The sequence below is a fragment of the Colossoma macropomum genome, unplaced genomic scaffold (assembly GCF_904425465.1).
Source record: "Colossoma macropomum unplaced genomic scaffold, Colossoma_macropomum, whole genome shotgun sequence".
NCBI classification, from domain to species: domain Eukaryota; kingdom Metazoa; phylum Chordata; class Actinopteri; order Characiformes; family Serrasalmidae; genus Colossoma; species Colossoma macropomum.
The window spans coordinates 29,542,742-29,614,569 of NW_023494793.1; the positions used below are offsets into that span (position 1 = coordinate 29,542,742).

The following is a 71,828-nucleotide window of genomic DNA, read 5'->3' on the forward strand; positions in this document are numbered from 1 at the left end:
GATTCCTGTCTCGTGGCTCTGTGTATAATAACACAGCAGTCTCCATTTCTAGACACCTGTTTTGTTGATCGTCTTAATGGGCATCATTTTCGTCTCCTCTAGACTTTTTGTAGATGCTCAAGCTAGCACATAGAATGTGAGAGGATAGCATTGTCGGCTTTACCCTGAGTTGTGAGCTCAGTTCAGTAACACACTAAGCCATCTGTACAAACATCACATTAAGCATAAGTTCACAATGTGACAGCGTAGTGAAACCAGACCTACTCTGCATATCTAAAAAAATCTCTGGTCAAATCAGGGCTTGTTCAGCTAAAATGCAGTGTCCACAGTAACAGTACCTTGCATGCTGAGTATCATGGTGAACCTTATTACTGAATATAGGTACACATCCAGTGCATGTGCGTGCATGAGAGGGAAAGAGCGAGAGAGTGGGTGAGAGTCTGGTTTAAATGATTTGTGATAAAAGAGTAGTTTCCTCACTCTGTAATGTATGGGTGCCTTCATAAAAGTTTGACAAACACATCCTTTATAAAAGTTAAAGGGTAAAGTGCCCAAAGACTGAATTAGGACATATGGATTACTCTAACACAAAGCACCCTCTGATTTTATTGTGCCACTTTGACAAATGCACATTTGCCCAGTGGAGCCCATGATGTATTATAATGTCCTCACAAAGGAATCTATATAGGATTCACTGTTTAAAAGATTAATGTTGTCTAACTAAGGAATGGCAAGTTAGAATGGAAGCACATTTCTTACTTCATCCTAATTTGATGCTGACAGTGCAAATGCATGATGTGTTGTGCAGGCAACTCTGTTCTTGGGTAGCGGAGGTCCTGACTAGAATATAAATTTTATTACAACATATAGGAACATATTGGAAGACAGCAAGAAAGGAAGAAGAATGTTTATTTAATGTTTGTCCAGGAGTCATTTTTGTAATGTTTGTGTTTGTTTGTCTGTTACAGAAGCGTGAGAAGCGAGCCTTGTCGAACTGGACACTGCTAGTGAAAGGCCTTCTAATCAAAGAGAGGCTACAGCGTCGTTATGGGCGACAGGGCCTGGAAAAGGGCACTGGGTTGGGGCAGGGCGACGAAGTTGGGGCCGGATTATCATCCGGAGAGGAGGATGAAGGCGGAGCTCACACTGCCCCACCCACACTGGCTGCATCATGGCCGCAAAACAGACAGGAGGAGCAGGAAGAGGGAGGAGCTAAGAAGTCTATCAGTAAAAGAGAGAGGCGTGGCCAAGATAAACATCTCTTCCCTTTTGAAAAAAGCAAGTGAACGTGTGTCTCTCTGTGCCACATTTCAAATCAATGCTTATGCAGCATTTTCCACTTAATAAACAAGTTTTGCTCTTCTTTACAAGCAGGTAGTCCATGCAGATCTGTGCAACAAGTTCATCCATTCAGTTTGGCTTACCTATTCAGTTATCCTAATTAATTAAAGGTACAATAGGCAACTTTGTTCTTAAAGGGAACCCATTTTTTACTGAATTTGAGATGTAAACAAAGTAATTCTAAGTTTTCTTTTTTGTAAAATGGTGCATTGTAGAGGAACTTACCAACTCAAATTTCTTCACAGTAGTGTTGTAGGGAACCAGGGGTCATGAAATCTACAGTGCGAATATTTTATTTACCATCCAAAATGACCAGTGAACCTACCAGTGTCTACTGAGTTAATGTAATGCTAATAATGGTAAAATAGTAGTAAATCTGAAAAAGTAGATTTTCTTTGGGTACTATTTTGCCTTATGACACCTTGCATGTACCTCTCTGCCATGAATGGATTTTAAACATTTATATTTTAGGCCAAAATGTCTTCTCAAAACTACCATAACAAATTCTCAGCCAGCATATTCATAACCGTTTCTGGTAATGATTTTCTGTGGTGTAGCTTGTAGAGGCATTAAAGTCTTCAGATGTCAGTAAGTTTCTCTACAATAGCATTTCACAAAAAAACACCAGAAACAATTAGTTTACATCTTAACTATTTTATTATGCAGAAATTTTGAAAAAAAAGTTTAGAGTTCTCTTTTAAACCCAGTGCATGTTGACCTAACAATCTCCAACAACCACCAACTTTCTAATGTTGGCATTTGGATTTGGAATGTTCCAGAATAAGAACTGATGAGCCAAATGAACCAGTTTGAATAGAGAGAGAACATATTAGAACAGTGTAAATGGGTGGAGGACATTCTACAGGGAGATTCACTTGAAAGAGGCCCCGAATATTCTGTTGTAACTCCTGTTAGGATGAAGCAATCTGAACCAAAAAAATACACTACATGCCTTGACGTATGTGTAATCGATTGCATTACATGCAATGCTGGAATTGATATCCGTTTTCTGCCAGACACATAAAGGGGTACGGGGTATGAACCTGGAAGTTGCAAATGGAGGTTAAACATCGCAACGGCTGCCCGGCGCATACCTCATCGCTCTGACACAGGGGCATCCCAGATTGTTAGAAGCTCCATATACTGAGGAGCACATTGCACGTTGTTTCGTTCAGATTTCTTAGTTCTCGCGAGAGTTATTACAGAACATTTGGGGCCTCTTTCGAGTGAATCTCCCTGTAGAACAGTGTGACTGAGTGGAGAACATCCATTCAGTCATACAGAACACTGGATCAGTGTGGACTTCAGCAAACTTGCCTGAATCAGAAAGCATTTGAGACCTTGGACATTTAAGAGGAGACTGGCTAAGAATGATACAGAAGTGATTAGGCAGGGCTGTCCCTGAACTGTCCCAGTGCTGGCAGACAGCAGGGGTCAGGAGGTTCAGGCTTAGCATGCAGTGTAGACAGCTAGTCATATTGTAATAATAGAATTCAGTGCTTGCTTGTTGCCAGTCCCACGGGAGCACAAGAGTAGGACTGACCTGAATTGATCTGTATCGCTGATTTCTATAGAAAAGAAACAAGTTCTCCAAGCTCAGTTGCTGCCACCAGCTGGTATCAACATCTGTCCACTGATTGCAGCCAGTAAGGTTTCATTGTGAAATTGTAATAGTATGTCTGATTGGTTATGCACTTGACTTGTGTTTGAAACACTCTCCCCTTTATCCATATTCCAATGGAGTGACGCTGTCTGTCTGAGCAATATAGTCACCTGGGAATGGAGGGAATTTTGTGCCTGTACTGTATACATGATTATTTTACGTGACTGCTCTGTATACATGATTATTTTACGTGACTGCTCTGTATACATGATTATTTTACGTGACTGCTCTGTATACATGATTATTTTATGTGACTGCTCTGTATACATGATTATTTTTTGACACACTTAACTTGCATAGCCAGCACATGATCAGAAAAGATTCTGTACATGTTTATTGACACACAGCAGTAAAATGTCTTAGGCTTATTATCTGTTTGTTCATTCAGGATTCATGTTCTTTAACACATGAAAGGCAGAAGACTGATCTGACTGATTTTCATTATTTTCAAAATGGTTTTCTATCAAAGTATATTTTTGTAGAACATATAAGGCAAATGCTAATAAACAGTTGTTAAGTAACTGAGTTGAGTTTTGATCCTGAATCTTCATTTCTCCATATGTACACTAAAAAAATGAAATGCAGCAAGCTTTATATAGAAACTTGATTAGCTTAAATACCCCACAGCACACCATCCAAGCACTACCAATATTCTACTACAGTTAGTGTGTACTTAAGCAGATGTAATACTGAAATTGGTATTCTCAAAGAGAAACTCAGTTTCCAAAAAATTGGGACACTGTGCAAATCATATATTTAATTGAAAATATCAACATATCAAAAGTTAATACTAAGAAATTTGATTTTAATGCCAGCAACGTGTTCAAAAAAAGCGACAGGGGCATGTTTACCACTGTGTTTCATCACCTCTTCTTTTAACAACACTCTTAAGCATTTAGGAACTGAGGAGACCAATTACTGTAGTTTTGAAAGTGAAATGTTTTTCTATTTTTGCTTAACATAGGATTTCAGCTCAATAGTTCACGGTCTTCTTTGTTGTTTTTTTTGGAACATGTTGGTGCTAAATTCAAAATGGGCATATATTTTTCAAAAAACAATAAAATTTCTCAGTTTCAACGTTTGATTTGTTATCTTTGTACTATTTTCAATGAAATATAGGATTTAAATGATTTGCACATCATTGCATTCTGTTTTTATTTACATTTTGCACAGCATCCCAACTTTTTTGGAAATGGGGTTGTATTTTAATAACCCTCTTTGTGGCAGTAATACTGACCCATATTGATGCATGTAAATAACTCAAAATAAAAGCTAGCCAGGCTATAGTACAGCCTCACACAGTGGAGTTATGCAGTTTTACAACTAAATCTCCACAAGGAAATTTTAGGGCCATTTAAGTCTGTATGTTCCTCATATCAATTTAAAACAGTCAATTTTTGGATGTTTTTTATTCACTGACTTATCAAAAACATACTATAAATCATACTATAGAGTTCTACTTTGTGGTCAAAATTAAATTTGCTGTGTTCTCCTTTAACTAATCGTATGTATTTTGATGAATATATTCGTATGCAGTGAAGTTGGAAAAACTTCATCTGACACAAACAACAAAAAACTGTATTGAATTAAGAGTTTACTTTCCTGCGACAACATCAACTAGCTACAACTAGCCCTTGTTTGCACTCACTGTACTTTTGGCTGAATTGTGCATAAATGGTAGGTGCTGGAAACAAAGTTTATGTTTTCATTTGTAGCAGAGATGTGTAGGTTGCTTGGATAAAAAGTATTAATCATGTTCAAATAAATGCTTAAATTATTAAATAAAAAACAAAATGTGTTAGGTTGTGCCCCCCTTCCCCTTCTACTACAGTTAATGTGATACTACAGTAGGTGTACTACTATAGTTGGTGTGATACTGCAGAAGCTGTACTACAACAATTAATGTGATACTACAGTCAGTGTACTACTACAGTGTGATACTACAGTGTACTTCTACAGCAAGTGTACTACTGCAGTTAGTGTGATACTACAGAAGTTGTACTACTGCAGTTATTGTGATACTACAGAGGGTGTACTACTACAGTAAGTGTGATACAAGTCAAGTCAAGAGGCTTTTACTGTCTTTCCACCTGTGTGCAAGCACACAGTGGAGCGAATTATCCTCCAGGACCATGGTGCAACATGGAACAAAATAATACAGTACAGACAAAGTGCAAGTGTGCAGATGTAAGTGTGCAAACATTAAACTAGAAACAATACAATACATACAATAAATAAAACAGACATTAGACACAATAAACAGACAGGACAGTGCAGCGCCGAATCAGCATTCATTTCTAGCATGAGGTAGTGAGGATAAGGTGCAGAGATATTTAACATGCTGTGATATGGAGGTATGCGCAGCCAGATTATAACATACGTGAGCACAGCAGTTACTGAGGTAGAAATATACAGTACTTGAATAGAATACAGTATTAGCAGCAATATACAGTATTAGCAGCAATGTTCTAGATAGTGCAGTAGGTTCAAGTGAGAGCATCAAAAGAGCTGTGTGTGTATGTGTGAGGGGGTTTCAGTTCAGCCCTTGTGAGTTTAAAAAACCTGATTGCTTGCGGAACAAAGCTGTTGCAGAGTCTGGCAGTGATGGAACGGATGCTATGGTACCTTCTGCCAGACAGCAGCAGTGAAAAAAGTCTGTATGAGGGGTGGATGGGGTCGTCCACAATGCTGGTGGCTTTGCGGATGCAGAGTGTGGTGTAAATGTCCATGATGGAGGGAGAGAGACCCTGATGATCTTCTCAGCTGTCCTCACTATTTGCTGTAGGGTCTTGCGGCCAGAGGCATTGCAATTCCCAAACCAGGCGATGATGCAGCTGCTCAACATGCTCTCCACAGTCCCCCTGTAGAACATGGTGAGGATGGGAGGGGGCAGATGAGATTTCTTCAGTCTCTGCAGGAAATAGAGGTGCTGCTGGGCTCTCTTGGCTATGGAGTTGGTGCTGAGGGACCAGGTGTGTGTGATGTGAACACTGAGGAACTTGGTGCTCCTGATGATTTCCACCGCAGAGCCAGTGATGTTCAGCGGGTGGTGGTCACCTCGTACTCTTCGGTGTCAACAACCATCTCCTTAGTTTTGTCCACATTCAGAGACAGGTTGTTGGTTCTGCACCAGTCTGTTAGCTGCTGCACCTCCTCTCTGTATGTTGACTCATCGTTCTTGCTGATCACACCCACCACAGTTGTGTCATCAGTGAACTTGATGATGTGGTTTGAGCTGTGCTTTGCAGTAAAGTCGTTAGTCAGCAGGGTGAACAGCAGTGGACTAAGCACACAGCCCTGGGGGGCACCGGTGCTCAGTATGGTGGTGCTGGAGATGTTATCATTGAGACAGAACACTGGACAGTGGACAGACACAGTACCTGTTCATTTGGAGGAAGTGTGGTCTTCCTTGCTGTCAAGCAGTTCTGTGCTTCAAACCAAGCATAGAAGTTATTCAGTGCATCTGAAGGGGGACATCACTGTCACAAGCAGGGTGGAGGTGTCTTGTAGTTGGTGATGGCCTGGATGCCCTGCCACATGCGCCGTGTGTCAGCAGTGTCTTGAAAATGTTCATGGATTTTCTGTGCATAGGCACGCTTTGCCTTTCTGATGGCCCAGGAAAGCTTGGCTCTTGCTGTTCTGAGGCCTGCCTTATCCCCTGACCTGAAGGCCTTATTGTGGGTTCTCAGCAGCATGCACACCTCTGCAGTCATCCATGCCTTCTGGTTGGGGTGAGTTGTGATGAGTTTGGAGACAGTAACATCATCACAGTAACAGTAATGCACTTGCTGATGTAGCAAGTCACTGATTCTGTGTACTCCTCCAGGTTGATGGAGTCACTGGAAGTTGCTGCTTCTCTGAACATCTCCCCCTCAGTGTGCAGTCCTGAAGAGCAGAAATGGCTCCTGGGGGCCAGGTTCTCTCTTGCTTCTGGTCCGGTTTGGCACATCTGATGAGCCGTCTGTCTGCTGGAATGATCACCACAGAGATGTGGTCTGATACTAGAGTAGGTGAACTACTGCAGTTGGTTTGATCCTACAGTAAATATACTACTACATTTAGTGTGATCCACAGAAGCTGTACTACTACAGTAAGTGTGATACCACAGTAGGTGTACTACTACAGTTAGTGTGATACTACAGTAGGTGTACTACTACAGTTAGTGTGAAACCATAGGTACTACTATTGTGAAACACTACAGTAAGTAGTGGTATAAACTACAGTGGATGTGGTACTACAGTTAGTGTGATACAACAGTAGCTACTGTAGCAGTTAGTGTGATACTACGGTAGGTGTACTACTACAGTACTAAGTACTGCTACACCACTACTACAGTCAGGGTTGGGCAAAATACTTGAAAAAAAGTAATGATGGCTGAATACACTGTCCGAAATGTATCCAGTAATGTATTCCGTTACAACACATAAAAAGTAATGTATTCACATAGAATGTATACACATAGAATACATAGTGATAAAGTACATGGGGAAAAACAGCGTGTTACTAGAGTTAGTTGTAATACTACTGAAGATAAGTTACCCAGTATGTGTTGTTAGTGCAGATGTCTTAGTGAAATACTACAATATGTGCACTACTGTAGGTGTACTACTACAACTGATATAATACTAGTAGGTGTGCTACTAAAACACAGCGACTACAGTGGGTGTTGTACTACTACAGGTATATTAACACACCCAGTCTCTGATATTTCGGTCCATACGCTCACAGCCGGATGTGACGCCACTTTCCTCCCCTCCTCCTGTGTTTTCTATCTTCCGCTCTGCAGCGGTTCTGCTAGCCGAACAGCAGCGCTTCTGCGCCTGGAAATCCTCCACAAGCCAAAGTCGACGGGGCCACCCGAGACACCCCACTAGGTAAAGTAATGGCTGTGTGTTTTGGGGGGACGTAAGCTTTAACTCGTTCGACTGCGTGACTTTGTCAACGGTACCGAAACGGCCTTGTTTACATGCGAGTCCCCGGACTGAAGTGCGAGGCGGCGGCGGGGGCTGCCTGCATCTCCCCCGGGCTCAAAACCTGGCTCGTTTCTCCCCGCGAACAACGAGTTCAGTAGATACAAAAACCTTGCCAAACGAAAATGTGTAACCTCCCACTGCTTTAGTGGTTTGGGGTCGTTTAAATGGGGGGTTGTGATATTTTAAAATACGTTTTTAAGTGTCTTCCTATGTGAAGTGCTGGAGTTGGAGCGGGGCACTCGGCATCGATCGCTTTAGCCAGCTAGCTAGCTAAGTTAATGTTAGCTCGCTGCGAAGTAAGCAAAGCCGATATAAACAAACCGAGGCAGCGAGCTGATACGGTGAGTTTGCAGTGTGCCGTCCCTCCCCCGCCCTCCCCGGATTTAAAGTGTAATCTCTAACCGAGCTGTTTGGGCTCTTTATGTGTGTCACCGTGTGCCGCGGGCTATTAATAGCAGCGGGCGGAATGCACAGCGGACCGCGACAGGCACCGGCGTCCGCCATCGAAAAAAATCCCCTCAGAGCTTCACAGCTGATCTTATACGTTTCAGATCTCTAGATATGTTGGCTTGGGTTCAGGGGGAATTAGGTGACGGCAAACGTGGAGTGCATGTAGCTAGGAGGACGTGCGTGAGCTTGCTGAGCGAGGTTGGCAGGCTGATTATTCAGTGCCATCCCCGTGTTACAGAGGGAAAACATTGTTTTGATCTCTGAAAGAGTCAGCTATAGCCCTAAAAGTGTGAACTTAGGCGAGGCATGCATGTTTGTAGATAAGACACTGGCTCCTTGACCAACAGCTGTGGATTACTGATGTGTCATTGACCCCACAGAGAGAGATAAACACCTAGAGTTGGACGAACAACAGATGAGCAAAAAGCAGGAACCTTGATTCAGCTTAGGAACAGCGTGATGCCATGCAGAGCACGCACACATTGTGCATAACCTTAACCTGTTGGAATTGATATCCACATTTCTGTCGTGCTGAACAATTCTGATTTGATTCAGAAGTAGTGTTTTATGGGTTGTCTCTAAGTAAAGCAACTAATTAACCTACTTTTGAATCATTTTAATTGTGGATCTTATTCTGAAAGTGTGCTGTGATTTATATCTAAGTGAGACAACAAGTCAACACACAACTAAACAATAACGCATTTTCTTTCTTTCTTTCTTTTCTTTCTTTCTTTCTTTCTGTTTCTTGTGCTCCTTTGCTCTTTCTTCCTCTCCCTCAGTTTTTTGTTATCTCTGTCAGTTCCTTCCTCTCTCTGGTTCCTCCATGAGTGACGGGGAGTGTGACTTCTTCTGTTTCTTTCGCTGCTGCTGAGCTCTGCAAAGCCCCCTGGGATACGCTGTCCAGTCTGGGGCAGACGGCGGCGGCAGCACAGAGGCCGCTTATTGGTGGAGAGCGGCGGTCAGCGCTAGAGTGGATAGGCCCTGAGGGCGATGTCTGTGGACATGAGTAGCCAAGCATCCGACAGTAATGAGGAAGATTTTGAGGAGGAGGAAGATGAGGGAGCAGAGGAGGAAGATCCAGGCGACATCGCAGATTATTATGTTGGAGTGGAGAGTGATGTGGAGCAACAGGAAGCTGATGCTTTTGACCCGGAAGAATACCAGTTCACATGTCTGACCTACAGAGAGAGCCAGCGAGTGCTGACGGAGGAGGTCAACCATGTAGCCAGCGCCCTGAAGGTTTGTGTGTGTGTGTGTGTGCACATGTGCGCACGCCTGAGTGCCTGAGGGATAGAACTGTGTGAAACGAGAGTGCATGAGCGTCTGTGCACATTTTGATGTGACCTGACTTCTGAATGTGGTGTTGATGTGACTGCTGGTTGGAATGTTACAGCTGTGCTAGAGTGAGCTCAGCTTTAGGCCTGTGCTTCGACCCAGAGAAGCTTCAGCAATGTTAAGTATGTCAGTGGCAGCATGCAGGGGCATGTGTCCAGTAAAGAACATTCAGCAATGTACTGAATGATGGCATTTGCTCTGACCACATCACAGTGGGCTTTCTTTTTGTATCTTTTTGTAAGTCAAAATAAATGGGCTGGCACACTAACACAGTAGATGGTTTGTATGGATGCACAATAATGTCAGAATCATATTGGTATCAGTAAGTTTTTATATTTGACTGATATTTGTTGATGTATTTATTGTACTTTGGCATAGCAGAACAGTAAGGCTGCTGGGCACCCTTACAGAAATAAGAAATGTATTTCTCTATAGTGCTAATCCAGGTAGATGTAGGTCCATTTTTTCCTTTTTATAAATGCTTGTGTTTGCATCGGCCGACATTTATGTGATTATTGAATAAAAACTATCAGATGTTCGTTGGCCTGCAATTCCATAACAGTGCATCTGTTCATTCGTTTTATTAATTCTGTGTTTTTTCCATCTGATTTAGTGTCCAACAACTGCATTTACTATATTAAGGAGAACAAAATTAGGAGTGAAATGCTACAGGACCTGTTCTGATTGGTCTAAAGTGATGAAATTGTTGTATTGGAATGCCTTGGATGAGTCTTTGAATATTTGAGTAGATCATTTTCATACTTTTACTTATAATCAAATTTAGATTTTTTTTATTTACTGTTACAATTATTACAGTTCTATGCAACCAAAAGAATTAATCTAATAGGACAGATTAAATGTTAAAACCTCACTTTTTAGCCACATGGATTGCTAAATTTTGTGCTCAGGAAAGCTCACATAACATATGGACTTAATTTTAGATATGGATGTTTATATGTTAATAAGAGGAGATTTTACTAACTGGACAACTTTTTTGTAAGATGACACAGCTAACCAAACATTATTTGGGGAATGCTAAATTTGCTGACTTGCTTTCTCAGGTTTCCATGATAAACACTGATTATGATTCCTTAATCTTAAAACCTTGCCCGAGTCACTTTAAGATTAGTGCTCAAGGTTATCAGATTTACTCACTTAGCCAGGTACAAAGAATTTGAGTAGTATTTCAAGCAATGTCTTTTTCTCTTCTCCCCCACTTACTCTAGGTGTTACCAGCTGTAGCCAAACTGGTCCTTGTACATTTTCACTGGCAAGTGTCACAAATACTGGACAGGTAAGACACTACACATGTTTACACAAACTCACTGCATAAATATGACTGAAGTGTCCATACATCCACATTTAATAAACATTCAGGAAGAACAGTTTTAATTTTTTCCATTGTGTGTGCATGCAGGTATAAGTCCAATTCTTCTCAGTTGCTTTGTGAGGCCCAGGTTCAGCCTATGAGCACCTGTCGATCTCTCACTGTGAGTACTGATATGTGTGCAGTATACTTCTGCTTAGACATGTATTGTCTTGCCTTTTAAATTGTATGTATGTGCATGTTTGTGTTCCTTGTATCAGTACACTGGAAACTAAATCTCTTAAAAATGGAATGTTTATGAATGCAAGGATACGTTTCTTTCTGTAAACTTTATGTACATTTGGGCAACGTAACATTGTTTACCAAGCAACATTCAGTATGCCCTCTGGCCTAATTTATTGCCTAGTTTTTAAAATTGTTATTGTGCTGTGAGCATCCTGACCAGCTTCAGTTGATGCAAAAAAGTTTCTGTGGCTGTTTTGATGAATTAAGTTATAATAAATGTATATTTGGTTGGAGTGCACTGCGATATTGGAAACATATCGATGTCAGCAGATATGTTTAAAAGAATATTTACATCAGACAGGTGTTTAGATTTGGCCAACATTTCAAACCAATAATTAATGACGTTTTTATTTTACTGTGAAGAGCACAATGTTTCTGCAATGCTGTGCACAAATCTCTGCATTGTTTTGGGTTTACTGCATTTGTAACTCTACATAAATGTTATATTTCTCTGTCACAATCTTATCGGCGCACCTCTAAATTGTGGTCAAAATTTTGCAGGCCGGTTTTTAACCACATCACATCATCAACACCACTATACTTTAATATATCGGAAGGTCTACTGCTTTAGCAACATTATCGCAATTTTGTCCATATACGGCCATAATGTATATCCAGTTTTGTTTAATACCATGCTGTCATTGTAAGTGTGGACTATGAGCTGGTTCATTCTTCCTTATTGTGTATTCGTATTTAACTTCTAGGCTGGGACGTCATTGCAGTGCGGTGTGTGTCTGCAGTTCGTTCGGAGAGACGCCTTGCTTTCTCTACCGTGTCAGCACTCCTTCTGCAAATCCTGCTGGGAGCAGCACTGCACCGTGCTGGTCAAAGATGGCGTAGGAGTGGGTGCGTGTACATTCACATGCTGACATATACACATGATTGAGTAAATATGTGTTGGTAGTATAGAGTCTGAGCGTGAGCGGGAACTTAAGAGTGTACTGGGTGTATGTGAGAGAACTTGATGGGCCCTTTAAGCATTAAATAAGTGTGTTAAATTTATACCTTTTGTGTATAGGGATCTCGTGCATGGCGCAGGACTGTTCTCTCAGGATGCCAGAGGATTTTGTCCTGCCACTGCTTCCCAGTGAGGAACTGAAGGAAAAATACAGACGCTACCTCTTCAGGGACTATGTGGAGGTGTGTGTGTGTAACAGATACCACAATCTAATTTAATCTACCTAAAAATCTGGACATTTAATAATTTTATTTACTTTTATCACTAATTCTCACTCTTTGTCTTTCTCTCTCAATTTTTTGTGCATAGAGTCATTTCCAGCTGCAGTTGTGTCCTGGTGCAGACTGTCCTATAGTCATAAAGGTGCAGGAGCCTCGAGCTCGCAGAGTTCAGTGTAGTCGCTGCGGTGAAGTCTTCTGGTACATATATTCACTCTCTCTTATATGTGCACCTCACAATCTTAAACAGCAACTAACTTAAACACGTTAAACCCATCTTGAACAGAATCCTCTTGACTCATTTATGCTGAAGAACTTAAAGTACGATAAGGAAATTGACCTAAAATAGTTTTCTATTTCACAGAAATCTCTCAATTTTATTGTCAGGCCACTTTTTGGCACTGCCTACACAACCAACATTTGAAAATTTTCATAACCCTCATGTTTCATGACTTGAATATTAATCAAGTTTGGATTTTCAGAAAACATGGGGGAAAAAAAGGAAAATAACCTTTTCCGAATTTGTAGGGAAAAACAGGGTTAACCTACAATATCAGGACCAACAAAACGGCAGACAGTATTTTTCTCTAAAATCTCACATACATGCACTATTTGAACAGATTTTATTGACATGTTTTTAACCAAGCGTTACCAATTCTTTATTCCAACTCCCTGAAGATTTCATAGCAGGGCCATTTTACTTTTTAGCTCTTGGTCCAAATTGGTTGCTGAAAGTGAGTGTGAAAGAGAAATGGAAGATTTAAGGGAACTGCTCAGTTGTTTGACTACAGAATGACATCCTATTGATATGTAATGAAACATTCTATATAGCTTACACTCTTAGGTGATATGTTTTATTGAGATGCTTGCCCATTTTAATCTGTTTGTGAGCAAAGATCAGATTCAATTCCTTGTGTTCTGTGTGTCTTCCTTTCTTTCTAGTTTTAAGTGCAGACAGATGTACCACGCCCCTACAGATTGCGCTACCATCCGCAAATGGCTCACTAAATGTGCAGACGACTCAGAGACAGCCAACTACATCAGTGCACACACTAAAGACGTGAGAACACATGCATGCACATTTTTACTTGTTCTGTTTCATGGCATCACATCTGTGGCAAAGAGCAGATATTTTCAGACATTAGTGTTGATTTATTTTGCTGATTGCTTTCTCTCTTCTCTTGTTGACCCGCAGTGTCCTAAGTGCAATATCTGCATTGAGAAAAATGGAGGCTGCAACCACATGGTGAGTAATGTGCATGCTTATAAATCTTGCACAGCTGTTAGTGCATTTCACTGCCATCGTGGCAGGATGCCTTTACATCTAGATGAGCATTGTGTGTATTTGTGCACTTAAATGAAATTGTGGAGCGTAGTTCATTGCCTCACAGTCCTAATCCTGGGGACCTCATATTCTGTAATTTTCTACTCTACCTGGCTCAGCTTATGAAGAGCTTGAACATTAAAGGGGCATTCCAGCCCAAAACAAGAGTTTAACGTTTTTTGTTGTGTTATGCAGTAGCACAGCATTATAATACCTCAGCTTTGTTGTTTTAACAGAATTCCCCTTGTTCATATCATTTTTAATTGTTGTTTATTTATTTATTTATTTTTTTTAAGTGTTTTCTCACTACAGTACCCAGCATGCATTTTGCAAATGTCATAGAACCATTAGGAATCCCTGTGGTGCTTAACCAATCCTGACTGTTAGCCTAGCCACTCATCTATAGGCTAATAAATACAACCAAACTAGCAGTAGTGTAGCTCTTACATAGGTTGTCAAACACAGTTGTGAAGAAAAGTGATTCTGTCTTTATTTGGCACCAAATCATTACCAGAGAGAGGTATCTGGATAGTCAGGCACCTTTTTAGTTTGTCATCCTCCTCATCTGACAAGTCATTTTTGTATTCTCTTAAATGCAGTGATGATTTGAAATTGCTACATTTATACAGCTGCAGTAACAGATTAGGCTCCTCAGCAGTACTGTTAGCTATCAGCCTCTCTTCTGCATTCATACCTTAGCAGGGAAAAAAAATCTAAACAGCCCGAACCCAGAAATCCGACCTAAAGCTGTAGTGTTTTAAGTTGTAGTTTTTAAAAAGTTCCTCCAACTTCAAGCTAGATCATCAGAAAGGGGTTTTCGTAGAATTTACAGCAGAAGATCTTTCTCTGGAGACTACTCAGGGTGCATGTAAACATGTTTATATAAGATGTAGCGATGATTACTATCATTTTTAAATGAATTAAATTTCGATGTGTTAGAAAACACAAATATATTAATTCTCAGCACTAAGATTGGGGTCCTTTGGATTAGTTCAAACAAAATAGTAGCATAGCTAATAAAAAAAATAATACAGGCCCCCAGTTAATGGGGCAAATTTAATGAGTTTAATTACTGCTTATTAGCTATTTATTAGTCATATTTCAAATAAACATTGATTTCATTTAAACTTTTTACTTGTGGTTCTGTTGACCACATTTGAGTATTGAACTGTCTGTCTCATTAAAATTTATATTTCCGAGACTGAAGTTAATTAAAGTGGGTTTTTCTGAAGTGGTTTATCTTTTCATGTTTTTTTTTCCCCTCTTTCTGCAGCAATGCTCCAAGTGTAAACACGGTAAGAGAGCCCTGCTGCTGTGCATGCAAGATTATTTAATCAAATATAAACAGGCCTGATATACACAATCAGTTGGTGCGTTGGCTTTGGATAAAATACAAGTGTGTGTGTGGTTGTGCATGTGTGTAGATTTCTGCTGGATGTGTTTGGGAGACTGGAAGACTCATGGCAGTGAGTACTACGAGTGCAGTCGCTATAAAGAGAATCCTGACATCGTCAACCAGAGCCAACAGGCACAGGCTAGAGAGGCCCTGAAAAAATACCTCTTCTACTTTGAGAGGGTGAGAGACACACGCGCACACACACGCACACACACTTTTTACATACATCTACATATGAACATATTTCAAAACCTGTCCTCAAGAACGCTCTGTATTATATGTAGTTTCCAGTGCCTGGTTTGACTAATCAGTCATTAGTTAAATTAAATCAGGTTGAACAAATGGGCGCATATCGAAGGCGCTACTTTTGACAACAAGAACTTGTTAACTTTTTACCGTATTTCTTTTTATTTGCATTTATTCGAATGATACATATTATGGCAAGCACAAACACACTTATTGCTGAGATAAATGGTTGATTAGGTACCTAAGACTGCACCATATGTCTGCATCTTCTTTGGGAAATATACTTGCATACATGCAGTCAAGCCTGGTCCCAACTCACATAATGCAGCAGAAGACTGTGAATTGTCTTAAATTATCTTAAAGGAAGAGCTTAGCTGCTACTAATGCCACCACATTCTCAAAGAGACGCAGAATCCCTGCTTTTCTCAAACATTTACATAACAAAGTCATTACTGTTACTGTTAGGTATTGTTGATTTGCCCTGTGTTTGTTTGTTTATGTGTGTGTGTGTGTGTGTGTGTGTGATGTGTATGTGGGTGTAATCAGTGGGAGAACCACAATAAGAGTTTGCAGCTGGAGGCTCAGACATACCAGCGCATCCAGGAGAAGATTCAGGAGAGGGTGATGAATAACCTGGGCACCTGGATCGACTGGCAGTACATGCAGAATGCTGCCAAGCTACTGGCCAAGGTAAACATGCACAATAATACTCTTTCTGTCGGATCACATTGCTTAAATAAGTAAATTATATTTTGTCCACACATGTATTTCACTGTATTTTTTTCTCTACGTTTGGCCTCTGTTTAGGACATATAATATAGTTTTATATATAGTTAATAATGTGATTATTACTTTTTAAAATTTTTTTTGTTTTGTTTTGCTTTTTGAGATTTTTGAAAAGATTTCAGAGTTTTCATGTGTGCAGGCAGAACATAGCCTTTTGAAAACACTGACGTCATGTTGTTAACTTGGTCATGGCTGATGCTGTTTGTATATATTAAGCATGCAGAACTCTGAAATAATGTTTTCATAACTGAATAAACTGTACTTTTTTTTTTTTTTAACCTTGGTGCTTAGGCATCAGAACTTACTGCACTCTGTTATCTTAAATGGCTACTGAATTCAATTGAAAATATTAAAAATACACTTTTAGTGGTTCTTTATAGAACCATTTTGTGTTTAAATGGTTATAAGTTTCTTTATAGAACCAAATACAACACATTCACCATCATTCTGAAAAACAATTTCACTATGTAAAGAACCATTTAAGAATGAAATGGTTCTATATGGAAGCATTGCCTTTACTAAAGAACCCTTGAAGAACCATCTTTTTTTAAATGTGTATCTTAGCAATTCTAAAAATTTGTGACTTGATAATCTTTAATCGAGTTGGGTTTGAAAAAAACCTTTGAATCTCTGTAAAATCTAATTTTGGAGCTCTGATGACCCATGTTTAGTCAAACAAGATTTTGGTTTTTGTTTGTTTTAAGATGCTGTCACTTTGTTAGAAAATCTCTGCTTCAACTTTGCACTCTATTTCATGCAGTACACCCACTCGTGATGTTCTTGAGGTGTTTGACATCAAACTTTAATTAGGTATTATCTCTGGCGTGCTGTTTATTGTCCCCTAAAGGGGCATCTGATGTAAGTGTTGAAGTGGTTTTTGCGATCTTGTGAGTATAGTGAAATTTATTTATTTATTTATTTTTTGGTTAAATTGCTGTTGTGTGGACCAGGATTTTTTTTTGGAAAACGAAGAGATAAAAAATGTCTTTAGAAAGATCTACCTAAGATATATACTATGTATGTGCACATATCAAAGTGAAACAATTATGGTTGTACAGTTATTTTATGTACAATTCTACACACACACACACACAAAAAACTAACTTGCATACATGTATATAGGCACAGTTTTACCCTGTTTGTGATCTTCTCTACGTAGTGTCGCTACACACTGCAGTATACATACCCCTACGCCTACTACATGGAGTCTGGACCTCGCAAAAAACTGGTGAGTGTGAATTTATCAAACGCACGATCAGTTTTGTGAGATTGATACAGCGTTGATTTTATGGAGTATTCATGTTACGATATTTGGTTCATCGTTCATGTGTGTGTGTGCAGTTCGAGTACCAGCAGGCCCAGTTGGAAGCAGAGATCGAGAACCTGTCGTGGAAGGTGGAGAGGGCAGACAGCTATGAACGAGGAGAGGGAGATCTCAATGCCACCGACAGAGGGGTGAGACTCATGATTTTACACAGTGGATGCAGTATTTTTTCCCTGTGTCTCTCTCACACACACTCTGGACAAGGGTGAAAGCTTATACTGCCACAGTGTAGTTCACTTTTGTTTATATTATTGCAGTAAAGTAAATATTTTGAAGAACAAGTACACATAAATTGTCCTTAATGTCTTCTTGTTTGTAGATTTTAAGTGTGATTCTGCTGGATTGCCTGATTCAGCTATTCAGATTTATCTCTTTCTGAACTGAAATGGGTGTGTCAGAGCAGTAAAATGCTAACACATCTCCAAAATGTTAACTTTACAGGAGAAGGAAAACTTTTAGTGGAAGTTAAAGTAACAAGTATTTTTAGACCATTTCTATTGGTGGGTTCATCATGAAAGTTTAACACCATACAAAGAGTAAGTGGAGTTTTCAAATTATGTAAAGCAGCTACAAAAATGGAGATACAAGGTTTTTGAAACAGTGACTATATACGGGACAAGTGATATTGTAGGAACATTGTTGGTAACCTGTGTACTAATTAGGTCACTTTATCAAATCAGCAATTAATTTTGCTTGTTTGTTTTGAATTAAAACATTTTAAATTATGGTACTGTGAAAAAGTTGTAGGCCCTTCATTTACTTAATCCACAGGTAGATTAGGTACAAGTTGTTTTTCAGGAGATATTGCTAAAGAGATAAAATATAAGAGAGTCCACTTGCATAGGGAAGTTCAAAAGAAAATATAACAGACTCCATTCTTGCTTCAGATAATTCACCCATATGTTTTTTTTCTTGCTCTTCCACTGGGAGAACACAATGCTATAGTCCAGAAAGAATGTGTAGCTGATAGAAGAAGCTGTTACTGAGAAAAGAAAAAAGACAAAAAAGAAGAACATTATCAAATCAAACAAAAAGCTGCTGGTGTTCTTAGAACAATAAACTGGCCACAGAGTCCAGATCTTAACATCAGTGAACCTGTTTATACCTTGCATTAACATGTTTTGTGTCTGGATCATATCTACATAAACTTTGGCCCCACTCCATTTACACTTTTCACTAAAGACCCCGTTTACACATGGCCACTTCATGTGTCTTGAGTATCAGGATTATGTCTGGATAAGGCCAAGCCACATAAAAAAAAGTAAACGCACCCAAGACACATTTAAAACAGATATAATTCTGATTGCTCAAACCACGTTAGGAGGTAGTCTAAAATGCAATTGAGCCACGTGTTACAGCAATGTAAATGCATTCATCTCTCCAAGACACATTTGACAACTAGAACCCCTTCCCAAGCAGTATGTCACTGGGCATGTGATCCGTGTCTGGAGAAAGATAATCATGGAGGATGCACATGATTGGGGACCAGATGAAACGAAATGCTTAATAGCAATATAGACAGACACTACTGTGCAAAACAAACTGCAGACGACTTAATAAACAGTTAGTGACTGGTTGCGGCGAATCAAGCAGATTTGCTCATTCCGTCCCACACAGCAATCGGATTAACTGGAGACACGTTTAATTAGTGTAAACGCATATGGCTAACATCTTATCAGGATTCAATCCAGATACTTGATACTGCATTCTCTGTACACTTGTGTTAAATGTGAGCAAGATCCATCGGTGACCACATTCAAATGTGGTTTGTGTGATCTGATCGGTAATCTGATCACAATGTGTCCTCAGGGTGTTTACGCCTGGCTTTTCATGTGATCAAGTGAAATCTGTGAATGCAAGGTGTAAACAGGCCAATTGAATATGTTTGAGATTACTTGGTTTGTGAATAGCAGAAAACGCAACCCACTTGGACTGAACTTTAGAGGTGTGAAAAACTATTCCTTCAGATTTTTTTGAAAAACTAAAAGCAAGCCTCTCAAAAAAATGGAAGCTGTACTAAAGGCAAAGGTTGGACACACTAAACACAAAAAATTGTTTAGCTGTTTTTTTTTCCCTAATGCTGGAGAAATAAGTAACCTAATGGCCATTTTGATTGGAAACAAACAAGGGCGGTTTTGACCTGTGCACAGTACTGTATTAATATTTCCTCATCTACACTGCATATCTCACACTTGGTTATGCACATCACAACACAGACGTGTTCGGTACGCCTAGTACTGATTATGTACTATGAGTAATCAGTTGTCAATACGCAAGTTTTCGCCCACGACATCCATTTGTGCAGTGATGTCTCCTGTTGCTTCATGTTTTGCTCCCTTCTCATGCTTGTGTTGCTTCGTCCTGCCTGCATGCATGTTAAATTAACGTAACTCTCTGTCTCAGGATTTGGAGAATCAGATGCACATTGCGGAGCAGAGGAGGCGCACACTGCTGAAGGACTTCCATGACACCTGAACATCCGTCCGACCCACCAGCAGCAGTTTCTCTTCTCTCCTCTCATACTTCCCTCCCTCTCTCCAAAGATGCCCTTACCTCTTCTCTTTTTGTTTCTGCTCAGTGCTGTTTCTCACTCTCTTCTTATCACCATCATCTCCTTGTTAGACCCCTACTGCCATCTGCTATTATGTATTCTCTTCTGTGTCCATCTTTCTGGTTTATCTCCCCCTTACTTATGGCTTGCTTTCTTTTTCTCTTTTGCCCTCTCAGCTGCGAGAGGTTCAGAATAGCACGATTGTATTTCTGGCACACGTCCCATTCTTACACCCTCCTATCAGCTGAAAACACAAACATACAGACATGCACACAAACATACATACACACAATTAAAACACTCCTCTAAAACAGTCTAACTGCCTCTTTTCCTCCTGCCCCCTTTCCCCTAATAATCACTCTCCTTTTTCTTTCAGTCTGTCTTTCTTTCTCTCTTCTCACATTGAGTTGTTTTTTTTTCTGGAAAATGGCTGTTGATAGTTAGATCATTAAAAAAAAACAAAAAAAAAAACTGAAAAAAGTTGAAAAACAAATGCTGTAATTTTCAACGGTTGTACATTAATACAGAAATAGAGTTACTGAGAGAAGGTTTTTAAACCAGACACCGAGTCCTGTGTGTTTCTTCTCTATGCATGCATACAGAAAGTGATGACCTTCTTAACAAATAAATTGATGGTAATTTTCAAAGTGAAAAAATACAAATTACTGTCGTACCGGACAAGCTTGTCCAGAAGAATGATACCAGCACACCAGTTTAGCAATATTTAGGCTTCCAACCAAAATAACATAAACTGCTGGATGTTAATACTCTCTCATGCCCTTGATGCAGAATGTAGTTATTATAAATTAGGTGACACTGGAAGCTAGCCCAGATGGTAAATATATGGTAGGTACATGACTATTTGGGAAAATGCAAGCCATAGGGTAAGGCTCACAATGCTTACATGTGGTGCATCAGAACTGAATTTGGATCATGATTATATTATCATGATAATGTTTTGTAAAGCAAGTACAAATCCTCTTCAGCAGTGGTCACCAACCCTCCTTCTGGAGATGTACTTTCCTGCAGGGTTTAGTTCCAACCTGCATCAAAAATGCTGCCTCCTCCTTACCTAACACTAATGAATCTGATCCAGCCCATCAAGGACTTCTGAGGAAGTTCAATAGCTGGAGCAGGTTGTGGCAGATTGTGATTGGAACTAGACTCTGCAATGTAGGAAGGCAGATCTTCATTAGGTGTATATATATATATATATATATATATATATATATATATATATATATATACATAATGTGTGTACATAAATTTAGCAGAAAAACTGCCATATATTAGTTTGTTCCCTGGAGATGATGTTTCATTTCAGTTAACAAAACGTAATTTGACTAGAGGTGTTCAAACATTTGCACAGTACTTTATTCAAGAAGGTTTTCGCACATTTAAATATACAATTCCACAAGCACTTGAATTCTGCACTAGATAGGCAAGAGGATAGTGTGTCCTACACCTGAGAACAAGCGTGTAGCGCTCCATTTCGGACATGCAGCTGGCAGTGCGCGTTCCCGTTTTCAGGTCTGTTCACGAGGGCCAAATATAGTCAGCGCTGTGTGGCGGAGATAAAATTAAACCTGCGTAAGCCCCCCTGAACTGGACACATGTGTGCTGAAGATATAGGGGAAAGCTGCACTCCACCCCAGACTAGAACACTCGGCAGGGCGTGTTCATTCACCTGCATGAGGAAGGGTGTGTTTTTAAATAACACATACGGAAATACCTGTAGTTGCCTCAGCGCTTGGAAACTGCGCAAAAAAAGAAGAAATGCACCGAATATGCGTAACAATTCGAAGAAAGTGGTTAAAGAAGAACTCCACCAACTTTTCAAAGTTTCTGCATAATTATATGGTTATGATGTAAGCAAAGTCTGCCAGAATGGTTTGGTGTGAAATGTTCAGTTCTAGAGAAACTTACTGAGTCAGAATTGTTCACAGTGGTGGTGATAGGAACCAGACGTCCACCTCTAAAAGCACAGAAAGTCGTTACATGAAATGTATGAATACGCTGACTGATGTCTGAGACACAGTTTTATGATAGTTTTGAGAAGATTCTGTTTTTAAAACCCACTTTTTAAATAACTTCATGGCGGAGGGGTACATACAGGACGTTATGAGGCAACATAGACCCAAAAGAAAACGTGTTATTTTCCGATTTTCCCACCATCAACATTACATATAAAACACGTGCAGGTGGTCACTGGTGGATTTGTATAGTAAATAAAATGCCTAGATTTTTGTTGTAGACATGGCAACCCCTGGTTTCTGTCACCACCACTGTAAATAGATGAGTCTCATTTTACACCAAAACACTCTGAATGACTTTACATTCCAGCAATTGAATTATACAGAAATTTTTAAAAATTGGTGGAATGGTTTACTGTTCAAAACATTACAACACCGTTCATCAGTAAAGCACACAAACGCTGCGTCCAGAACCACATACTGCACTAATGAATGGACTTCTGTTTTTGACACTCTGATGGTAGTATGCAGTTTGGGACGCAGCCATAGTGTGCCGAGTGTTTCATGTGGTTTTGGACGCAGCCTATATGGCCGGGAAATGCTGAGGGTCGAGTCGAGCCTTAATGCGGATGTGACGCAGATGCAGTAGTTTATATAAAGCGGCGGAGCGCAAGGTCACGCTTTAGATAGACACGTGCTGTTGTAGTGTGCACCACGGAGCCGGGGCTGACTCTCAAATAGGGCTCCGATGAAAATAGAGACCCCCGATCATCCCGAAATCCGCTCCAGGAAGGTGAATTCTGGAGCTTTCTGCTGACAGCTGCGCTCTGTGTGTCGGACTGCATCACGTAGCCGGACTAGTTCACTTCGTCCTGCACCACGTTTGATCTCCGCTTAGAAGTTTAGGATATTTCGCTGTTTATGCGCCATGGCGGACTACCTGATCAGCGGGCAGACGGGTTATGTGCCTGAAGATGGTCTTACCGGGCAGCAGCTCTTCAACTGCGGCGACGGCCTCACATACAAGTACGGTATAGCAGGGAGGGTGTCTGTAGAGCGAGCCGGCTAGAAGAGTCAACGTCAGCGGTGGAAGCTTCACTTCTTTAGTTTTCTCAGTGGCGCAAATTGAGCGAATTTAGCTTACTGCTGAGGAGTAAAACCCTTCATACCATTTCCATGAGTGTGTTCATGCTTTCCATGCATGTTAAAATATAACATTTCACTAGTTTTAAGAAAAACAGCTCTCAGGAATCACTTTTGACACTTAAGACCATTCAGTAACGCTAACTGTGGTATCTGCGCATGCGTCAAATTTAGGTTGACAGGTGGATAAAGAAGTTACTTAGATGTTGGGAAAAAACTACACCGGCACCACCAGTTACAAAGGACAACACTTTTAAACAGATGGTTCTTCAAGGGTTCTTTAGTAAAGGCAATGATTCTCCATAGAACCCTGAGTTCTATAAAGAACCATTTCGAAAACTGTACTGTAAAGCACCAAAAAGGCTTCTTCTATTGTTACAAGCTCAACATCGTCACAGTAGAAGAACCTTTTTTTGTTGCTATATAAAACCATTTTCAAAATGGTTCTAGATAGAGCCATGTACAACACAGTCTGAAGAACCATTACAACATACAAAGAACTATTTATGCAAGTGTGTTGTCAAGTAGCCAGGCATCTAGTTCTACAGATAAATGTAACTGAGTAGTACTGTCAGCTTGTGGTCTGGCTGGCTGTCTTGAAACTAGACACTGTTGCATGTAAGTTAATAATTTCTTACAAATATGTGTCACTAGGGCAGACTTGGGGTCCCCCTGTGTGTTTTATAGCTGTATAAAGTCTTATACTAGCTGGATTGTGCGTCCTAGAATCTCCCATTCAAATGGCCACTTGGTTACTAAGTCACACAGTGATAGTCTTTCCCTGTTAAGCAGTCACGCTCCTTTGAAAGAGCAGTCTGCTGATCACAATCCCCAAACATGCACGGCTTAGGAACAAAACTGCAGGAGGACTTTGGTGCTTCTAAGCCAGAGTCAAGTTTCTCTGTTTCTCCACTGATCTTTTGTCACCTCTTTTGCAAGAGGGTTTCGTGTTTGTTTACCTGCTAATCATGGTTACGCCAACTGCGCAGAGTCTTCTGAAGTGAAATGAGGTTTCACGTTACAGATTCCATCAGTGGTCAGTTTATTCCAGAAAGTGCTTAGCATTTCCCTGTCGCAGTAGGGATATTCTGCACAAGCACATGCTATCTCGCTGGACCAACTCATGGTGCCTATCATAGAAAACCAGACTTTTTCCTTGAGAGTTTGATTTAGTATGTAAATGCCATTACATCAAAAGGTACCATTCACTCCTCAGTGTGTGTAGTATCTGTTTTAAACTCACTGTTTTTTGTGGTGTCACAGATACTAACACATTTACATACATCAGCTTTTTTAGTCTACAGCAGTTTAAATTCACCCATTCGAGCTGAAGTTAAAAGTAATGTTTAGTCATGATACAGGGCAGAACTGAGATCATTTACATATGTCGGCCTACTTAATAGTAAGCGATTAAGATAGGTTGGAAAACATGATCTTGTAAAAATGAGTTGTTTTTAGTGCCTAAAACCCCACAAACATAAGTAGACCTCTGGGGAAATATTTACTGATAGAGGATATTATGATGGTTGTTTGGCTGTAGGTTTAATTGTTTGTCTGACAGTGTTAAACATCCTCTCTCCTGTGTCATGAGGTTAAGGCCCACCCCTCATTCTTATCTTTTCTCAGCGACTTCCTGATTCTCCCAGGCTACATTGACTTCACAGCTGACCAGGTGGTAAGTACAGCATGAGAGATCATTTGAAGAATTCTAGGATCAATTCTGGAACATTTCCACACTCATTCTGTAAGCTGTAAGGTGGGCTTGATTTACATGGTCCAGCCTACACGTCACATAATAAGGAAAACATGCACAATACATGTATTTTGGACAAATGTTATGCATCCAAAATATACATAGAAGTCAAAAATATTATTAATAATTAAGTATTAGTAAAAAGTGACCAGGCCCATCCAATTACTGCCTCATTTTTTGGATTGGTTATCTCTGTAGGACCTGACATCAGCACTGACCAAACAGATCACCATAAAGACGCCGCTGGTTTCATCGCCCATGGATACAGTCACTGAGTCAGGGATGGCCATTGCCATGGCTGTAAGATTTGCACAGAACATAAATAAGAATATTTTAATTATAGCTGTAATTTTTATAGTGAGCTAAAATGTCAAGCTCTAAGCTGTTTATTTATTCCTTGGTTACATTAATGTAATTTTAATTACTATGTTGTTAATGCATTAATAAAATCATTAAGTACCATGTCATTAAGCTATTATTGCAAAACTGTTATAGTTTCTATTGTAAAGGGTTTATGTTGTGTGCTGTAGCTGACTGGCGGTATTGGCTTCATCCACCATAACTGCACACCAGAATTCCAGGCCAATGAAGTGAGGAAGGTCAAGGTAAATTTCTCCTCAGTTCTTCTTATCTGATCTGTCTTTTAGCTCATTTGCTGTATCTTTTTGCTTTTCCTACACGTCTGTTATCATTCTTTCTTTATTTGCTTGAAATTTACAAAATTTCTTTATATTACATAATCTAAAGTGTCATGCAACTTCACTGAAACTTATTTGAAACTAAGCTACAACAGTTGCAACTGTCAACAACTTTGGAAATGTTTGATGAAAGATCCATTGAGAACATGACTCATGTGGAAAAAAAATATGATTATTCTCTTGGAATAATTTTGCTTGTTTGCTGATAACCATGAGCTGAGTGAGCTAGTGAGTTAGGCAGCTAAAATTAATGACAGCTGCTTGCAAGGCTGATTATGCCAATGTTTGTTTTACTTTGTTAGCCTACTGTAACTTGATCTGTGTAGCTAAGTAAATAGTTTTCTACTCTCTTGACATTAAATTGATACACAGATGAAAATGTAGGTTAAATAACTCATCAGATGACTTTATGCAGCCATAGCAACACAATACATCACTGCTGTCGGAACAAAACCTTGTATCTCAATTTTTGTCGTTTTTCAGTTTTTGACATAATTTGAAAATGCCTGTTGTCCTTTACATTGTATGTAAATATCATGATGAATGAACCAAAAGAAATGACCCAAAATGACTTGGAAAAAAGTCTGGTTCCATTGACTCACATTAAAAAGAGAGTATGTTTTTTGCTTCTCCTGTAATGTTCTCATTTTGGAGATACATGGTTTTGTTCCGACAGCAGCGATATGAATAATACTAGGTACTAATCTTGCTTACTATTGGCATAATTGAATGTGTTCCATATGCATTTGATCATTTTTTTAATTGCTTTGTGTGACAGACAAGTTGCAAGGAACTTATGTTTCATGCAACTTGCAAACAGCAGCTAGTTGTGTGAAAGTTTACAGCCCTACGTTAAGCTAAAGCTGTATGTTATAAATGTTAAACCTTTATTGTTTTCTTTTTTTTATAACAATATAATGTTAGTACGATGAATTTTAAAATGTGTATATTCTAATAGCAAAAATGGTAAAAATACCCATCCCTGCTATTTATCTGTATGTTTATTTCTGTAATGTCTCAGTATGTGTATTTCTGTTCTTTCATCTTTAGATTTGCTGCTTTGTTGAATTCCTTAGTGATTCCTTGTGGTGTTTCCTTTAGGTGTGGGGAAAAGATCAATACACTATAGTATCACGATACTTTGGGTAAAAAAAAAAAACAAAATAATAATGTCTTATTCTTCCTATTCTTAGTCCACAAGGTGGCACTGAATTTTTTTTCCCTTTCTGGTGAGACCAAGGCTTCTATCATTGGGGGCCTCCACACACAGGGGAGCTGTGATTTGATTCCTCATTCAGGAAGGAATGCAACTGCTACAATAATATAGTTTGTGGAGTAGAGTCCTAACACTACGTTTACCACCACTGTCTGTGGCTCTGGATAATGTAACTTGATAAATACGTAACAATAGGAAGAACTTACTAGACAAACATAGATAGAATTTACAATTACAAAGCGATTTTTCTATATATATTATGATACTTGACATGAAAAAATTGCAGTAAAATTATATCATGGCTCAAGTATTGTGATAATATTGTGTCCTGGTGCCTCTAGTGATTCCTTGTGGTATTTCCCTGCCTAATAGCTGCTACCCTTGCCTTCTACTCCCATCATCCACTCTTTCCCCTATCCTGAATTCTCCTGTTTCCCCAACCCCCAGCGGTACGAGCAGGGCTTTATTACAGACCCCGTGGTGATGAGTCCCAACGAGCATGTGCGAGACGTCTTCCAGGCGAAAGCGCGGCATGGGTTCTGTGGCATTCCCATCACGGACAACGGACAAATGGGCGGCCGACTTGTGGGCATCATCTCATCCCGAGACATTGACTTCCTGAAGGGGGAGGAGCATGACCTTCCACTCAGCGAGGTAGGAGCAGCACATCCATAAGTGAGAGAAACAGAGAATAAATTACATAGCTTTGCTTTGTTTAGCATCTCCTGACTCAGAAATCCTACATTTAACAAAGAAAATCTTACATGATGCAGCTTTAACTTACATTAAAGTTAATAAGTCACAAGTATTGTTACAACAGCGACAAAATGCAGAAGTGATCCATAAAATATCTTTCTTTATTTTATGTATTGTTTGACTGATATTCATTCTGTTAAGCTGACATGCTTGTGCTTGGTCTCTCTGTTTTAGGTGATGACGAGGAGGGAGGATCTTGTCGTAGCTCCTGCTGGAGTGACGCTAAAGGAGGCCAATGAGATCCTTCAGAGAAGTAAAAAAGGTATAAAAAATGACACACAGTATTAATTTGTAGGCTAATTATATATTCGAATTTCACTGATATGAACCGACATTTCAAATATTGTCACTGTTGGAACAAAAGCTTGTGGCTCTAAAAAAGTAACGGCACAAGAGATGGAAAAAGCATTTCTACTATTCAGTGTAAGTTAATGGGATCAGATTTCATTCTAAGTTCATTTGGACCATTTCTGTTGGTCTGTTTGTTGTGAAATTGTGAGGCAAAGGCAGCTGGCATTTCCAAATTAAGACAGAAATGAATATACAAGGTTTTGTCCAGTAGCAGTGTACCCCTAAGGTGGAATTCCACAGATTTTTCTAAATTTCTGCATAATTCAGTTATTGCATTAAGATGTAAACAAAGTCACTTAGTGGTTTGATGTGAAATGTTCCAGAGAACCGAGTCTGAATTGTTCACAGGGGTGGTGATAGGAACCAGTTAAATGCCTCTAAAAGCTCCCTCACAGAACATTATTACATTAAATGGTTCTGAATGTCCAGCCTAATACCTGAGACATTGTTTTACAATAGTTGTGAGATCAGATGCAGAGCTCTATAAGGTAAAATAGTTCCCAAAGGAGAACTATTTTTTTCTGATTTACCACTAATTTGCTATTACATTCTTTGCATACAAAATCTCTTAAGACACGTAGATTTGCTGGTGATTTTGGATAGTAAATGAATCTGTGATTAAATTATGCATAAATTTGGTGGACTTTTCCTTTCAACCCTAAAGATTCGGATGGCCAGACTTAAGTTCCTCACTCTCTTAACCACATGTCTTATATATTAGTTTTGTAGTACTTTAACTATATAACTAATTGTAGTGACTTATTAATAGTAAGATTTAAGATTAATAACTGATTAATAAGCCTAGAGTTCAAGAGCTTAAACTCTGAAAGCCTGTACAGTCACATGGCCTCTGTTGGTGTCATCACTCTCTCAAACATTGACTTGGCTCAATCCTCTTCCAGGAAAGCTGCCCATAGTGAATGAGGAGGGCTGTTTAGTGGCCATCATTGCTCGCACAGACTTGAAGAAAAACAGAGACTTCCCTCTGGCCTCCAAAGACTCGCGCAAGCAGCTGCTCTGTGGTGCTGCCATAGGAACTCACAACGACGACAAATACAGACTTGACCTGCTCGTGCAGGCTGGTGTAGATGTGGTTGTACTGGTGAGTGTGTTTGCGCATGCGTGCCCTTCGGTATTTCATTTCTCTGATTTTTTTAAATGTTCATGTTAGATCCTTTTTTCCTGTCTAACAGGACTCTTCCCAGGGAAATTCAATCTTCCAGATCAACCTGATCAAATACATAAAGGAGAAATACCCCAACCTGCAGGTTGTAGGGGGCAATGGTAGGTTCACAGCACACACTAATGTGTGAATAATAGGGCTGAATGATTCAAGGAAAATTTCTAATTGTGGATTTTTTCCTGACAAATATTAAGATTGCAATTTAAATATATTTTTTAACATGTTTAAATGTTTAATTTATATTTTGACAAGATGACCAGCACATGCATTTTTTCAGGCTTGAAGCTAGAACACTGACCATATTGTGCCAGATTGCCAGTTCATGAACTGCGTTAAATTAAATTTCCCCACTTAAAACATTGTTGAATAATATAGGGTAATAATATTGGAGATAATCAAAATTGCATCTCTTGCAATTTTAAATATTGATATAAATTTTAAATATCTGATATAAAAACAATTTAGAGGTCAAGTTTTGGACTACAAGCAGTGCAAGTACTTTCAGCTATGATGCTTTGCACACAATATAGTTGTCTAAGATAAATAACAGATCTGCCTTTTACTAAAATACAAACACTGTTCTTGTAAGCACACAGAGAGGGTGACTAGCTCATAGAGATCAGTCAGACATGTCTCCACCTGCTGTTATGGCATAATAATGCTACTTTTGTGAGCCGGTTGAAATAAATGTCTCAGATGGCAACAGCGCAATTAAACCATTAGATGGCAGAAGTTGGCCAGACTTGGTACATGCTGTTCTGTACCCATTTTTTTGTATGAATGTGGGGGGAAAAGGACCTTTAGAAGTCCAAGTATCAGCCAATCAGCCGTTATTTAACCTCGGAGAACATTGAGGGTGACCCTGATTTACAATGTTGCTGAGTTGATACAGGAAAAAGGGATTGATAATGTGTAAGAACATATAAAATAATAAAAGTAAATATAATAGAAAATGACCCAAATCAGATAAGTATAAAAAAAGAAACATTAATAATAAAAATACATAAAAAAGTAGAAAATATAAAACAATAATCAAAGCATAACTAAAATGTAAAAGTTAAAAAATCAAAAGATAAATAAAACAAAAGGAGGATAAATTCAGAAAAGGAAACTAAAATGAATTAAAATGACTGAAATAATAATAAAACAAGAATATGAATAATAATTAAATAAAACAAAAATAAATGGGAAAAAAATAATTAAATAAGATAATAGTGGAAATCAAGTTAAACAGTTGCAGGCAGAAGTATTATTCTAGTACTATAATTTTCATATCTAATTATATTACTGTGTGCATTGTGAGCAACAAAATGCATTAAATTTTTGTTAAATTCACATTCTTTATTGACAGGTTAAGTCTGCACTTCTAATGTTTTCCTGTTTCTATGTCAGACAGTGACAAACATGGCAAAAATTGAAACATAATAAAATATCTCCTCTTCTACTCACAAATACACTTTCACCAGAATTTCTTTCAATAAACTTTGAGTAATATTTGCCAAATGCTTACAAAATACTTTTAATATTTTAAGCAATGATTTCTAGGGGTTAATATTCTGTTATAATAAAGCCTCAAACACCTATATATAGCTAAACAAAAAATGTAGGCGTTGGTGTAAGTGACTTTTTAAACTCTCTTTCTCTTTTCTGTCTCAGTGGTGACAGCAGCTCAGGCAAAGAATTTGATTGACGCGGGCGTTGACGCTCTGAGAGTGGGCATGGGCAGTGGTTCCATTTGCATTACACAGGAAGGTGAGTGCCCTAATCACGAGCTATGGATTCCGTAGGTGTTCAGTCCACCCCACGAAGTGTAGGTGATTTATTTATTTATTTTTTTTTCCCGCAAATATTCTTAAATTAATTTTTGTTAAATTATATCTGCTACATGTTTTTAAGCAGATGAGGGATATCTTACTATGAAGAGAATGAGAGTAAGTAGGTCTTATTTGAGATTTCAGGAAAATCTAGCTGGCCCTGACAAAACCTTCCTGTGGGCATCAGTTCCTGTGGCATCTTAAATTTTTCTTGTCTTTACTTATTCCTGTTTCTCTTTCCTCCTTCTCTCTTTTCTTTTCGTTCTCGTCATACTTTTGTGTTTAATCTCTGTACATTCTTGTTTATCTCTTTTCGTCATTCATGTCTTTTCCTGTTTCTTACTGTCCTTCGATTTCTGTCCATCCTGCCTCCTTCTGTCTTCATTTTTTTCTCACTCTCTTTACACCAAACTCCTCTCTTTCATCTGCCTCTCCTTCGCTGTCTTGCTTTCTTTCTTTATTTATTCTAGCTCCTCTTAGTGTACCTCCTGATATAAAGGTCCACAGCCCCAAAAGCCCAACCACTGTAACGGGATACTCCAGTAAGTCCCTCCTAAAACCCCTAAACCGGGCTCCTTTTGAGTCAGTACTAGGGCCCAACCGATAAGAAAATTGTCCAATACTAATTTTAAGGAAATTGCGATAGCCAATAACATCTGGCGATTTCATTTTAGGTGGTCAGACGCTAAACAGACAGTAATTTAAGTTGATTGCCTTATGATTGTTGATTGTCAGCTGTTGATTGATGGTCAGTTGTCAACTGTAAAATGATAAATGTTAAATGATTGTCAGTTCTTAGTAAACATCACACAAAATCTTAAATAAATGTTTATATGTAAATATAAATATTGTAGCACCGGGGGTGGAGCTTGCCAGAATTCATAAGGGTTATTTCAATAGTTTTCATCAGTTTCCTTCACAAAGTTTTTTTTTATTTTTTTATTTTTTTGGTTTGGACTCATTTGACCAACATTAAGAACATTAGTGCTGCTTGTTTGTAACAATATAAAAGAACTTTAGTGTTTTAGGCGGCATTTTCACTGATACCGACAAATCCGTGGAACATCAGCTGATTTTATCGGTTGGGCCCTACTCAGTACTACTACTCCGCCCTCCTTTCTTTCACAGCCTGCTGCACTGATTGGCTAACAGCTCTGCATCAGTAGTAGTAGTTGTGGCTGATGTTTGGGTTTTTGGGGTTTTGGATGCTTGTAATTGTCTGACTAACCTGTCAGCCAGTCTTTGACAACCCCTCTGTCTCTGCCTACATTACCCACAAACCCTCTGAAATGCAACTGGACAAGTGCAGTTGAAGCGCAGATCAAATGACTCTGAATAATAATATGACTGAGCTGTGGGGTGCCGGGAAAGGGTTGTCAAAAAAATGATTTTGCGGTTATATTCTGGATAGAGCAGAGTGCTACCAGGTCACATTAAACATCTAACAGATAGATCTAACACATGCAGTGATTACACATTTTAACTCATTTTTTCTTTATTTATCTTCCCATTTTTGTTTCCACTGGGATGTCCTCTCATCAATATGTCGGTGCAGACGTTAAGCACGCTGACATTTTTACTGCAAACTTCATTTAGTTTTGTTCATTGGAGGGATCGAGTCCTCATCTCATCTCATACCAGTTCAGCTCCAAACTGATCACTAGTGCGTGTTTGATGAATGTGGACTAAAGGCACATGCTGCTTCTGAGCATATGCTAAGAAAGAGGCCACATTTTTCCTTATGCATGTGTGTGAAATGAGGTGGGTATGAGTGAGTGTACAGTACTGGGGAAAAGTCAGTCAAGGAAAAACTATATATATATTGATCTGGGCGGCTCTATATAATATAAATATAAATAAAAATGAATACAAACAATTATTTTTATTATTATTGTTATTATTATTATTATTATTAGTGGTAGTAGTAGTACTAGTAGTAGTAGTATTTGTATTATTATGGTCACAAAATCTTGTGAAGTTGTTAGAAGAACACAGGTTTGATTCCTCTTCTCAGTGCCGTCCACCTATTGAAATGACTTGTTAAATTCCACCACCAGCAGAATTTCTTGCTTAGCCAGCTCATTTTAAACTTAGATCGGTCTAACCCTGAATTTTCTGTAATGACAGTGGCTCACTTTTTATTGGGCTTCATTGCCATGGCAACTTCTGTTGCACACCTAATCTTCTATGTATGGGATTTTGGATCAGAAACAGCTTTTTTTTTATAAATTGCTGCAAGTCATTGGCTGTTAACTTTTTTAATACATAAAATCAAACCATCAAAAAAGAGAAAAGAATGTTACTATGTGGCTGCCCTCTTTGTGACAGACAATTTAGTGAAATACTGCTTCTCAGCAAAGGAGCAAGAAATCACACTCTGTAAATATTAATATTTAGTGCAATATGTAAAGTAATTGTAGCAACAGAAGCACCACCTCTGTTAACACATTGGCAGTAGTGACAGTGTTGCCGTTTATAATTGCATTTCTTCCAGAAAGGTTAGCTACTCCATGTTTCTCATGATTTGCTTCTCATCAAAAACAGCTTGCATTTATATGCAAATAGTAGTTAACTGCCTTTGAAAACAAGAAGTTGCATTTGTGAAGCTGAAATTTAGTTAGGAAACAGTGTGCTTTGTGAGACAGGCCCTTGTGTTCAGTGGTAAATGCAGAGAGTAACTATTGTAATGTTTATATTTGTATTTATTGTACTGTTGATGCTTAAAAAAGATATATATCTCGTATCTCCAAAATAACTTTTAGGAAAAGGAACTTTTAGGAAAAGGAAATGGAACCAGACTCCTCCCCCCCCCAAGTCATTTTGGGATGTTTTTTTGGTCCATTCTTCATGATTTACACACTATGTAAAGGGTAACAGGCATTTTCAGATTGTCAAAAACTGGAAAACGACAAAAATGGAGATGCGAGGTTTTCTTCCGACAGCAGCGGAAGAAGAAAAAAAATTTAAAAATATATAAAATGTAAAAATTATTTATCAAATTTTTTTCAGAGGTTGCAAAGACTTTTTCGCAGTACTGCATGTGTATGAGAGTTAATCTGCTGTGGATAAGTGTACACTAATCTAATTCTCTCTCGCTCTCTCTCTCAGTGCTGGCGTGTGGCAGGCCACAGGCTACAGCTGTTTATAAGGTATCTGAGTACGCTCGACGGTTTGGAGTGCCTGTCATTGCAGATGGAGGCATTCAGACAGTTGGGCACATCGCCAAAGCCCTCGCTCTGGGGGCGTCCACAGGTAAGGCGCTAAGCAAGTGAGTCAGAAAGCAGTGTTGTGCGATGCCATAGAAGAACCTCTTTTGTTTCCCTAAAGAACCTTTCAGTGTAAGGAACTCTTTTTTAAAAGGTTTGAAGAACCTCAATATAATGTAAAGATTCTAGGACAAACTTTTAACTTCATATAGAACCTTTAAAAGGCTCTTGACACTGACAAATTTCTGTTTTAATTGTGGGAGAGCTGTGGCACCACTCCAAGAACCATTTGTGGCACCTATTTTTAAAAGCATACCCATTTCTAAGGCTTATTGCTTTCAGTAAGTATTTCATTGTTGGTATTTACCCTCTCTGTCTGTCTCTATTTCAGTGATGATGGGGTCTTTACTTGCAGCCACCAGCGAGGCTCCTGGTGAATATTTCTTCTCAGATGGAATCAGACTGAAGAAGTACAGAGGCATGGGCTCGCTCGACGCCATGGACAAGAACCTGGGCTCACAGACCAGATATTTTAGGTATTGCACAGTCAGACACACCTATGCAACATCATGATCGCTGTCCCATATTAACCATCAGTCAGTTTAAAAAAATGATTTCTCATTCACTCTCTTGAACACACATTTGTGTTCCTCAGTGCTTTCTAGAAAACCACTGTACAAATTGTTTCACTTCTAAACCTCATTGTTCAAATAACTTATCAACTGTAAGTTTGCCACACACGAAGCTTATTCCAGACTCCAGACGAGGCAATAACTAGTCTGAGAGTCTTTTATACTAAACCTTCAGATATTTCAGGTTGAGTGATCCTGTGGTGAAGTGTGTGCACAAATATTTATGTTCTCTCTCTCTCTCTTTCAGTGAAAGTGATAAGATTAAAGTAGCTCAGGGTGTATCAGGAGCGGTACAGGATAAAGGCTCCATCCATAAGTTTGTTCCCTACCTCCATGCTGGAATACAGCACTCCTGCCAGGACATAGGAGCCAAGAGTCTCACACAACTCAGGTACACATACAGCAGTACATAAGGCTATCATATACTATAGTTTCCTAAAGTTCGGAATCACTGTTAAAACTCTTTAACTGCTACAAATTCTTTGCTTTTGAATAGTTTATAGGCAGTTAATAAGTTAATGTGGATGTGTCTGGGTCGATGAACAGGGATATAGATGATTCCATAATGACTGAGAAAGCTATAAAACATTGAGAATGAATTTAATTTAATAAAACTAATTTCCAGAATGCCTATTTCAAAGGTTCAAATTCTGAAGCATAAAAACCAAAAATTATCATAAATACATTATTTATTTAACTTATTTCTAAAAAAGAAAGTACCTTTTGATGTCTAGTTTATCATATTTGTATCAACATTGCATTTAGTTATTGCTGAATTAAATAATAAATCTAGACATCAAAAGGTACATTTTTTGGAAAAGGCACTCAAAAGGAACATGCATGCATGAACAAAAACTTGAATATTCTGTATTTTATATTTTCTTTTTTATCTCCTTCTCTCTCTATCTCTCGTTTCCTCCCTGTCTCACTTTTTCTCTGTCTTTCTCAGGGCAATGATGTATTCTGGTGATCTGAAATTTGAAAAGAGAACTTTATCTGCTCAGATGGAAGGAGGAGTTCACAGTCTGCACAGGTACTGAAATGCTACACCACAGTACATTCTGAGATGATCATCCTAACTGTATGAATGATGTATTATACAAATGGGTTATTTTCGTGAAAACCGCCTCCAAACGTGCCCATAAATATTTGAGTGTCATAAGTATGATCAGATAAACAATATTCACATAATTTAGTAGATCAGTAGGGGCTCAATATGGAACAGCATTCAGAGTTGTTCATTTTTCAGTTTTTTTATTATTAATTTTTTTACCCTAATTCTCATCATCGTACGTGTCCACATATGTGTTTCTCATTTATTGCAGATATTTATTATGTTTCTTTGTTCACTTTTTTTTTGATTAGAAAAAATGGACTTATTACTGTTACTGTTAAATTGTAACTCTCTACTCCATATTTTTCTTGAAAACTGTAAGGAAGTGGACCAAAACATCAAAATGTAAAAAGAAAAATCTGGTTGCCAATGTGTAGCCATAGTGAGATAAAATTGCAAAATACTATATTTCGCAAAATATGTATATTTTAATAATTAGCTTTAAAATAATGTGACAACAGTATACAGAATGTGAAAAGAAAAGTTGAGGGAAAAAACATTATTTACAGATTTATGTTCAAAATGAGTCAGTTAAATTGAAAAGTGTTACTAAAAATACATTTACAATCAAATGTAAATTTCAGGTTTATTATTAATAACGCTAGTTATTTTTAATTATTGTAATTAACTGAGCATCCTCATTTGTATTTCCAAAAAGAATAAAGTTTTATTCATTTTCATTTTTGTTAGGTCTCAGTGTCTGTCATGCTTCAATATTTGTCATGTTCATGAGAATAACCCATATAGCTGTGAATCTAGAAGTATGGACCTATATAACTTAACCTTTTGTGCAGATATTCCCAATTATTTTAAGATAATTGACTGGTCTTGATGTTTTCTTATTTTAGACCGAAATGTCCTTAATAATCAGCTTTTTTATGTCCATCTGGCCACTTGATTTTATGTTAACTTAGCCGTTTAGTCTCACAAAGAGATTTTTGTTGTTGCCAAAGGTTTGCAACATTAGTATTGCTAATAACAGTGACCCCTAGTGGTTCCACTTCACTATTGTAGTCTTTGCTGAAATCACACTTTTGTCTGAAGATGTCTCCAGTACACCATACTTGCACAGATCTCAGTGTTTGTTATTAACATTTTTTATTCTTGTCTTTCAGCTACGAAAAACGCCTGTTCTAAAGAAGATGACTAATGCCAAGACCACATAGTCCTAGAGTGTAATAATGCGCACAAAAAAAGTCACTTTTGTATGCGGATCCACTACCAAATCTCAAATACGTCCTTGCACACAAACCCAAACTTGCTTGCACACACACACAGTGATGCACCCATCCTGCCCATTTCAAAACCTCCAACTTCCCTTTTTTGTCTTCCCAGCTTTCTTTCCTCTTAACAGGGAGAGAAGCTGTGCATGTGTCCGTGTGTGTGCCTGTGTGGACGTTAGAAAGTTTGTTTAAGGTCATGCTGTTTGTTTTTGAAACAGAAATTGCCCCAAATGTGTGATGAATTGCATTCATTATAATATTCATTATAATACATTTTTTCCACTAAAATGTTTTGTTGTCCTTTGTTTTGATGTACATGCATGGATACGCATACAAACAAGCTTCGACACAAACACTCCAACAGATCACATGACAGTCAAGCTCTGAGAAAATGGTCGGAATAATTCATGATCTTTGCAAAAGAGGAAGTAGAGCTGTGGTTGATTTCTCTCTGCTGTAGAGTTGAGACACAACTAAACAACTAGACAAATTCCAGACATATTAAAGTGCCCTTCTTATACCCTTCCTGAGATCCACATATGATGTTGGCACAGTTTTATGCACCGAAATAGTCATTAATTTTTCCCTCACTATTTTTTACCCATACAATTACACGTTGTATTTGTTACTGTGCCTTTAAGACTGATGTATGTAAATGATCTCTATTCTGATTTGCTGCCGTGTGTTGTATTTAAAAAGCAGTCCAGGGTGAAACACTTATAATAATTTCAATGTGAATGGGCGGGGCTAAACTATCTGGCTGACATCTAGTTACTTGTGTGTTTTGTGACATCACAAAAACAATTAATTCAAAATGGGATGTTTTTGCAGCTTAGTTTTTTCATAGACTGCATGAACTGGACTTTCATGTTCTGAAACTTTAACAATGTACATACTACATTTAGCCTTTATTTCAAGATGAGAAGGAAAGTTTGGTTTTCAGTGATATGGGCCCTTTAAATGTAGTTGTAGACTAAAAAATGCTTTCAGCAGTATTTGTCTTAAAATGGTTCAAACACAAGGCCTGCGGGCCAGATCACGCAATCCCATCTGGCCTGTAGAAGTATTTTAATTTTCTATTAATATTAGCCTCTTTCACAGTGCGCTGCACTACAGTCCCCAGCATGCACTGCAGTATACTGTGCTCTGACTCTCCTACCCCAACAACAGTCAATGGGACAGCGGGTACACCTCAGTTCTACTCAATTCTACACAATTTCACACCAGCCATATCCCCACAATGCATTTCAGCTGCAGTTATACCAACATAAGTCAGCTCAGCAGCTCGGAAACTGAGCCCAAGTATTAATGAACTTGCAGCAAAAAAGGATTCCGTGTGTCTAGTTCAAGCAAATCTGTATATTTTAAAGACCGAGCTACTGGGGATGTTTAAATTTCGAATCAAGTATTCATGTAATATTTCAAGGTCTACTAAAAGTACCTATATTTTACTGCTGATGTTTTTTGTGTATTTTGAATAAACAATGGCCAGTTCAGATTATAGCACAACATTAAAAATGAAAAAAAAACAAAACATTTTTTTTCCTCTGGCCTAGAGATTTTTTGAGATTTTCTAATGTGGCCTCTTTATGGCTCTTTGAGTGAGTTTGACACCCCTGATTTAGAACCTGACAGTGAAGGACAGAGTTAGCTTGTGTTTGAGAAAGCAAGTGTTTGTGCCTGTACGTGAATAATTTTAATCAATATGTGAACATGCTAGATTTGCACATTCAGGCTGATACTCACTGCACCCCTTCTGTGTGAATAAAAAATTCATTCACCAGAGACAGCAAGACACTCTTCCTCATTTAGCGTGCGGGTCTCAAGGGAACCAGCCTGCACCTCCAAAACCACCGGACTTTCCAGACATAGGCTGCGCATGCACACACACACTGGGAAAAGGACGCACAAGGACATGTATACACCTGGACATGTCCTGTCAAAGACTCCAGGTGTCTTAAATTAAGTGAAACAGAATATCTAACTGATTCTGGGCATGAGCAGACTGCCCACTGATCACACACGATACTGTAATCCATGCAGGTGATAGAGAAACTGTAGTGTCTCAAATCTAACCTGTGATTAACAGAATGATGTCTCCTCTCAGTCTCATAATTTCAAATTTATGTATAATTTATAAATTAAATAAGGTTGATAACTTTTAGCTTATAAATTAACTTATTTTCAGTTGGAAAATCAACAAAACATGTCATCTGACCTTGGACACCCACAAAAAGACACTGATTATTGTCAGCAATAATACACCATGAACAAGGTCAAGCATTTACTTGATTTAAACTGGCACATCATTCCTATATGAATTAAATTGTTTGCATCAACACAATGCACTACAGTACAATACAATACAACGCAATACAATGTAGTTGTAGTAATCTAGCAATAACTGTGTTGATGTAATAACTTTATTCATGTGCTCACAAATTTGAATCAAGTTAAACACATTAAAATGCATCATTATATGAGCATAATTTAATTATTTGTTACTATTACATGTCAATTCCGTCAGCACACTTAATTCCCTCGACGAAAAAAAGGGAACAAAATTCAGTTTCAACAAAAATCAGCTTTTCAGTTCATTTATTTGATGTTGGCATATTTTCAGTTGGTAAATCAAACAACCCTGTCAGTTCATTTAAGGCTTTGTCGGTGCACTCTACAAGGTCAACAATTAAGAGTATGTCTGAGGGTGTACAGTGGGGTTTTTGTACCTTGTACAAAACAAACTTTGATAATAAATTGTAAGAATGCATTAAAATAAATATCATTTAATATATTATACTTTAATGACATGCATATTATTGAATATTATACATACTGTTTGCATACATGGTTGTACAGTGTTTGTATTGTGTTAATTTGCCCATTGAGGCCTATTAGGTTGTGTTATGTTTAGCTGTATTGTATGTGTTGTATTGTATGTGTTGTATTTTATTGCGCTGAACTGTGTTGTATTGTGTAGTCCTGCACTGCATTGTATAGCTCTGTACTGAACTACATTGTATTGCATTGTAATGTATTGCACTGGGTGCATTAGATGGTACTTTATAGAACTTTACTGTGTTGTAAATGTTTTTTACTGTACTGTATTGTATTTTATTGTGTTGGACTGTGTTGTATTGCATTATACTGCAATATGTTGTATTGTATTGTGTACTATATTCGAGTCAACTCAATTCAGTTCAATACTTCAGTACACAGACACACTTCTGCACTGAACATCAGGTCACAATGTATCTTCTAGAACTGTAAAAGAAACAAAATGTCACCAAAACTCATGAAGTAGTCTGTGTGAGGATTTTTCTAAGCTCATAAAGTGAGGGATGATAGGAGAGTGGGCGAGGGGTGGGAGTGTCTGTGGGCAGCCCAGTGAAGAAGTGAAAGTGAAAACACTTCTCAGATTTCTGAAGAGGAAGTGAGCGCTTATAAATACTCACACACACTCACATTCACATACACACATACACCGACGGACACAGGAGCGCGGACGAGAGACACAGAGAGACAGAGATAGAGAAGTGAGAATGGCCTGGACAGGTAAAGCCTTCATTCTACCATATTAACTGCCTCATTTGCATCTTAGTAGGACTTCCTTTTCGACGTTACCGCTCATTTTTACAACCTTTTCTGATTTTAGATGTATTCTTCTATCTCTTCTAGTTTTTTTGTCAGCAAGAGTGTATTTCTCTTTCGTTTCACTACGCCCACACACATCTCTCTGCAATTTGCTCCAGCTTCTGCTTTTATTCTCCCCACAAGAGCACAAACATGGTGACTTGAGGGGAAAAAGTAAGAAAGGCCTGTCCGAAAAAGCGCAAAAGAGTCTTTCATCTTGACTTTCTGTCCTTCTATCTTATGCTCCTTGATGTACTGTTGCCTCTAGATGTACAAAAAGTGTACAAAGTGAATGTGTTGCCACTGTAGTAATGTATCATGAATGAAGCTGCATCTTAATGGCTCTTTTCCTTCTTTTCCTTCTCATCTGAAACTTTTATTCGTTCTCTTTCTCTCTGAAATCTCTCTCACAATCTGTCTGCCTTTACTTTAAATAACTGCACCCCCCCCCCTGTTCTTTTCTGATAGTGAAACAGGTTTTTCAAGCCTCCTGACCAACTGCAGATGAAGCAAGATAAATAAACAAGTTTTTGCTCCTTCCATGAAGACACTGACGCCACCGCTGATAAAACAGTCTGAAGAATTTGTGAGCATAAATGTCCAATTATTTCCTTTTGTGTCATATATGCATAACTAATAATCCTGGCTGCATAATTCTGTGTACATTATGAACACATTTGCTTAATTGCTGCAATTTATGCATGAAATTATATAACTATAAGTGACTGTTCCCTGAAGAATTATGCAACAGCTAGGCCATCCATGGTATAACATTCAAGAATACTGCATACAAAAGCAGCATTTGTATTTTAGCATACCAGATCCCTTCTTCTATATGCTGCAGCATGTCGGACATGATCCTCAGCGGCTGGGTAGGTAACGGAACCCATAATGCAGCTGATGTGCTGACTGACAGCTGGATATGGATTCCGTTTCCCTCCTCTCTCGCAATATGGAGTGATCCTCTGCAGATGAACATCACTGGTGTGTGCCTGGAATCAAGCATATGAGTGTAGATGAGGTTAGAAACAAATAACCAATAGGTTTGAGTGCCTTTAAAGGTACAATAAATACATTTATTTCAATTTATTTCCACTGAAACAACTTTTCATATCAAAAATGAATGAATAAATATTGTTATGTGTTTGTTATGTGTAGAATGTGTACATATTACATATTAAGTGTTAGATAAAGAATAGGTCTAATTGTGAAATGAATATGCTAATTGTAGAAGTCCACAATGTCAGAAATGGTAAGGTCAACATTGAATTTCCTTTACTAAGCCTGTTTCAATAGCCATAATATGCAATGTGGCCATCTTTTAAGTTGGTACATATATGCCTAGAAGAAAGTGAAATTTTCATAAATTTTACCTTTAAATATAGAAAAAAATCAGTGTTTGTTACTTCACGTTAATTGTACACTTCCTTAAAAAGAAATGGTCATGATGTTGGCTTAGAGTGACACATTTTCTTCTGGACTGCAAGATTATGTGAAAATGTCACTTATTGTACCTTTAAATGCAGAAAATTCTGATTTGATAATGCCTGGTACTTCATAAGTTGCTCATTTTACATTCCCTTAACAAGAAATGGTCTTGATGTCAATGTAGAATGCACGTTTTCCCCCAGCTAGAATATATGCCTAGGAAAAAGTGACAATGTCACTAACTGTACCTTTAAATAGAGTACAAGTTTATTAATGCCTGTTATGTGTCTTGATGTTGCTGTAGAATGACACGTTTTCTCCCGGATTGCCAGAATTACTGTTCGCCACCGGGAACTTCGTGTCAGCCAAAAGTGACATCAAAATCTACCGGATGTCCACCGTCCCGACTGTAACAATAACAAGTCTAGTAATAAAAGAAAAATCTAGTAAGAAAATAATGACTGGGCCGTTCTGTCTGAATGTTTGTTGTACCTCTGTTGCTCAATAAATAATGCAGAACCAACTATTCACTTTGTCTTTTCATTTCATGTATCACCAACACACTCTTACTTTATCATGTGAGTAATCCGTTATCTCTGCTCAACAGCAAATATAAATATATCACTTTGTCGGAACAAAACCTTGTGTCTCCATTTCCTGCTGCCCTTTACGTTGTGTGTAAAATTCACAATGAATGGACCAAAAGAAATGACCCACAATTACTTGGAGAAAAAAGTCTGGTTACATTGATTTATATTAAAAGTAAAGTAGATTTTTTCCTTCTCCAGTAAAGTTATCATTTTGGAGATGTTAAGCTTTGGTCCAACAGCAGCGACATACATTTATATATAGACTGAACTGTCCTGGAGCCATGATCCTCTGCTATATACAGACTATACTCACAACAATGTACATTATCATATGAAAGTTTATAGATATCTGCTAATCCAGTAATTTCTTAGAAATCTATAGGTATTAAGTAGAGTTTGTTCCCCCTTTGCTGCAGTAACAGTCTCTACTTTTCTGGGAAGGCTTTACACTGTTGCTGTAAAGATTTGAGTGCATTTAGCCAAAGAAGCATTAGTGAGGTCAGGTACTGATGTTTGATGATTAATTATGGATCACAAACTCCACTCCAGCTCACCCCAAAGGTTCTGAATGTTGCTCCATCCCTCCAGAGAGCACTGCTTCACAGCCCAATGCTGGGGACCTTCATAACCCTCTCGCTGATGCTGGTAACATTAATCTCATGTGCAGCTGCTCCAGAGAGTCTCATTCCATTAGCAATGGTCTTCTGTGGAGATTACAGAAGCTGTATGAGCGCAACTGAGCACCTGTGTCAGCATTGGGTGCACCTTAAAGTAGCTATATTTACTCTTTAGGAGGGATGTCTGGGTACTTTTTTTACATGTAGTGTACCTGTTATAGATCAGGGATCAGATGGGTTCACTCTAGACATCGTATGCAATTTTTTCCACTTTCCACTGATTTTTCAAATTCTCTGCCTAGTTGAATCATTAAGATGTAAACAGTCATTCAGAGTGATTTGATGCAAAAAGCATTACTCTAAAGACACTTACTGAGTCAAAGAGGTGTTTATATAAAGTGTTACATGCCTCACAGAAAAACACAAAACAGTTATCAATATGCTGCCTGATGCCTGAGACATTGGACATTACAATAGTTTTGAGATAAGCCCTAAATGTACTTTATAAATCTAGCCTATTCATGGCTGAGAGGTACATGCACAGCATTGTAAGTCAAAATAGTCCCCCCAAAAGTGTTATTTTTCTCAGATTTACCTCTATTTTACCATTATTAACATCCATATAAAACTTGAAGACAAGTGTAGGCCCGCTGTTCATTGTGGATAGTAAATAAAATGGCTATTTGTGTTGTAGACATCCAGACCCTTGGTTCCACTGTAAAGAAATCTGACTCAGTGAGTTTCTCTTTAACGCACCATTTCACATTAACATACTCTGAATGATTTTATTTACCTTTCAATGACTGCATCGTGTAAAAATTTTGAAAAACTAGTAGAATTCCTCTTTAAACACTTAACAGTGACATAATTCAAAAGCGAGGTGCTGAAGCAGGCCTCTCTAAGCCCACACAGCACCGCCTAATTAGATAAGGTCAAACATTTTTCTTTGACTCGACTAAAAACAAGTCTCAATTAAACACTTTGTTATTTTAGTGAACGCATTATTTACGATTTCAAACAATGGTTAAAGAAGTTTAACAAGTTCCGCGTCGCTTTCTCTTTCAGTTCTTTAACCGCCTCCATTAAAAATTTGCCACGCTTACGATGGCGTCCTTCTAAAGCCGATGTCCTACAGAGAACTTAGCACCACAGAAACATTTGCGTCACGCTAAAGTTCCGGGTGTGTAAGCAAGCGACGCGTTGAACGAACGCGCTCAGCAGGAGTGTATCAGAGACATCGGCTATATAATTAAGAATATCCAGGGGTCGAGCCTCCACGGTGGTGATGTTTACGCCGTGAGACAGCTGCACGATGGAGACCGAGGAAACGTCCCCGTTTCGGGTCGCCTCAACAGTGAGAGCGCTGCGGTTCGCTCTGCGGAGGGACGTGGAGAACGAAGCCGACGCCGAGCGCGCTGACAGCGGGGAGAGGAGCGCCAATGAGCGCGACAAGCTCTGGTTCAAAGAGAGCAGCGCCAAAAACCTGAGAAACCGAGACTTCTTGGCGCCCAACACGGTCCTGGCCACACTGTACGCGCACGGACAGGTGAGGGTTTGTGAAGACATGTTGAAGCCATGGCCCCTGCTGCAGATTTAGTTTCGCTGGAGCTAGCGGTAGCTACAGTGAGCAGATGGAGACGGCATGGTGTGGTGTTGTGGCATGCTGGGGCTGAGAGAACACAACAGGCGGCTCGAAATAGCTGTTTCATGTGCATTTGTAATTATATTTGCGCTAACTTTCATTCGTTATCTAAAACCGAGCTGTTCGTAATGCTGTGGGATGGTAGAACCCTGTTCTAGACAGTTGACATTGCCTTTATTGACCAAACGTTTGAACCCTGCGGCAAATGTTATTAACTCTTCACTGGCCGCGGAGATTTGGGTCAGAATAACCCAACAGTTCGTGGTGTAATCAATGCAGTGACATATGATGATGTTATAACGCGAAAAGTAGCCTTTAACAACAATTATGTCCATATTTCCGTAACCTAATAACCTTTACTGCCGTGTAAGTATATATTTGTGTGTGCATTTGTGTTTATGTGTGTGGGGATGTACAAATGTGCATCAGTATATGAATATGTGTGTGTGCATTCATATATGTGTAAATGTGTATGAGTGGGTATATGACATCTTTGTGAGTGCAAGCATTCATGTATGTGTACAGTAGGGAGGGACTGATTATGATTTTTTTATGGCTGATTCTGATTTCGATGACATCTGAATTGGCCAGTCTCTGATTTTTTGGTCAGTTTTTAGTAGGCGTTTTTTCAACCCACATTTCACACTGTGTGGGCTAAGAGCTTGTAGAATACACACTAGCAGAGAGTACGTTCTGGCATTTATACTCCTAAATGAAAACGTGGTTGGCTGTTTAAATAACATGAATCAAATAAACAAGTTCTACTTTGAAAGTAAGGGACATCTGGCTTTTTAGCAATGCATCATGTAAAATCTTGTTATGACATTTGGGTTTCGGTGTAGCAGCAGCATTCATATTCTAGAATGGGTGCTCATGGAACGTTTGTGTATGTTTGACTATTTGACATCTCTTTGTGTTTGTGTGTGCAGGTTCCTTCCGCGGTTCTCAGTCGGATCCTCTCTCAACGGGGAAATGGTGTGTTGCCGGTAGCAGGTTGTGAGGTGACGGCGGAGGGACTGCGTGTTTCTGTGGACCGCTGTGCAGCTTTCAGAGGGGTTCTGTGTGGAATGGCCGCGTACCTGAGGCCTGCGGCTCAGAGACAGGGATGTGTCCTGATTAACTGTCCTGCACTACATGCCAAACAAGCTCCTCCTTCTCCAGACAGTCTCACACTGGGGCAGCTCCGCACCATTCTCATCGCTGACCACACAGGAGCCCTGCTCAGGAGACAAGGGTATGCGTGAGCTCATAAGAGACTGGATTAGTGACTGTGTGTATAATGTATAATTGTGTGTAAATCTCTCTTTCCCAGGTACTCTGTCTCCTTCTGTCCTGCCTTACCCGAGGACAGTGATATCATCAACTGCCTCAGAACGCTGGGCATTGATTGGCCAGCTGTGTCCGTTAGCTGGACCAACGAGGAGAGAGAGGAGAAGATAAGGAACACCCTTGAGAACTGTACCTACAGAGAGCGAGAGAAGGAGAGAGGGAAGAGGGGGAGCAGAGGGGAGGAGATGGAGGGAGGGGATGGAGGGATGAGTGACGAGGTTAGGATAAACCTTAAGCGAGTCATGGAGGAGGTGGAGCTGCACGGCTATGACCCCAGTCTAGGCACCTGTACAGGTGAGGCTTTTTGTTTGTGTTTATATGTGTATATAGAGGGGGCTGTGTTTATACATGTGTAGACAGATAATTTATTATTTACTGTGCAGTAGGACCCCTTATTTCATGTGTGTTTATGAGGAGTGCACATAATATTGAAGGCCATCATATTTATTTAACTGCTAAATATTGTAATTTGAGCCCATAATTACAGATGGTAACTTGCCGCCTGTTCTTGCTCTTGCATATATAGTAGGGTTGGGGGGAAACAAATACTGTATAATATCACAGTATTTCGGGGTTAAAATTGTCACGATACACATAGACCCAAATACTAATGTATTGATATTTAATTAATGTGCCCATTATTAGACCAATAGAGTACCAGAATGCATTTCTGCATTAATTCACAAGATGGCATTGTTTCTTTCTGGTAAGACCAAGGTTCTGTTTTGAATAGTCTACTGCTCATAAACTGATTGTGCTTAAAAGTAGTAAATATTATGCAGTATGTTACAAAAATGAATTTGTCTAGTACAATACGCCAATCTTCCCCGCTGCTCTGGTCAAATATGCCAATATGCAGCCAGAGCTTTCTTTGTAATATGTGGCATCTCATAATGAAACACAGTCATTTCAGCAGGATGTAACCACTGAGATAATCACCGGATGTGATCTTATATTAAGATGGAGGGTACATGATTGTAATTGTCACATACTGGATGCTATATGTAGCATATACTAGTACTTTATGTGGTATACAGAATGTTATTTTAAGTTCAAGGCTTTTTTTAATTGGAGGAAGTGTGATGCTGCGTTGCTTTCTATCTTATAAAGTGTTTTGAGCACACATGGATGTTTCTCAGTCTGTCATGTTTTGTGTTTTTGGCATTTATCATACACAGAGAAGTATGTCTGGACTTTAGCTGCAGTTGTTAAGCTTCTGTGTTTCTGGAAAATCAACATTTGTCCTATTCCACCACTTTGGCTTAAGTTGGTAAAAGCTGAACTCTTAACAAAACGTTCCACTGACCTCTGCAGTACACTGCTGATGCTGCTTGCGGTGGCAAAATGTTCCATTGCTGCTCTGTTGACATGGATCACCCGGTTTGTCATCGTCGGTTTACTGTGATAGTGCAAATACAGCATTATGAATGGTTAAGTAGTGGATAACATGCTTGCCCCACAAACAAACTATTCATTTATATTATGGGTCACTAACATGTGTTACGTTCTTGGGATAGAACAGTATTGGAGCAACCTGCACAAGAAAGAACACAGCCCACCTTCTTTCTTAAAAGCTGCTCTGGGCAAAACATGCCAATTCACTTCATGCTCCACTTTTACTGTGCTCCTCTCACATGCTCTGCTACATGCAGGATCAGAGGTTCGATTGTCCGTCCAGACAGGAAAGCCATTACTATGCCAATATGTTTTTTTAGGTTATGCTCCTGGCATTACATTAACCCACTACTTTAAGTTTCTCCCGATAAGAGTGTCTGCTAGATGTGATCATGTACAATTACTGTCATATCTGATTTAGCTATGTAAAATTAATCATTGCTCAGTTATTAGAGTTTTATAGAGTCTTACACTCACTGGCCTTCATATGGATTATATTGTGAACCTGTTTCAGAAATAATTAGTTATTGTTACCATCATTGCCCACAACAAGTTATCAGTTATTGGAACTTGTCCACAACTTCCTTATCCGTGCATCCCTCGTGTTTGTGTTGCTTTAAAAATCTCATTTTATTTTGTTCTATTATCAGCTGTAACTGCTTGTTTATTATTGCTATGATCAGCCTCTCTCTCGCTTTCGTTCTCTGTCTCTTGCTCTTCTCATCCCTCTCTACAGTGCAGAGAGAAGCATTGTGTCATCTGGCTCAGCTGGACAGAGCTATAGAAGATTTTCCTGTGAGTCTTAAACAGATGACATCATCATCTATGTTTACCTCAAGTTCACCACAGCACTGCAGTTCATCATCTTTTCCCGCACAGCCTAGTTCCCAGTCTCAGGCACCTGGACTATCAGACTCTTACATATTGCTTTAGAAACAGCATTTCTTTAGACATATTTCTACCTCTCTTTCTCCAGTATGTATTGATTTGCAATCAGATCCCCTCTGTGTTATTATGGTCATTAGGATATGAAAGGCAGAAACTGTTTATTGATCAGTGTTCTTGTAATTGTTTTGACGTGTAGAGCTGTTCGCTCTCTTTTTGCCCCAGTAATCCGAGTGAAAATGTGTTATTTACTGTCTGTCCTGCAGGCGTCGATGGCAACAGTCCTGCATGTCACATCCTGTCAGGATGAGTTCCGCCAGCAGCAGACAGCCATGCTGTGGAGAGCGGCTGGCACCACGGCAACACAGGTCTGTCACGCAACTGTACAGTCACGCACAGTGACCAGTTATTATCATCCTGTCTTACATACTCTCACAAACACTGTGGAATATGGTGGGGGGGGGCAACGAGTGCTATTGCCTGACCTTTTTTTTTTTCTTTTTTTTTTCTTTTTTTTTTGCAATTGCCCGAACTATTTTTTATTTATTTATTTATTTTTTTATTTTTTTCTTTTCAAATAAGGCCACTCTCTACAAACAATAATGAACTAGCTTAGGATTCTAGGAGCAGATTGAATACACTGCGTTATCTTAATTACAGCAACATAAACTATATTGAGTGACTGTTGTGAAACAAAATAGTGACGTGCCTGACCTCATCAATCAAAAAATGCATTCCATGATGATGCACATGTTAGGAGAGTTAGGTCACATGGTTAGGGATAGACACTGATTTTTCCAAGGGAGCTCAGATGACATCACTTACCTGTGACTAATGAAAGGGTTCTAGACTAATGAAACCACTCTCTTCGGCTCCCCAAGCTAAGCCAAACACGTACTTTACGTGACATTATCACATAGGGACAGTGGTTCATGTTGCGGACAGGCCTTAGCTTTTTTGCGTTTTCCCTAGACGACTAGCTAACAGCTAAGTTAGTTAAGTAGTAATGTTTAGCTTTGGTTTTCTGTAGTTCATAAAATACACAGATACAAAGTGTAACTTATATCGCTGCTCCATAGAACTTACAGACTTATACGTCTCTCTCATAGACTGAAACAGTAAAAAGTTTGACTTATTTTAAAATAATAATATAGATCATCAACAGTAAAATCAGAATGAATTCTGCAATGCTTTTAGACTTTAGCTCAAAATATCTTAAACATTTTGAAAAATAGGGATACAGGATGGTATCAGAATCACATTAGTATCAGCAGGTAATTGCTTAAAAAATTATCAGCATCAGACAGAAGTTTAGATTTGACCAATGTTTCAAACGGATATTAAATGACATACTTATTGTACTCCAGAAGAGCAGAATGTTTAGGTGACACTAAAATATTTTACTGCATTTGTATACCTATACCAATAAATGTTAAATTGCTCTATAATGGTTACCCATGAACTTCTCATGAAAATGTCTACATTTTTTAAAATGTCTGCGCATTGACAATAGCAGATATTTACATGAAAAATATATGATTAGCCCACAATTCCAATATCGATGCATCCCTTGAAATTAATAGGAGTTGAGAATTCTGGATTTAGGACAATGATTAGGATTTGTGAACTCCATCTTGCATCAATTTGGGAATGATTGAGTGATTTCTCGCTCTCTCTTTCTCTCTCTCTCTCTCAGAGGCTGGTAATATGTGGTCCAGTAAAGACTCCTGGCTCTCAGATGAGTTCAGCTCAATATCTACAGTAAGTGTATATATTATACATAATATGTGTATATATTCTTACATGCGTCATATAATTACATCCCATATACATACTTCATATACAGACAGCATACCTAGGTATGCTAGGTTGTAAAAGGGGCATAAAATTGCACCCTAAAGGTGTTGTTTCAGATGCATAGATTTTGGCATGTTATAATAAATTATAATCAATTACAGTAATGTTCAGTAAAGTATGTGCTGATTTGTTTGGCCAAGTATTTCTAATAATATTCTAGTCCAATAGCCCTTAGATTTAATGGTGCATTTAAAGGTCAGGTATTTACAGTAACTAGTAAGATTTAACTTCACTGTGTTCATAATACAGCAGTTGTCCTAAATGTGTGTTTGTGTCTTTTCTTCAGGTTAAGAAGAGCTCAGATGAAGGAGGCTTCGGAAATGAAGTATGGAGATCAAGTAGAGGGTAAGGGGCTTGTCAGGTCAGTGCAGTGTATGGCTGCATGGTCAGGAAGAAAGTGAATTCTGTCATTTGTGTGAGAGAGATACCAAGCGTGTGTTGAGTCATAGATACTGACAGCTCTGTTGTTTTCTCTTTTCATTTTAGGGCAGACTTGGGAGGACATCATCAGGGTCATGACCTGTGCCACAGTTCGGTTTGAGCTGCTTTCTACTGTACACACAAGCCCAGTGAGTGTGTTTGAGCACATATTCATGTACAGTACTGTGCTAAAGTCTTCTGCACTCAAGAAAAATTAATTTACCATTTAAACACTATATAATATTAGAATAAATACAAATAAATGTAAATACAGCAGAAGGTACGAAGAAGTTTTGTTTTTAAAAAGTAATTAATATCTTGGTTGGAAGAGTACAGTTAGAAAACACAGGTTTGGTTCCTAATATCTGTTAGATTTCTGCACAATACTGTATGTCTGCACGCATAAGAGGTGTGTGTGTGTGTGTGTGTGTGTGTGTGTGTGTGTATGTATGTTCGATCCAGTTGGTCGATATTATGTGCTGTCATTATGCATATATTAGTCAAGTGATTAAAAATAGTGTTTGATATCTATATTTGTCTGTATCTGTTTGTTTATGGATGTTGTGTCAGTGATGATTGATCTCTTTATTTTAGGTCACTCTTGACGTGCAGCGTGAAGGAGGTGTATCCACAAAGGGCCCCAGGGGAGGAGTGTTTGTTATGTACAACTGTGCTAGACTTCACACTTTGTTCAGCAGCTACGAGAAGGGTGTAGAGCAAGGTGACACACACACACACACACACACACACATACACACACATACACACACTTATTTGTATGTAACACCAGCATTGTCATTTCATTTATTTAATTTCCAGTCAAAAAAGCAATGTTATTCATTTTTATTCATTTTTAAAAGCCAAGCTATTAAGTTTTCTGGAGAAACCACCAAACCATCGAGGTAGTAGACCACCAAAACTCTCCCCATCAGATAAACAGTATTTAAAGCTTTTGTCTTTGAGCGAGAGAAGAAAATCAAGCTCCACTCTTGCTTCAGATCTAAAGCAGTCCACAGGTGTCAAGAAGCTGTTACTGAGAAATTTAAATAGACAGAAAAGAAGAAAACGTACACTAGAACACTCAAACTGGACATTTGAGATTTGTAATTGAGGTTGCTTGGGTCACAAGAAGCAGAAAATGCAACCAACTCTCTCAAGACTGAACTTCAGAGGTGTGGAAAAATATCCCTGAAATAAAAATGAAAAGCAAAATGGAAAAAAATTAAAGTCTCTGAAAAGAATGGTGGCTGTAATAAAGGCAAAGGGTGGACACTAACTTTACTGAGCATTTTATATTATGATGTCAAAGTCAGAGTCAACTTTGTCATTTCTTTTCAGTGCAGATGTGTTGAGAGAGAAATGCAGTGTAGTGTGTCCACACGGTGCTACATTGAGTACAGTGCAAAGAATATAGAGCAGTTGTTGTTGAGATTTTTTGAATAACTTGTACTTAATGGTAATTTTGACTGGACATGAAATGGAGGTTGGTCTCTGGACTGTCTGTCTCTAAAAGGTTGATTCAGGTTGGATAAATTAAGGTTAATCTCTTGTACAGTTTTTAATTCAGCATAAAGCTATTGAGTAGTTATGTGCAATCAAATAAATCAATAAATCAATCTTGAAACTGAAGTTGTACTGAACTAAAGTTTGCCTCTGTCCTGACTGTTGTCCAGGTCTCTACCCAGAAGTCCCTGCAGGCACAGAGTTGGACTTTTCTGCTCTGAAAGAGGAGGTACTTCAGTGTGCTACAGATATAGATGTCATAAACAAGTAAATCATAAATTAAAATGTGCTGTCACGCAGACTTCACAGTTTAACCTTCTCTCCGACAGGGGGAGTGGCTTCTTCTCTTCAATTACCTCATTCCATTCTCAGAGCTTCTGGACCAATCAGCACAGGCCCTGGAGCTTGAGGGGGGAGGAGCCAGAGTTAATTTAAGAACCGAACAGGTGTGTTTTTCTGTTGGTGTGTGCTTGTAGGACTGATTAAAATCCTAATTCATGACATGCTACTAGATGTATAATTTCTGTGTGTTTGTTATACAAACACTTTTTTCATTTGCAGTTATGAAATTTTACTGTGTAAGTTGAAGAAGTGATATTTGAAGAATGATTGCTTCTTAGAATGTTATTTAAATCACAGTATGTAAACCTAATTAATGTAAAAAGTACTTGTTATTTAAATATACTTTGTGTTATGGGAATATTTTCATGTTCTCAATTTTCTATTTACTTATGAAGTTTTACTTATGACGGTTGATATGTGTACCTGAATATTACAGAAAAATTTACATTTCAGACTTATCAAAGAATATCATTATAGAGATATAACAAGCACTCTAACAATTTTACTCTTTTTCTTGTCACTCTGCAAAGTATTGTTGCCTTCATTATTATTGTTATGCCGGCAAGTCTGTTCCAACTCCAGATATGGATAGTGATTCTCTAGAATATGATGTTCTTCTGTTTAAGGCTTCTTAATGGTTTGTTAATGATTCCTCTGATTGTCTCCATTCATCTTGTAGCTGGTCGTCTTCCTCTCTGTTACCTTCAACTTTTCCAAGCATAATATCTTTCCCATGAATTGTTTCTTCTCATATTATGTTCAAATTAAGATTTCACTTTGGTTATCTGGCTGTTGAGTGATAGGTGAGGCTTGATTTGGTCAAGGATCCATTATTTTTCTTTGCTGTTACATACTCTACTTAGTCACTTGCACTAAAGTTCAGAGGTGTTATGATATTTCCTGTTCTGCTTTTTATTGTTGAGCTTTACGTCCATAAAGAACCACAGAGAAGACCATAGCCTAGAAAATTCTGATCTTACATCATTACATTTAAATATTTTAGGCTCCTTCATCCTTACTTTGCCAAGGGCCAGTTCTGTTTAATTAGAATCAAAATGGATTGTAGTGCATTTTAAAGCATATTTTCAGTGAACATTTATTAGCAAATTAACATAATTATTACCGATCCTAATATGTGTATCTGTTGTCTCGTTCAGGTCTGCAGATTCCTGGTGTCTCTCAGTAAAGACTTCAGTTCTTACTACAACAGAGTTCATGTGCTTGGGGTAAGATACAGTATGTGTAGCATGGAAACATTGATTGATGAAAATTAAAATAGTTCACAGGGAGTTCAGATCAGTGCTCAGTGTCATTAACCTCTTACCCTCTATTCATTTCTCTTCCTCTCCCCCTGTCTCCCACTCTCTTCCACTTCCCATCTGCCTTACCTCTGTGTCTCTTTCTCTTTTTTCCTCTTCTCTATTTCTCCCTCTACACCCCCTTCTCTCACTCTTTAGGAGCCGTTACCTCATCTCTTTAATCAGATGTTTTGCCGGTTATTGTTGCTGAAGGCTTTGAGAGAGCTTTACCACAACGCACTGGATTCCTTAAATCTGCCCCCAATTCCTCAGTTATAGCACTGAATCACCCCAGATATTGATTATGCAGCTCCATTACACAATACTGAAATATTCTAGAAGAGCCACCTTATTTCACAACTGTATATTTCAAACACCTGAGAGAAAGAATTAGGATACAGGATTGTCCCCCTAAAACATACAGAGACCAAAAGATGTTCTAATTTTGGACCCTGTCCTCAAACACAGTGGAACTTCTCATTTCCTACAGTCTCTTCAGTGATTCTGAAATATCCTCTTTCCCCTTTCTATCAATGCATCTCCCTCTCTAGAAGAGCTGATGCTAGTGACTATCTTCCTTTTCTCTACTCTCATAACTTTTATACCTTTCATAATGCTTGACTTTTTCTTATTTATTAGCCCCATAACTTAATTTATGGGGTTAATAGCACCAGTCACTTCCATTGTAACAGTTGGCCCCTTTGCTTCTCTATCAGACCCATTGCTTACCTGTTATAAATATTACCCCCTTTCATTACCATCATTCTGCTTCTGCAACAATATTATACCCAAAATTATTACTTTTCTATAGTAAAAGTCCACCTAATCCTATTTTATCTGTTGTACTGCTATGATGGCTCTTACCACATTCATATAGTCATTTCATAGCTACTGTCAATTTCACAGCCACTGCCCCTATATTCTGACTGTCTGTAGATCCTGCACTGCTTCCCTATAGCATGTGTGAGAACCACCCACACTCAGATACTGTTCAGCAGTTGCAGTTTTTCGTTACAGAATTTCATCCAATCTGTACTGTTAGAAATAAATAGCAGCAGTTACCGCAGGGACTGTCCCTGTTTCATAGATGCGTCAGTCATGTCTTATAGAGTCAGTCTGTTAGTGCCATGTAGATATCAGTGTCGCTGCTGGACACATGGCCAGGTTTTGAGTGATTGATGTCACCTTGTTTGTCCAAGTACTTGAGCACATTCTCCAAGAACACTTCCCTCTTTTGAACATCCATCATAAACACTTGTTTCAGATGTAGCCTGACTCCTTATTTATTGTATTTAAAGTCCCAGGGAACTAATAAATAAAAATAACAAGATAGAAATATAACCAAACAGCTTAAAAATCAATAATCAGACCTATCTATCTGACCTATTGAGAACTGTCTGTACATGTTCTTTATATTGTGATGAACACCTATAATTCACACCCCTCTGTCCAGCACGGCCATCCTGCTATGCCACTGAAGCAGCCAGTGTGAAGAGTGAAACAGGCTCTATGTATGCAGGTGGTGTTGTAGACTCTCCCTGCTGTGTCCGTGATTCACTAAACACATTATCCGGCTTTTATACAGGAACAGTTTAAAGACGTTAAGGTTCTTATTCACTTCACTGCTGGATATGTATCCGGGAATGCTGGCGTGGCCGTTGAACAAGCGAACAGATGAATGAATGCACTGTCAAGCAACAGGAAAACAGATTGCTTAATAGCTCATTTATGCATACTAGGTTATTTTTTGCTTTGTTGTTAGCTTTCGCTCTGTAAGTTCCTCCGACTCAAACGCCGAGAGACCATAGGGGCACACAGTTTTGTCAAACCACACCAGCCTTATGATTGGTGAGGATACTGCTTTCGTGTGCATGACCCAAGATTGGCTGCCCAGTTTACGCTGAAAGAGGAAAATTTGGGGGATTTTGGAAAGTCATTCATAGGACATTCTTTGTATATGTAAACACAGATTTAGGTTCCCTGGGGCTTTAATGCTTCCTGTACCATAGATATTGTACCTAGTGTGGAGTTTCCTCTTGAACTCCTTGTACAGTCGATTCATCTCTGTACCACAGTACTATTTCCACTGTATGCTACTGTAGATGCACACAGCTGTAAAACAAGTGCCATAAAGTTAGAGTTAATGCAGTCTCAGTGCTCTTAATGTGCCAAGAGTGCTGCCCCAAGACCTTGCTGAGTACATCTGTGCCATACACTGACTGTTCTTAACAATGTGTGTGTGTGTTTGAGTGTGTGTGAGCAGATGTGAGAGTTAAGTGTGAAGTTACTCCTTGACTCATCTCAGATTTTGTCAGTGAGTTCAACTACTGTATTTTGAGAAAAAAAGATCAACCCACTCTGTTTTAATGAATAAATGAGTGTCTATCTCAGCTGTTGGAATGGTTGTCCTTTACAGTGTGTTTGGATGTGTATATGTATGTAAGCTTTTCATGCCAGAACCCAGAGGTAGCAAGTAGAGGCAGTACTTGTCTTGAGACCCACCATTATTTCATGAAGTGAAATAAGCATAAACTCGTCAGGAAAGTCCTTAAGCCCATAAGCTTTTAGTCCACTTTCACTCAATATACTGTTCTTTATATCGAGGAGAACAAGCACAGTAGATTATCACGATGAAAGAATAAAACATGCAAAGCCCCATATTATAACATAGGAAGGTAATGAGTAGAAAAAGAATAAAATGATGATGGCAGATTTTCAGCACCACAATGTTGGAGTGATATGTGATACCACTGCCAGTAGCGTGGGCTGCTTTGGTGGCGTGCATGCAAAACTGAATATTTGTTTAATTCTTTCTTAAAAATGAATGGACTTTATCTTTGCATTCAAATTATTATTACTTAGTTTAACTGTAAACTGTGTCATTCAACATGAAATTAAGAGTTTCGTCCCGAAATACTATGTATCTGTTTGAAACAATTTTGGTTATAAAAAGTTGTTTTTAAAAAAATAGCAACTAACAATGGAAAAAACATTCGTTTGTCTAAAACTAGGTAGCATTAATCCTAATATAGTATTGATATTTATTGCATGTAAAGCACTCCCAACAACATATAGGGGAAAAAATGATTTTCAAAAAATCATGAAAGTGGTCTATAATGCCTTTGTAACGAAAGCTTTCAAATATCAACAGCATATTCTTGATGGAAGTTGGACATTCTTTGCGACACTGGTCATGACAGTATTTTGTACTTCTAGTAGCTTGTAGCTCGTGGCAAAATGTAGAAAAATAGCCTCAAAGCTTTGAGTTCCTTGAAGCATAACACACAGGGGAGCTTTGTAAGGGTCAGCGGTGGGACAGAAAAACAGCAAAGTTCCACTTTTCACGTAGCTCTGCTTTTGTGGAAAACAAAAAACAAACAAAAGAATATTCATTCAGATTTGTGTCAATATCTGCCAGCTGTAGTTCTGAGTCATTCATTTAGGTGCTGTTTACATTATTGATTAGTCCACAGCTGAAAGTGGTTAGATACTAATTAACTGTGGCAGGCGGCTAAATTATGGATTATTGGGTATATATCAGCTTCACCCATGGCAACAGCCCTCCCTTCAATTCCCCATCTTTCTCTCAAACTACTAATCAATGATGCCAGAAACTCATCAAAAGAGAGTAAAAAGAGAAGAAAACACAGTTTCTCATTTTCAAAGAGCCCTAAATATTTCTTGCATTTTACGTTTTCCCTAAAATCCACTTGTGACATTTGAGTGGTTTTAGTTACCAAGAATAGTCATTGTAAAAATAATTCATTTTACATGCCCAAACCTCTCTTAATCTCCTAGAATTAAAACAGCTGTTTTTGGCACTGTGCCTTTGAGACTGATTAATGTAAATGGCCTCTGCTCTGATTGGCTGCCCTGTGTTGCACTTCATTTAAAAAGCAGTCCAGACTGAAACAAGGGGCTAAACTGCTGAGGTCTGAATAGGCAAATATATGTAAATGTCTTGATTCCTACATCATCACAAAAACTGATTTCAAACCGGGCCATTTTTGACCACTGAATTTCCATATCGTCACTGTCCAAAGAAAAATGTGTATCTCCATTTTTCCTGATTTTTACACTTTAATTTCATTGCCTAAACAGACTTTTTATTTTATTTTTTATATACTTTTATTTATATATATTTACTTATTATAATTTAAAGCCAGTCTTAGATTCTTTCTTAGATTCTTTTTATTACATTTGGTACATTTTGTGCATCAAAAAATTGTAAATGAAATTCAGATACCCATTATATATCCAAAAGTTTGTAAACACCTCCTCCTCCAGCATTTCTTCTGAAATTAGGGATATTTATAGAGAGTTTGCCCCCCCCCCTTGCAGCAGTAACAATCTCTACTCATATGGGAAGACTTTACACTCAGTGCTGTAAAGTTGCTGTGAGGATTTGATTGCATTTGGCCACAAGGGCTTTAGTGAGGTCAGATACTGATGTTGGATGATTAGATCCGGACCACAAACACCACTCCAGCTCATCCCTGAGCTGTTAAATGATGCTCCATTACATCAGAGAATGCAGCTCCATTGCTGCACAGTCCAATGCTGGAGGGCTTTATACCCCTTTAGCTGACACTTGGCATTGGGCATGGTGACTTCAGGCCATGGCTGCTCCAGAGTGTCCAATTCTATTGGCAGTGCTTATACAATGATGATTATACAAGCTGTGTTTGCACAATTGAACACTGTTGTCAGTAATGGGTGCACCTTAAAGTAGCTGAATTGACTAATTAAAAGTGTGTCTGGATACTTTTGGACACATAGTGTTGACACCTTAGGTGATATCACATAATGGCATTAATCCAAAGGGGAGGGGAAGCATGGATGGCAGTTTCATAAAGAAGATGATTTTTGTCGTTATTTTTGAACGGGGGGGACACTCAGCCTGCATCCCCCTTCGTATCAAGCCCTGGTGAAAACACCAAATTATAAATATTGTAAATGCTTAAGAACCTCCAGAATGAGCATAGAGATTAGTAAACTGGAGCTGGAGGCGACGTCTCTCAGAGATAAGTGCAGCAGACAGAGAGGAGACAGGAAGCTGGGGCTTATTTCACGGCCCTCATCTTCACAGTGGCCCATTAAGAGAGAGTCGACTCTGAGCTGCTGAGGTGGCCCTAATAACCACAGATACTGCCTGGCAGCCGGAACGCTGAAGACTTCTGCTGCACTCAGACTGCTCTGCGTTAGCACACTTGGCTGACGCTCCCCAGTTTATTCTGATAACCCTTGGTGCAGTGGTTGCTTTCTAGAAAACGCTAGAATCTTTCTTTATTTTATTGTTTGGTAATATAGCTAATTTTTAACCCAAGTCATATTTGAGTATTTCTATTGGTCCATTCACCATGAAATGTTGGCAATAAAAGGTGCAGTATTGTGCAAAGGTCAGAGATATAGGTTTTCAAAGAAATCTGCAGTGATATGTGTCCACACCTCCAGAGTTCAGCCTTAAACGTTGGTTGCATTTCCTGTTTCTGACCATCAAAGTACTCCCAATAAAATTGTACTTCACATCTTAGATGTTTTGTTGTTGTGCGAATTTTCTTCTTTTATGTCTGTTTCCTTTTCTTAGTAAGGGCTTCTTGACAGCTACACATCCTTTCTGTCTCACAGTGTTGAGTTGTCTCCTCACAGTGGAAGGATGAACAGAAACACCTGTGGATTTTTCAGATTTGAAGCAAGAGCGGGGCTTGATTGTTACCGATCTCTCAAAGATACTCTTTATCTGACGGTGATAGTTTTGGTGGTCTGCCAGGTATTGCATGGTTGCTGGGAGTCCCATTTTTCTATAACTATTTAAAACTCCAGTTTTGGAAACTCCTGTATTTTTTCCTTTGTCTTTCCCCTTTCTTATGCAGGTGAATTATCATCTATCTAATCTCCTCAGAAATATCTCCTGGAAAATGAGTAACCTTCACTTAGTAGACATTTTCACTTAGAAATTAAATAAATAAAGGGTGGTCTCTGATTTTGCACAGTACTGTGTACATAAATGAGTTAAGAGGTTTGATGTTACAATATACACCCATCAGGCATAACATTATGACCACCTCTTTGTTTCTATGCTCATTGTCCATTTTATCAGCTCCACTTACTATATAGGTGCACTTTGTAGTTCTACAATTACAGACTGTAGTTCATCTGTTTCTCTGCATACTTTGTTAGCCCCCTTTTACCCTGTTCTTCAGTGGTCAGGACCCACACAGGACCACCACAGAACAGGTATTATTTGAGTGTTGGATCATTCTCAGCACTATAGTAACACTGAAGTGGTGGTGGGGTGTTAGTGTGTGTTGCGCTGGTCTAAGTGGATCAGAAACAGCAGTGCTGCTGGAGTTTTTCAACACTGTGTCCACTCACTGTCCACTCTATTAGACACTCCTACCTTGTCAGTCCACCTTGTAGATGTAAAGTCAGAGACGATAGCTCATCTGCTGCTGCACAGTTTGTGTTGGTCATCCTCTAGTCCTTCATCAGTGGTCACAGGACGCTGCCCACAGGACGCCTTTGGCTGGATATTTTTGGTTGGTGGACTATTCTCAGTCCAGCAGTGACATTGAGGTGTTTAAAAACTCCAGCAGCACTGCTGTGTCTGATCCACTCGTACCAGCGCAACACACACTAACACACCACCACCACATCAGTGTCACCGTAGTGCTGAGAATGATCCACCACCCAAATAGTACCTGCTCTGTGAGGGTCCATGGGGGTCCTGACCACTGAAGAACAGGGCAAAAGGGGGCTAATAAAGTATGCAGAGAAACAGATGGACTACAGTCTGTAACTGTAGAACTACAAAGTGCACCTATATAGTAAGTGGAGCTGATCAAATGGACAATGAGCATAGAAACAAGGAGGTGGTCATAATGTTATGCCTGATCAGTGTATACTTTCTATCAGCTTAACTCAGGGGTTACGGGGAAGGAAAAAAGCAGCTGTTAGGGAGCAGTAGGGAGTGCTAACAAACATACACATGCATGCTGCACATTTGTACAGCTGTTTTCCATCATCAGAAAAATTCTGGTTGGAGAAAAATACTGAACATAAAACATAACATAAAATCATGCATTCACTCACTATGGGCCACAATGTGCTTCACATAAAACACACTTTGTTGCAGTTATTATATTAATTACATTGTCTAAAGCAAACTCTTCATGTGTGATTGTAGAAAGAAAGCAATGCCTGTAAAAGAGGAACAAGAGATCCTACATGCCTCCCAGCTCTTTATTAATGTGACTGAGCAACTGTGTGCAGTAGAAAACAACAAGTTGTAGGGAAATTCATTATCTGATGTAGTGACGTGTGAAGGAGCTAGATTGTGTTTTTTCCACAAACTAATCAAAGGAATCCTTTCCTCAGAAGACCACTGCTGTTATTTAATTTTGTGTAATTTCACAACTAAACCACCAGAGTGCAATCTTCACTTCTGTCTCTCTCCCTCTTTCTCTTATTAATTCTGTCTGTCTATTTCAGTTTCTCTCTTTTTTCTTGTATGCTCTCTTTCTCTCTCTCTCCCTCTCCCTCTCTCTCTCCCTCTCTCTCTCTCTCTCTCTCTCTCTCTCTCTCTCTCTCTCTCTCTCTCTCTCTCTATGTTGTGGCTTGGGGCCGGTTAACCTGTCAATCATTCCCAGAAGGCCTCCCTCGCTCCAAGACAAAAGAAAGCAGAGAGACAGAAAAGGAGGAGAGAGAAAAAAGGAGCAGGAGCATGAAAGCAGTTCAAAGGAGGAGGGAGAGTACGCAGTGTAATCGCTACAAGCAAAACCGTCGTCTTTTCAAGAGCGGAGCGAGAGGGAGAGAGAGAGATGAATGGGGTCAGGGATGCCCATGAGAATTGTGTGATTCTTTGTGGTTGCCAGATAGACAGAGGTAGAGTGAGAAAAGGGGAAGAGTGGAGAGAGAGAGGGGCAGAGTGAGAAAGGGAGAGACAGAGTGAGAAATGGGGGAGAGAAGAGAGAGAGAAATGGAAGGAAAGCGTAGAAAGGTAGAAAGAGAGAGGTAGTGTAAGGAAAGGGGAGGGAGGAGAGAGCAAGGTAAAGTAAGGTTAGGGGAAGGGAGGAGAGAGGTAGTGTAAGGAAAGGGAAGGGAGGAGAGAGGTAGAGTAAAGAAAGAAAGAGGTAGAGGAAGGGAGGGGAAAGAGAAAGGTGGAGTAAGGAAACGGAGGAGAGAGAAGGAAAAAGTAAGGAAAAAGAGAGGTAGCATATGGAAAGGGAGGAGAGAGAAGAAGAGTAAAGAAAGGAAAGGGGTAGAATAAAGAAAGGGATGAGAGGGAGAGGAAGAGAAGGGAAAGAGAGAGGTAGAGAAAGGAAAGGGATGAGAGACAGAGGTAGAGAAAGGGAAGGGAGAGAGGCAGAGTATAGAAAGATGAGAAAGGGAAGGGAGAGAGGTAAAGTGAGGAAAGGGAGGCGAGGGAGAGCGAGAGGGAGACGGGGGGTGATGCGGGGTGTTAGCGATATTGATGTGTTTTTAAGTGCTTTGGACAACATAAGGATGGAAAGCTGGAGAGGAAGTGACAGCGTGAGAGAGGTAGAGGAAGGGCGGAGCTAGGTGGGAGGTGGAGAAAGAGGCATGATGCATTCTGGGTAGGTCCACATGATGATTGATAGCATGTGTATGTGGCTCTCAGGGAAGGCTAATATGCATTGTCACAGTGACCTACTATCCTATTTATAGCTGCTTTACAACATTACAACGTTATACATACACGCACACACACACATAGATTTTGGTAGTCTACAAGGTCTTGCATGGTTTTGCAAGTGTAATATATCTAATCTCCTGAAAAATAGCCTATACTTAATGTTTTGACATTTTTTTCCCAGTAAAACCTCTATATACCTTTAGAATGAAAACAAATGAACATAAAAACAGTAGTAAAAAGTGACAAGAAACTGTTATTTAAAAAAAAATCATTGCATGGATTTGCCCAAACCCACAACTAGCACTACTGATATAATGAGTGAAGAATTGATTGAACCAGGTGAGGTATTGGATGATAATTGGATGACAAATACCACTGAGCTTCCTTGCTGAGAGGTTTGGAAATGGTTAAGTGAACACATTAGCATACATAAAAACTACTACTCATTGTATGAAAGTTATTTATATTTATTTTAATGTTTCTCCCAGCAAATAACCACATACTGTCCAATATAATTATGAATAGCTTTTTCATTTTTCTCTTTCTTCTTTTTGTTTATTTGTTAACATACAATTTACGAAACTACAATTACAGTATATTTGCATGTTTGCAGATGTCTGTAAATACATAGTTACTGGCTGTAGCCCACCTGTTGCTATGCACGTATATGTATAATGTATGTAATTTGTGTGTGTGTGTTGTCCTGCTGCAGAGTTAGAATAAATCATTGTTCACAGCCAGAGCCAATTATAAATGTGAATGCATTTGTGCACAGTGCTTTCAGCAGATCAAGGTGAGCTGTGCGTGGGTTGGCTCGTAACGTAGTAGAGAAAAAAAATCACTTCACGCCTTTCATTTCCAAATCAAAAGCAGAAGCCCATGTGGTTGATATGTCACAGTTACATTTCTGACAGCTTGAGAAACTCGAAAATAGCAATCATTTAGGATGATCTGACTGCACTCCCACATTTTACCAGCTTTTCCTAGGGATTCTGGGTTTCGGTTATGCGTGTGTGCGTGGGCATGTTTTATTTCATACACCACTGTTAATGTGGTGGCGTATAAGAACTGTTTCATAAGTGTGCAAAAGCTGCAAATAGTTTGTACACTGTGAGTGAAAGCTGAAAATGCTTCACTAGTGGAGTGCAAAAAACACTACTCAACAAAACAACAAGGCTTCAATTCATATGTACCCTTTAGGGATGGCATTTAAAATGTCACAAAGCTTTGTCTTGACATTATGCTGCTGTAGAGGTCAGTGATTGACAAAATCACTCTGTGACTTTTGCACAGAGGTGGTCTCAGAGAAAAAGTCAGAGACCAACTTTAATTTATTCAATTTCCAGTCAAAACAGCCAGTAAATACAAACGAAGATTAGATATAAGATAATATATGAGCAATTCAGTAATTCACTTGCATAAGAAAGGGCAAAATCAAGGGAAATGAAAAAGCACAGGAGTTTCCAACACTTATAAAAAGTTATAGAGAACATGGGACTCCTAACAACCATGCAAGAGCTGGTAGACCACCAAAACTGTCACCATCAGATAAACAGTACTTAAAGCTTTCATCTTTGAGAGAGAGAAGAAAATCAAGCTCCACTCTTATTCAGATCTCAAAAAATCCAGCATGGAAGAATCAAGGATGTGTAGCTGTTAAGATTCTGTAACCGAGAAAAAAAGAACATCTGCACCAGAACACCAAAACTTGACATCTGAGGTTTGTAACTGAGGTTACTTGGATTGTGAAAAGAAGAATTCAACCAACTTCTAAGAGTAAAGACTAAAACAGCTTTTAAGCTGTGAAAAAATTGTTCCACAGATTTCTTAGCAAACCTATAAGCAGGTTTCCTGAAAATAATGGAAGCTGTAATAAAGACAAAGGGTGGACACACTAAATACCAAAAAATATAGTTTTATATTTGGTTGTTAAGGCTTTTATGTAATTTTCTGTTCAATAAACAAAGATGAGCCAAAAAATATGACCACTCAGATAAAGTGAATACCATAACAATACCTCGTGTTGAAGTCTGTCATGTATTAGAACCCATGTGTCAAACACAAGTCAGGCCCCTGACACAGTCCTATTTGGCCTGTGAAATTATTTTAATTCTCTATTATTATTAGCCCATTTCATCCTGAGATGCACTACAGTCCCCAGCATGCACTGCAACATAGTGTGTGTTCTGGCCCCCAACAACAATCTCTGGAACAGCAGGTACATAATAAGAAAAGATGCCTGGTCTCAAGTTCAAGCAAATAGGCAGTTTTTTAAAAAACGGTCTAAAACAATTTCTTTTTGTTTAGAATTGTTTTTGAATAAGTATTCAGTGCCTTTTTTGCTGTTGCAGTTTGGGCATATTTTGAATAACAATGGCCTGTTCAGGTCATGGAAAAATGTTAAGTAAAAATGAAACAATTTTTTTTTAATATGGCCTGTTTAGTGGTTGAGTTTGACACCCCTGTACTAGATGGTTAGTGATCCGTTGGTTCTTGCACACACTTACAAAAGATGGTTCCTTAGGGGTCCTTTAGTAAAGAGAATGATTCTATATAGAACCATGAACACTGAAAGAACTCTTTGCATGATTAATGTGGTCTTTGCATCGTGAAAGGGGTCTTCAGATTGATGTGCTGTAGATGGTTCTCTATAGAACTCTTTTGAAATGGGTTCTATATAGCACCAAAAATGGTCCTGCTATTGTTAGAAACTTGGCATTGTCACAATAGTAGGACCCTTTTTAGTGCTTAATAGAGCCCTTTTCAAAAAGGTTCTATATAGAACCATATACAACACATTCTCCATCAATCTGATAAAGGCTTTCATGATGCAAAGAACCCTTTAATCATGCAAACAGTTCTTTCAGTGTTCATGGTTCTATATAGAACTATTTTTCACTAAAGAACCCATGAAGAACCATCTTTCTTAAGAGTGTAGTATACGTATTGGATATGGGAGAAATATGGGCAGGCATAAAGCCCTGACCTGAGCTGTGTAGCCCTATAGACTGGTCAGAGTGCCCATGCTAACCCCTGTCCACCATTGAAAGCATCTACCATGGGCATGGGGGCGTCGGAACTGGACCTTGGAGCAATGGAAGAAGGTCGGCTGGTCTGATGAGTCCCTTTTTTTTCTTTACATCACATGGACTGCTGGGTACGTGTGCGCCGTTTACCTGGGGAAGTGATGGCACCAGGATGCACTGTGGGAAGAAGCCAGTGGAGGGAGTGGGATGCTCTGGGAAAAGATCTGCTGGGAAACCCTGCATCTAGGCATTCATTTGGAACTCAAATTGACACATGCCACCAACAATTTGACCTGTGCCACCTACCTAAACATCACGGTGGGACTGGTACACCCTGTTATGCCAAAGGTATTCCATAATGGCGGTGGCCTCTTTCAGCAGGATAATGCACCCTGCCATACTGCACATATTGTTTGGGTATGGTTTGAGGAACAATGTGAGTTCCATTTGTTGTCCTGGCCTCCAAATTCCCCCAGAATACAATGCGATCAAGCATCTGTAGGACTTACTGGGACAAAAAGTCTGATATGTGGCAGCTCCACCTCACAACTTACAGGATGTAAAGGATCTGCTGCTAACGGCTTGGTGCCAGATACCACAGGGCTCCTTTAAAAGTCTTGTAGAGTCCAAGGCTTGCAGAGTTGGAGATGTTTCAGTGGCATGTGAAGGACCAACAGCATATTAGGCAGGTGGTCATTATGTTTTGGCTCATCAGTATATGTTTTCTGTTCTTTTTTTTCTGAAAATGTACTTAATAGATGACTGGACTGGGAATATAAATTGACTTTTGCGCGGGACTCTATACGTACCCTTTAGGGCTGGCATTTAAAATGCCACAAGGCTTTTGTATTCAGTAGAAGGTGCATTGGGGTTATGCTGCTGTAGAGGTCAGTGATGATTGACATGTATAGTGAAGCTTGTGTTCTATAGTGCAGCTGAGTGTGTGACAGTGATAGTGTAGGAGGACACACCAGCGCAGAGCTCAGACTAATGGATCCCCGTCTGATCCGGCCGTCTGTGGACACGCTTTCTGCGCTTGTACAGAGATAGTTTGTACTGATTCTGATCCCTGGTCTGTATGGAAGGAGGCAGCTGTCTGAAAGAGGAAAAGTATCAGACACCAGAGGCTGAGAGAGAGAAAGGGGGGACGCACACTGTGTGTGTGTGTGTGTGAGTTTGTGGGGGTTGGTGATGCTGAGCAGACATGGACAGATTTAATCAGATCAGAGCCTCATGCAACAGCTGTCACTTGCTCTCTCTCTCTGTCTCGCTCTGTCTGTGTACTCCTAATTTTTTTGTTTCACTCTTTCCTTTACCTCCTTCAATTAAAGGGCCCATATTATACATTTTTTTCTACTGTTCATTTCCCTCTGAGGCCCATTTATGCCGTTTATGTGGTTTTATGTAGCAAAAAGTCATAACTCATTTTCACATGACATTTTTTTACAACCTCTCTTTAACCCTTAGAATTAAACAGGCTGTTTCATTACTGCATCTTTAAGACTGATATATATAAATGATCGTTTCTGTTTACATACTCTATTGACTTTCATTCACAAAATCAAAGAAATCAAACCAGGCTGTTTTTAAAGCTTAGTTTCCATAAATGGACTGGGGTTAATGATATGTTTTGAAACTTTAAATGTGCATTAGGGAAATTATTTTTTTTTTCTTTTATTACTAGTATAAATAATCTAGGCAATATGTAGAACATTATAAATATGTTTTGGCAATGACATCAGTGCAAGTATACTATGTATCAGAGAAACCATGTTTAGAAAGCTGCACTTCAGAGTTGAGGGCTTTTCTGAGTTTACACTGACCTGCTGTCAGTCATTTAATAAGACACTCTCAAATGCCACATTACTCCACCCTCATCTTCGTCTGCATGGGCAAGAAAACATGACAGAATCCAGTTAGAGACCTTCACCACCAGGTTCTATTACTATGGGGAAAAATATGCTGTGCCACCAAAAGACTTGTTAAGAAATGTGCTAAAACAAGAATCCACATTTGACAAAGATGGAGAGAATTATTGCATATGAGGATGAAGTTGGAGACAGAATTAGGAATGTTCTTCCTGGACACGTATGCAAAGGCAATACATATAAGAGTTTATATAACTATTGAAATGACCAACTTCACCTACACACTCAGTGTGCTCTATTGAGGTGTTGGCTATATAGTGTATTTTTGGTCTCCTCTGAAGCAACATTAGCATGATTCCATAGTTTATCAAATATATCTAAATAATAAAGTAAGACAACTCTCTTAATATCACAGCCTACCTCATCTCTAGAGAGTCATGACAGTGCATGCTAGCAAATGAGCTTGACGCTATACTGCTACATTTTATGAAATACTATCAAAAACTGTGAGTACAAAGATTTTTGTTCAATATGTGGCATGTTGTGTTGCACTAAATCTAGTTAAATGGGACTAATTTTGCTCTCTGTATAATAAAACCGGCAGTTGGTCACTGGTTCAAGTGTTGATGATATCCATATGTTCAGGAAAGCATATTGAATTGTCTTGTGACAATTTGTCACAATAACAATTTATATTGTCTTGTTGCCCAGCCCTAGTTGAGTGTCTTGAATCTTGACTAATGCACTGTTAACAGTTACATACAACATCAAACTCTTTTATTTCACAAAAAATGAGAAAATTTCCCATGATTTGGGCCTTTTAACCTTCCACTACGCAGAAAATGCAAGAAAAAGAGATTCACGAGTTACCACGTCAATCAGAGTTTTAAATCACTTGAAATTCACACTTTTAGAGAAATATCACTTGCTGACACCCCATCCCTCTGGCTGCTTGCTCATTTATATGTGCTTTTTTTCACGGATCAAACATCAAGAGCAGATGGGACTTCATGTTTCTTGGCTTATACATGTTTCTTGACAAGATGCACTCAGCAGTACTAAAACTTCCACTCATGATATCAGTGATATCAAAGTTTTTTTGATGTTGTCATGATGCAGTTAAAAAATACTAAAAATGTTTAAACAGCACTAATATATAAAGTGAAATAACAACTCACTACAGGTGTTATATTCATAGAATCTATAGTGAACCTGTCATATTTCTTTATAACAAGAAATCAACTACAAATGAACTATATATGAAATTATCAGCAGCACTACCACTGTTCAAATGTACTGTTCAAATCGTATCTCTGTTTACATAAAATACAGCAGCAGAACTATATCTGTGTAAAATGTGCATATATTAACCTTCAAAGTGCAAAATAACCATATGTCTGTATAAAGACAGATGTACATAAATTACCAATAAAAGTACAATGCAACCATATGTACACAAATGAAACACATGCAAGAGCAACAAAATCGTATTTAAACAAAGCAAAAGTGCACATAAGAATATTGCTGTATGTAAATACAACATGTGGAAATGTGGAAAAAACAACCTGGGTTTTGTTCTGTGGTACATCATTAAAACTGGTAATTGTCCCATCACTAATAGGAACAACGGCAAAGTGTATAACTGTGATATGAGTGTAGACCAAAAATACTCCAGGGCAGAAATAATTTTTTTCCAAGTTTTAAGTTGTTATATGCTTATTTGAGTAGGATTTTAATGTAAAGCAAGTTCCATAAGAGAAACTTGCCAAGTTAGAATTGTTCACAGCAGTGGTGATAAGAATCCGATGTCTGAAGCGTTTAACCAGTGCCGGCTCTACCTATTAAGCGACATAAATAGCTGCTTAGAGCCCCTTGCCCACCAGGGGTGCCCCCTAAGAACTTCTAAGTTATTACTGTACCATTATATTGTTTAAGATGCCCGAGTGAGGGGAAAAAAGCAGAAATATGTCACACATCAGTCACGTTTTGTCATTCCAAAGTGATAATAAGTCCTTAAAGATCCAGACTTGGTTCTGAATGTGGTTGCACGCTCAGCCTCTGGTGCAAAAAATCACAGTGCATCTTTTATACAGTGATGGAAAACACAGTAGCATGCAGAAAGTGTCAATTTTACACACTGATCCATGGCTAACATTAGGGGTTGGGGGAAAACTCGATTCTTTGATGCATTGCATTGTGGACATGGGCGATTCTGAATCAATTCACAAATGTCATAAATCGATTTTCTAAATTTTAATTTATAACGTAATGTTGACGGAACGTAAAAGACGGAACTTGGAAGTACAGGAGTGCAGTGCCCAGACAGTCTGTGGCGGCATATAACAAAAACACAAGTGGATGAGCGAGAAATCCAACCGGCACCCTCTGCATTAAAAGCTAGGTTAGGTCAGGAGTCACAACACAAATGTTAAGAAGAGACATTTTGACCTTTCAACAAAAATCAGACCACCTTGGGAGCCACAACATTTAACGTCCAAAATGTCTCAGTATGTGATGATGTCGTATAGGTTAAAAAATATAAACGAAAACGCAGATTTAGCTACTTTGCTCTGCTTTAAGCTTTAGCTGTAGCCGCTTCGCTCCCCTTTCCCTCAGGAAACTTTTCCTCAAACGTTGAATAGTTTCCTGTAAAATGTCTCTGAACGTTCGACTGTTTTACGAGGCTGAAGTCGCTTCTCATTTGCCAGCTTCTCGTTCGAATTGTCCCGTTCCACAGGTGTTCGAAAGAGAAACTGACTTCATCTTCACAACTTTTTAGTGTTTCACAGTTTCTCATTGCAGATGTAACGTATCAGGAAACCAACTGCGGAGCTTATAAATGCGAATAAGTCCATTCGTCTCCAAATGTTAAAGAAAGCGATGTTAATGCTTCCACCCAAATTGGAAGTGAATTACAAACTCTGTCGCAACTTCTGTTGCCAAGGATTAGGGTCTGTTCTGTGTCATTGTGAACCAGGGCTTTTGCGCTATTTTTTACTGACACAGAGATCCCCCCACTCTCTACAACAAGACCAAAACTGAAAAATCACTGAATTAAACGGGTTGGACAGCTGTAACGTGCTGCGTGGGCTTTCATTGCCACAGGATCTTATTTCACCGTAACTGCGCATTCTATCGCAGATGAGTGGCAGCCTGTGTCTCGTGCTCCAAACGAGCAGTGAATGAGAGTCTTCCAGTTTACTTGCCAAACCACGTCCATTTGTTTAATTAACACAAGATATTGGAAGTAAATTCATTATGGATCATTACAAATACTTTGCTTTAAAAGTACAAAGAAATCCTGTATAGAAAAAAAGATGCATTGATAATCGTTTTATAATCGCAATTGAATCGTAATTGAATCGAATCGTGAGCTGCCTAGAGATTCCCACCCCATAGCTAACATAGATATGCACTCCTACTGGCAGTAGATTTAAAGGAGCCTGAGGTGCCACCACCACATTCTCAGAATGGATTGCAGGCAAGACGCAATCTGATAGAAACCTATCACATGAAATGGTAATGAATACATTGCCTGAGGTGTTGTGGGGCAAAATATGGCTCAAAGAAAACATTTTTTACCACTACTTTTGCACTATTTTGCAACATTCCATATTATAAAAACTCCGAAGACACATGTACACTGTAAAAAAATAGTTTGTTAGTTCAACATGAAAAAGTTACTTCAGGTGGTTTCACTGCTTTTAGTAAACACAAATAAATACTTTGAATGAAACAATTTTATTTAGATAAACAAAGCAATATTTTACATCAATTTAAACCTCAAAACCAATTCAAATCATCTTCTGTCCTGTTCCAGTGTAGGATTATTTAAATGGTAAATAAAATGGTTGTATTTCTAGACATTATGACCTCTGGCTCCTATTACCACCACTTTAAATACAGAATCTGAGTCAGCAAGTTCCTCTACAATGAACCATTTCACATCAAACAAGTCTGAATGACTTTGTTTACATCTCAATGACTGAATTACATAGACATTTGGAAATATCAGTGGAATTCAACATTAAATTATTCCCTATTCAATTATTGTAGCATTCATCACGATTTAAAGAGGCACAGCTTTCACACAAGTTGTG

General features: G+C 38.8%; 4 protein-coding genes across 8 annotated transcripts in view; all 4 read left to right on the forward strand.

The window, feature by feature from the left end:
* The window catches only part of xpc (xeroderma pigmentosum, complementation group C), a 14,839-nt gene extending 13,144 nt beyond the window's left edge, over positions 1-1,695 (forward strand). For both annotated transcript variants that reach the window (XM_036579100.1, XM_036579101.1), the window contains exon 15: positions 969-1,695. In XM_036579100.1, coding sequence (XP_036434993.1) covers positions 969-1,286 — 318 coding nt within the window. In that variant the 3' untranslated portion in view covers positions 1,287-1,695. The remainder of the gene's footprint in view (positions 1-968) is intronic.
* A 6,069-nt stretch (positions 1,696-7,764) lies between these two features.
* On the forward strand, positions 7,765-20,739 carry arih2 (ariadne homolog 2 (Drosophila)). Its single transcript, XM_036579102.1, has 15 exons — positions 7,765-7,878; positions 9,207-9,666; positions 10,989-11,056; positions 11,180-11,252; positions 12,079-12,220; positions 12,393-12,514; positions 12,642-12,751; positions 13,493-13,610; positions 13,746-13,796; positions 15,148-15,169; positions 15,299-15,450; positions 16,063-16,206; positions 17,462-17,530; positions 17,644-17,757; positions 20,030-20,739. The coding sequence occupies exons 2-15, from the start codon at positions 9,418-9,420 to the stop codon at positions 20,099-20,101; spliced, it is 1,506 nt and encodes a 501-aa protein (XP_036434995.1). The 5' UTR covers positions 7,765-7,878; positions 9,207-9,417; the 3' UTR covers positions 20,102-20,739.
* A 2,052-nt stretch (positions 20,740-22,791) lies between these two features.
* On the forward strand, positions 22,792-37,527 carry impdh2 (IMP (inosine 5'-monophosphate) dehydrogenase 2). Of its 4 annotated transcripts, none has more exons than XM_036579103.1 (15): positions 22,792-23,176; positions 24,920-24,968; positions 25,245-25,346; positions 25,577-25,651; positions 27,333-27,614; positions 27,891-27,978; positions 28,970-29,169; positions 29,261-29,351; positions 30,907-31,002; positions 31,535-31,606; positions 34,173-34,316; positions 34,662-34,806; positions 35,150-35,293; positions 35,852-35,935; positions 37,132-37,527. In XM_036579103.1, exons 1-15 carry the CDS (start codon positions 23,079-23,081, stop codon positions 37,151-37,153), a joined length of 1,692 nt encoding a protein of 563 aa, XP_036434996.1. In that variant the 5' UTR covers positions 22,792-23,078; the 3' UTR covers positions 37,154-37,527. The 4 variants fall into 4 exon arrangements, with proteins under 4 accessions (XP_036434996.1, XP_036434998.1, XP_036434997.1 ...); XM_036579105.1 differs by having other exon boundaries at positions 22,794-23,176; positions 27,408-27,614; XM_036579104.1 differs by lacking the exon at positions 31,535-31,606 and having other exon boundaries at positions 22,794-23,176.
* Positions 37,528-44,687: 7,160 nt separating this feature from the next.
* dalrd3 (DALR anticodon binding domain containing 3) lies at positions 44,688-56,578 on the forward strand. Its single transcript, XM_036579108.1, has 13 exons — positions 44,688-45,053; positions 46,079-46,383; positions 46,462-46,772; positions 48,610-48,668; positions 49,025-49,126; positions 50,455-50,519; positions 50,902-50,960; positions 51,102-51,184; positions 51,630-51,756; positions 52,709-52,767; positions 52,868-52,984; positions 54,038-54,106; positions 54,338-56,578. The coding sequence occupies exons 1-13, from the start codon at positions 44,820-44,822 to the stop codon at positions 54,455-54,457; spliced, it is 1,710 nt and encodes a 569-aa protein (XP_036435001.1). The 5' UTR covers positions 44,688-44,819; the 3' UTR covers positions 54,458-56,578.
* The last annotated feature ends 15,250 nt before the right edge of the window (positions 56,579-71,828 follow it).

What these genes read in the sequence shown, in the direction of transcription:
- arih2 (XM_036579102.1), top strand. Translation starts at nt 9,418, where the DNA reads ATGTCTGTGGACATGAGTAGCCAAGCATCCGACAGTAATGAGGAAGAT. An exon ending in TCTTCAGGGACTATGTGGAG is followed by an intron (nt 12,515 to 12,641) that starts GTGTGTGTGTGT and finishes TTTTGTGCATAG; the next exon opens with AGTCATTTCCAGCTGCAGTT. An exon ending in TCAGTGCACACACTAAAGAC is followed by an intron (nt 13,611 to 13,745) that starts GTGAGAACACAT and finishes GTTGACCCGCAG; the next exon opens with TGTCCTAAGTGCAATATCTG.
- impdh2 (XM_036579103.1), top strand. Translation starts at nt 23,079, where the DNA reads ATGGCGGACTACCTGATCAGCGGGCAGACGGGTTATGTGCCTGAAGAT. An exon ending in GTGTAGATGTGGTTGTACTG is followed by an intron (nt 29,170 to 29,260) that starts GTGAGTGTGTTT and finishes CCTGTCTAACAG; the next exon opens with GACTCTTCCCAGGGAAATTC. An exon ending in CACTGTAACGGGATACTCCA is followed by an intron (nt 31,607 to 34,172) that starts GTAAGTCCCTCC and finishes TCTCTCTCTCAG; the next exon opens with TGCTGGCGTGTGGCAGGCCA.
- dalrd3 (XM_036579108.1), top strand. Translation starts at nt 44,820, where the DNA reads ATGGAGACCGAGGAAACGTCCCCGTTTCGGGTCGCCTCAACAGTGAGA. An exon ending in GAGCTATAGAAGATTTTCCT is followed by an intron (nt 48,669 to 49,024) that starts GTGAGTCTTAAA and finishes TCTGTCCTGCAG; the next exon opens with GCGTCGATGGCAACAGTCCT. An exon ending in TTTCTGCTCTGAAAGAGGAG is followed by an intron (nt 52,768 to 52,867) that starts GTACTTCAGTGT and finishes TCTCTCCGACAG; the next exon opens with GGGGAGTGGCTTCTTCTCTT.